Genomic DNA, 71345 nt, shown 5'->3' on the forward strand with positions numbered 1-71345 from the left:
GATCAAACCAGCCAATCCTAAAGGAAATCAACCCTGAATATTCATTGGAAGAACTGATGCCAAAGCTGAAGCTCCAATACTTTAGCCATCTGGTGTGAAAGGTCAACTCATTGGAAAAGACCCTGATGCTGGGAAAGCTGGAGGGCAGGAGGAAAAAGGGGGAGACAGAGGATGAGATGGTTGGATGGCATCACTGATTCAATGAACATGAATTTCAGCAAATACCGGGAAATAGTGAAGGACAGGGAAGCCTGGCATGCTACAGTTCATGGAGTCACAAAGACTTGGACACAACTTAGCAACTGGACAAACAATAACTGATTTAGGCTTTGAGGGAACTGGTCTTGGCAGAGACAGCTAGAAAGCTTTTCTAAAGAATCATCTATAAAGCTTTGTGACCTGTTGGATAAACAAAGCCTCTCCCAATGGAAGGACTTTCTGGCAAGCTTCAGTCACCAGCTGTACATCTCAGGAAGCATAACCAGATCAAGTGCCCTGCCCCCAAACCCTGGACTCCCAGGTGTCACCTGAAAGAGGCTTAGCGGTTCTGTGAGTATAAATAATCTTAACTTCCTAACAGCTGCACAAAAGCCATGTGAGCTACTGAGCCCTGCAGCAGCTTTTTCCTCCAAATTTTGGTCCTCTAATCGAACGTTGCTCTCTTTATCAGGAAGTGAAGAGACAGCCTGGAAACCTTGGTTAACATGTAGCAGGCTTGCCTAGACCCCTGTCTCTGACACAAGCGGCAGCCCTGGAGAACTATTAGCAGAGCCTTCATTCTGATGAGAGGAACTTCAAAGGCCCCCGATGAGAAAAGCAGTGTCCCTGGAAAATGTTGAAATGACAAATAGCAATATTTCCGCTGACAAAAGATGAAGATGAAACAAATGTTAGAACAGAAAACGTGATTTTATTTTGCTGGGTTCTCACTGAAAACTATCATCAAAGTCTTTAGCTGAAATGAAAAAAGGCGTCACTATAACAAGCCCAGTAGAGCCAACTTAGATTTCTAACACCGAAAGTCATCTTTGAAATAACAAAAGCTTACAAAGTAATGAAAAATCTCAATGCAGAAAGTCAGGCATGTGGCCCCAAATAGTCTTGTGCTGCACGTTTGGTAGACAGCAATAGAGCTGGAAGCCGCTTAGGGATCATTCAGGTAAATCCCTTCATGTTACAAAGGAGGAGACTTGGAACCCAGAAGACATGCGGTAACTTTCTCAAGGTCGTAGAACTAGTTAGTGACTTCCGAATTCTTAGCAACTGCCTTCTTTACATCTGGGGAGCCAATCGCTTCTCCCTGCAATTCCAGCTTTGCCCAGCGATTGAGACAACCCTAATCAAGTGGTGCTAGGGGTAAAGAATCTGCCTGCAATGCAGGAGACCCGAGTTTGATCCTTGGGTAGATCCCCTGGAGAAGGGAATGGCTACCCACTCCAGTATTCTTACCTGGAAAATCCCATAGACAGAGGAGCCTGGTGGACTGCAGCCCATGGGGTCACAAAGAGTAGGACAAGAGTGACTAAGCACACAGAGCCAGGACTGAAATTCAAGTTCAGTAGATCCTGGGGCCTAATATTTGTCCTGCTATCTTAGGACCATTCTGTGTTATACTCATTAAGCCATAGACTTGCTGAAACCTGTCTCATCACCACTTCACGGCTGCAGAATCAGAGGCCCTTGTGCAGACCTATGCCCTCCGCATAAGGTCCGTCTGATGACATATGACCTGGAACACAGGGACCAGGGCTGTAAATTTCAAAAAAGGACTGGACAAAAAGGATGAAGGGCTGATGAAGGCACGGTGCATCCTAAAATTTGAAGCCCACCGAGTGAAATATTAGGGATAAGAGAAAAGACAGAAAACCCCACAGATAAAATAAAATACTTTTTTTTTTTTCAAACACTGCTTAATATGAGAAGTCCTAGGATCAGTCAACAGGTGAGACATTCTGACAATTTAGCCTTTTAAAAGTTGTAAAGGATTTGGAGTTTTGTGGCTTAATCTGCCTTTCAGATATACAGATGACACATTTTTCAAGAACAAGTAATTTTTATTTTTTATTTTAAGTAAAAGGCATGGAGCCTGTAGAGATGAACCCTCAGATCAAACGAAAAGAAGCAGCATGAAAAATATTCAGAGAAGGGCAATCTGAGAAGGATCTCCTGCAGAATCTAAAGATAATGGATGGAAACTGGCAAGTGCAACAGAAATCCAGTCAATGTGTTATTTATGAAAGTGGATCGCACCATCCAAGAGGGAGGAGTCTGAGATTGAAAAACGAGATAATTGGCTTACAGAAGGATTGCTGAAAGGACTGTCAATCCACACGCTTTCCACCCAGGGCTCTGCATCCCCAGCCATTTCCCTGGCCTTGCATCATCTGACACTGTTCTGAGCTCCAGACCCAGCTACGAAGCTACATTCTTGAAATAACACATACAGTCAGCCTTCGTAGCCACAAGTTCCACATCCAGGGATTCCATCAACCACAGATTGAATTCCACAGATATGGAGTGCCAACTGTTGACAAATGTTGCAAGAATCTCAGGGTTAACCAGTTCAAAACGGGACCCTTGGTCCCCATGCCACCTAAAACTGCCTAACCCTGCTCCCCCTTCAGCTTTTCCCCACTGCAGGAAAAGCACCTCCTTCTGTTCCACTCATGCCAGACCGTTCCATAGCTTAACTTGCCCTCCCCACCCCCACACATATCCTGGTACATTTTGTTCCGCACTGTGACCTGTGATAACTTCTTTAAAATATGTCTCTAATGCATTCCCTTTTCTAAGCATTCTAAGCATTTTCTAAGCATTCCCTCCACTACTCTAGCCAGATCAGCCCTCATCTCTTGCCAAGACTGTTAAAATAACCTCCCAATTGGACATCTTTTTCTACCTTTGCCCTATTTTTTAATTCTCCATACAACAATCCAAATCATTTTTAGAAACTGCAGATGATTTAAGTCTTTCTTTCTACTTAAAACCCTTTTAGTAGATGCCAATAGCATTAATGAAAGAAAGTGAAAGTGTTAGTCGCTTGGTTGTGTCCTCTTTATGACCCCATGGACTGTAGCCCACCAGGCTCCATGGGATTCTCCAGGCAAGAATACTGGAGTGGGTAGCCGTTCCCTTCTCCAGGGGATCTTCCAGACCCAGGGATCGAAACTGCGTCTCCTGTGGCCCCTGCATTAGCATATGGATTCTTTACATTTTAAGCCACCAGGGAAGCACACCAATAGTATTATTAGTTAAATATAAATTTTTTCAGAGGAATCGGGTGGAGAGGAAGGTGGGAGGGGGGATCGGGATGGGGAATACGTGTGACTCTATGGCTAATTCATATCAGTGTATGACAAAACCCACTGAAATGTTGTGAAGTAATTAGCCTCCAACTAATAAAAAAAAAAAAAGAAAAAAAAAAGAAAAAATGGGTTAATTAAAAAAAAAATTTTTTTTGTGTGACACACCCACCCTTCATGACTGACCCTGCTTCTTTATTTTGCCTCCTTTTCACCCCTCCTTCTCTGGCTCAAAACTTCCCTCACACACTATTCCAGTGCTCCTTCAATAAGCATCTTTCAATATCAGGAGTTTGCACCTGCTGTTTCTTCTTCCTGGTACATTTTCCTCATTAACAGCCTGGTTATTGTCACTCAGAATTTAGATCTTAAATGGTACTTCCTCAAAGAGATCTTCCCTCTTTGGCCATCTAAGTCTCCCAGGTGATTCTCTCATTGCCTCCTTTATTCTACTTCTTTTCCTGATTTTTAGGATACTTTGTAACTATATTGTGTTGCATCCCTTTGGTTCATCTTTACGGCCTTCGCTCCACAAGAGGTAATGGCACAAGAAGACTAAAATGACCTCACTAAAATGCACTATTATTTCATGTTTTGCTAAGGAATTAAAACCTGTGCCAACTGAATTATGATACAGTAATTGATGCTTTCCAATTGTGGTGCTGGAGAAGACTCTTGAGAGTCCTTTGGACAGGAGGAGATCAAACCAGTCTATCTTAAAGGAAATATTTATTGGAAGGACTGATGCTGAAGCTGAAGCTCCAGTACTCTGGTCACCTGATGGGAAGAGCTGACTCATTGGAAAAGCCCCTGATGCTGGGAAAGACTGAGGGCAGGAGGAGAAGGAGGGGACAGAGGATGAGATGGTTGGGTGGCATCACCGACTCAATGAACATGAATCTGAGCAAATTCCAGGAGATAGTGAAGGACAGGGAAGGCTGGCGTGCTGTCGTCCATGCAGTTGCAGAGTCAGTCAGACACGACAGTGACTAAAGGACAACAACAGCCGCAATGGTTTATTTCACTTGAAATTTCATGATAAATGTGTAAAGAGTTCCTTTCATTGTGTTTAGATATATATTTTGGTATACCTTATTCATATGTATTGATAGAATGCAATATTTGCAAAATACATCACACACACACAAAAAAAAACCTAAAAAAAACTTTAGAATCTGGTTCTTTCAAATGGTTGTGGGGCTTAAAACCATAGATGTTAATTTTTCACAACAGTATTCTTTATTCTTCTGGCAAGAATTTTGGTATGTGGGTATTACCAAACATGAACAAACACAGTGCTATTATCTGAGGTTTTTCTTCCAAGCTACTGATACTCTTCCTGCAAGCTTTGATGTTGGTGTGTGATGTGCAACCCTCTAACACACTCACCCACTTGTTCTTTCTTAGGTCCTACAAAGTTGCTTTGCAAGAAAATTGGGAATTTCACTCATTCCTCCAAACCTAGATATTCACTTCTCTAATATCAAATTCCACATTACTGTTTCACTTCAATAATTTTAGCATTTATAATAATGTTTTCAATGCCAGATATAATCTTTAAAATTAATGGCAACTATTCTCAACACATACAACACCAAAACTAACTTGAAATGAAAAAAAAAATAGATACCTCGACTAAAACAAACATGTATGGACTATGACAATTATATCAAGATGTATCTTACTTTCAGAGGTGTGAAAATGTACAAAAATGGGTCTTATTGTGAAGTATGGTATACTCTTATGCTTTTTCTATCAGCTTTTTAATTATTAGTTTTTTGTGTATTCATCTGTCCCATTTTGAAAGAGGCACATTAAAATTTAAATTGCATCTTCACTATGAATCATACCTTTTCTATATCAAATGACAGCATTTTTCCATTTTAATTCATTCCTTAAAGTCTGATTTTTCCGGTATTAATAGCTTGACTCACGTTGTCCCTGTCTTCAAATCTGCCTGATATATCTGCTGATTTTAAGTCATTTTGTTTGAGATATGCTAATGGAAGACCATATTTGACAAAACACCATTTTTTATCTTCAATGTAAGAGATTTCTATCTTTTAATAAGGAAGTTACATTTAGTTCCATTATAAATTTGTAATATTTATTCTTGTTTCTTTTAGCTGGCTGTAGTTCTTATGACATCATATTATACCATGATTTCTCCATTCTTTTGTTAAATTTTTTTATTGTGAAGTGTTTCACAAATACACACAAGGGAGATATATATATATATACATGCATATTTAAATATTAATAGTTAAGTTGAATAAAATTCTAATATTCACTATCCAGCTTAAGAAACAGAATATCGGGTATAATTCTGAAGCTTCCTGTTGCCTTGATTACACTCTTTCCCTGCACTGGATTTAGTACTATTCTGTATTTTGTGTAAGCAGTTCCTTAGCTTTTTCTCTACAGCTTTACCACATATATGTTGCTTTAAACAACTTAATGATCAGTTTGCTTATTATTTAACTTTACACAAATGCAATTGACACATATTTTTACTCTGCATCATTTTATGCTGATGGCTGTGGTTAATTCATTTTCCCTAATATATGGTGTTCCGTACAAATTTGTAGAAGCTTGCACATTGTGTTCTTTATGAAAAGTGCTGACAATGTGGATGGTGCCCCCGAGCTGAAGAAGGTCATAACCCTGATCCTTTGTATGAATGCAACATAATCTACTCATTTTAATAATTCAGCATTTTTCCTAGGGTTGTTTTTCTAACTTTTTATTCCTTTTTTTTTTTTTTTTGGCCATGCTGCATAGCATGTGGGACCTTATTTCCCTGACCAGGGACCAAACCCACCCCTGCACTGAAAGTCCAGTCTTAACCACTGGACCACCAGGGATGTCCCCTGAGGTTTCTTGAGCTTTCTTTAAGTTTTTTCTTGCTTTCTTGAAATAGTATTGCTATGAGCATTATTTTACATGTCTCTGGAACATATAGTTTCTCCAGGGTTTCTAACTAGTCGTGGAATAACTGGTAACAGTATATACAAACATATGCATTGACAAACTCTTTGGTTCTGGATTTCCCTAGTGGACCAGTGGCTAAGGCTCCATTCTCCCAGTGCAGGGGTCCAGGTTTGGTCAGGGAACTGGATCTTACATGCAGCAACTAAAAAGATCCCATGTGCTGCAATTAAGACCTGGTGCAGACAAATAAATAAAAAATAAACAAATTGATTTTCTCTTGTTAATCTTTTTGTTAACGAGTCTCAGCTGGAAACCTAAAACAGTGGATAGAAGATTCCCTTCCATACAGAAGCATCAGATAGATGGGACCACTACTGCTGGCGTTGAAAATGGAAGAAGTCACAAGAAAGGCCCTCAGCTGACAGGCCAAGAGGAAACAGGGACCTCATTCCAAACAAGCACATGGAGCTCAGAGCTGCCAGGAACCTGAAAGTCCCAGGAAATGAATTCTCCCTCAGGCCCTGCCAAGGAGGCAGCCTGGCCAACAGCCTGACCTTGACCCTGTAAGACCTAAGACAGGGCAGACAAGTCACTGACCTACAGTGTTATGAGACAGAGACCTCTTAGTCAGTGTTAGTCGATCAGTCTGTCCGACTCTTTGCAACCCCATGGACTGTAGCCTGCCAGGCTCCTCTGTCCATGGGATTCTCCAGGCAGGAACACTGGAGTGGGTTGCCATGCCCTCCTCCAGAGGATCTTCCCAACCCAGGGATTGAACCTGGGTCTCCTGCATTGCAGGTGGATTCTTTACCACTGTGCCATCTGGGAAACCCTTAGTCATGCCACTGAGATTGTAGCAATCTGTCAGCAATAAAAACCAGCATACTTGATAAGTCTAGTTTATAATAGCTTTGATGATTTAAATGCTTTTAAACAGCTTGATCAATATTATTTCAAATTAATCATTTTTCTAGTTGTGTCAATCTTTAACTGGCAGGAGGAGGCCATGAACCAAGAAGCATCACTGCTCAATTAAAGGCAAAAGAGGTTGGGTAGAAAAGAGACACCTGATGAGTCTTCCAAGCAATGTATTATAGTAACTGTCTCTAGTTCATCTCTGTGGTTCATCTCTATGGTTTCCAGACACTTTGCCCATGTTGTTTGTTCTAGAAGGGGCAAATATGGAGCAAAATTTGGCCAGTCCATATTGGGGTTAAAGGGTGGAACTCTGCTTTAAGTTCTGTGGGGACAGAGAAGGAAGCTGACACACAGAAAAACAATAAAACCCGAGATGAAGAAAGAATGTTACGGCACTTGGGTCCAAGCTTCTGATTATTCCTCAAGCACTCTTAGACAGAAATGTGTTCCAGTCATTTGCCAATGAAAAGAACCAGTCTTGAATGCTGTATTCATGTCCAAATGATAAAGGTAGTGACTTATTAGTAAAACACCACACACTCACTATCTCATAGCTCTGCTGGTCAGAAGTTCAGTGCAGGTCTCTGGGCTAAAACCAAGGTCCCAGCAGAGCTGCACCCCGGTCTCAGGGCTCCGGGCCAGAATGCATGTCCCTGCCTTCCAGCTTCTCCATCCACACTTGGCTGGGCCCGTTTCCTCCATCCTCAAAAGTCAGCAGCGTTGACTCTCTCTGCCTTTCCTCCTTGGTCACATCTCCCTCTGACCTCTAGTGTCTATTTTAATTTGCTTTCTTTTATGAATGACACTGAGCATCTTTTCACATTGTTTACTGACCTTTTCTGTTTCCTCTTTTGTGAATTCTCCTTTTCAAGTCTCTGTCAACTTTTCTATTGGGTCAATTGCCATTTTACTTCCTGTTTCTTTCATGGAACTATTTCACATTTTGGAGATTTATCCTCTAGTGGTTCAATCTATTAAACTATCATCTCCTGTTTTGTGCTTATATTTTGATAACTTTATGGCTTTTAAACTTAACCTGTATTTTAATGTAGTTGATTTTGTCCATTGTTTGTCTTACTTTTCTATATATTGATGAGGAAATTCTTTTTCCCTAAAGTCAAAGGATATTCTGCTCTATTTTATTGTAAAGCATATAAATTTTTCTTTTCTCATTAAGTATTTACTCTGTCAATAGTTGTTTTATCTTTTTTCCCCAATTAATTAATTAATTAAATTAATTTAGCTGCCTTGATTCTTAGTTGCATTTTGGGCTGCTCTCTCTAGTTGCGTGACTCGTGGTGGGTTTAGCTGCCATACAGCATGTGAGATCTTAGTTCTCCTACCAGGGATCGAACCTGCATTCTCTGCATGCGGAGGCAGATTCTGAACCAAAGGACCACCAGAGAAGTCTCATTTTCTTCTTTTAAATAAGGAAGCTTGCCCAGAACGCTGTACTGGGCTGTCATTTTCTTACTGACCTCTAATACCAGTTCTTTTCTATTTCACATTTTCATACATGCATTAAATATGCTTCTGGGCTCCTTTTTCTGTACCATTAATTGGTATGTCTATCCCAGAGTAAACATCACAGTATATTACCAGTATATTTATAATAAGCTTCACTATCTAGTAGAACCAGAGCTCCTCAACTTGATCTTTTTCTTTAGAATGTATAATATCTTTTTGACCTTTTGCTGATTCATATACCTTTTTAAATAAACTTGTCAAGATCCATAGAAACATGGCTGGAATTTGGATTAGAATTACATCTATAGGACAAGTGGAGGAGAACTGACAATTTTTTAACTCAGGGTCTATTCTTGACATGAAATATGTCCATTTATTTTGGTCATCTTTAATGGCTGTCAATAGCACTTAATAATTTTTAGTGTAACAGTCTTACTTAGATTTGTTCATCATTATTCCTGAGAACATTTTTAGTGCAAAAGTAATTACATTTTCTAACTGTTTCTTAAGTGCATAAAATGCAATTAACTCTTGTCCAATAATGATATCATATGCTGCTGTAACAGGTATTGTTCTAAAGTGACAGTGTCAGTCACAGCCATGTCTGACTCTTTGCGACCCCATTGACTGTAGCCCACCAGGCTCCTCTGTCCATGGAAATGTCCAGGCAAGAATACTGGAGTGGGTTCCCATTCCCTTCTCTAGGGGATCATCCCCACCCAGGGATCAAACCTGGGTCTCCTGCATTGGAGGCGGGTTCTTTACCATGGGAGGCACCAGGGAAGCCCCCAGGCTCTTTATCAACCCATTAAATCCTCTCAACAACTCTATGAGGGGGCAATCTGTTAAGCATAATTGCACTTTATTTCAGCAGTCAAACCACCGCATCAATTTGGCCACCGGAATTTGGAGTAAGGCAGAGTGTGTAGAAGCGAGGAGAGAGAAGTACAGCGGCAGCGCCTCTTACGGAGAAGAGACCCTGCCACAGAACAAAATGCTGTTGGTTCCCCGGTGCCTGATGAAGAAGAGGAAAGGGTGGTCTGCACAAAATCGCGGCTCCATTCTGCAGCACCGGGAGTTCCTGACCACGGCAGTGGCCCCGGCTGCCTCTGTGCCCTCCTCATTGACCTCCACGAAGCACTTGTGTGCAACCTTGGACATGGGCACATTCTTCTTAGCTGACATTCCGGAAAAGTCTGCCTTGGCTTCCTCGAAAGCATCAGTCATTCCTAAACTTCGAAGAAAAGCCTCCAAGTCATAACTCGCCTCCAGCTTTAATCTGGGAAGAAAAACTTGAACTTTCTCCTCAGTCAGCTTTTCTGGACTCGTCCAGGTTCTAAACTTCTCATATGTAAGTGCTTTTTCCACCTGAAATAATGAAGAGTTAAGTCTTAGAAGCTAGGCAGTAGCCCGGTACCCACCCACCTATGGGCTCATTAACTCCTCCCCATCATGACTTGTGACTCAATGCTGAGTTCTGTTCCAGGATAATCTACAGGGTATTTCCTCTTATAAACACACCAAGATTTTGCCTCTATTTCTTGCATTTCCCCTGTTTTATGGATACAAGAGAACAACAGCTAGGAAACACCTGAGACAAGGATAGGGATTTATTTTGAACTATCTGTACCAAATTCATGTCAAGTTGGTTTTTTTAGTTTAGGAAATTCTCATAACCAATTTATTGTATTTATGATGATGATACCACTTTAATGGCAGAAAATGAAGAGGAACTAAAGAGATTCTTGATAAAGGTGAAAAAGGAGTGAAAAGCTTTTTCACTCGAAAAAGCTGGCTTAAAACTCAGCATTCAAAAACTAAGATCAAGGCATCCAGTCCTATCATTTCATGGCAAATAGTTGGGGAAAACAGTGTCAGATTTCATTTTCTTGGGCTCCAAAATCAATGTAGACAATGACTACAATCACAGAATTAAAAGATGCTTGCTCCTTGAAAGAGGAGCTGTGACCAACCTAGACCGTGTTTTAAAAAGCAGAGACATCACTTTGCCAACAAAGTCCGCATAGTCAAAGCTATGGCTTTTCCAGTAGTCACATATGGATGTGAGAGTTGGACCGTTAAGAAGGCTGAGCGCCAAAGAACTGACACTTTTGAACTCTGGTGCTGGAGAAAACACTTGAGAGTTCCTTGGACTGCAAACCAGTCAATCCTAGAGAAAGTTAACCCTGAATATTCATTGGAAGGGCTGATGCTGAAGGTGAAGCTCCAATACTTTGGTCACCTGATGTGAAGAGCTGACTCATAGGAAAAGACCCTAATGCAGAGAAAAATTGAGGGCAAGAGGATAAGGGAGGGACAGAGGATAAGATGATTGGATGGCATCACTGACTCGATGGACATAAGTTTTAGAAAACTCAGGGAGATAATGAAGGACAGAGAAGCCTGGCGTGCTGCAGTTCATGGGGTTCCAAGAGTTATACATGACTTAGCAACTGAACAACATCAAATGCAATATAGTACCATGAGTTTGAGAAACTGTTGACCAAAGAGAGAAAAGCATGACTCAGAACTCGGCTGAATGAAAGAGGGAGAACTCAGCGATCCTGGGGGAGGAGGGCAGGATGGGAAATTCCACAGGACTGTTGCTTCTGGCATCCCCGTGTTTGCCCTCTGCCTGTTCTGGGGGTAGCTTCAAATCCTCCCAGACCCAGCCCTTCATTCTTGTTTATTAACAAGGAAAATATATGGAGGAGCATCTTCTCTCCACCAGCAGAAGTCCGGGTGAGAGCTCCTCTCCAGCGACAGATGTTTGGATGTCAGTTCTGTTCCTAGACTCTCCTAATTTTCTATTTTTGGGGGGTGGGGGGCTTTTGAAAAAGTTGAAGTATATGTGATATACAACATGGTGTAAATTTGACGTGTCCATGTTAGTGCCATACATTTATATATTGAAATATAATTGCCATTATAGCAATAGTTACTACCTCTATTATATAACTATCATTTATTCTTTACTTAATTTGTTTATTTTTAACTGGAGGATAATTGCCTTATAATGTAGTGCTGGTTTCTGCCATTCATCCACATGAATCAGCCATAGGAGTGTGTGTGTGTATATATATATGTCCCTCCCTACTGAACGTCCCTCCCACCTCCCACCCTGTCCTAACCCTGCAGGTTGTCACAGAGCACCGGGTTTGAGCTCTCTGCATCATTTAGCAAATTCCCGTGGCTACCTACTTTACCTGTGGTAATGTGTACATTTCCATGCTACTCTCTCAATTCATCCCCCTCTCTCCTACCCCCGCTGTGTCCATTGGTCTGTTCTCTATTTCTGCATCTAATTTTCTTAAAGTTGCCATGACAGATCTCTTCCTTGCCTTATGCCAGGAGGTTCCTGATTCCATAGAGAAGCCAAGGAAATCAGGCAGACCCTACCCTCACAGGGGTGGGCCGGCATGCACTGGTGTGCTGGAGCTAGCTTGCATCTTCTGCAAAAGTCAACTGTTAAACCCTTGGGAGCCTAAACTTGGCCATGGTGCAGATATTTACACCACAGGAATCAGCAAACGTTATAAATGAGGGCTTCCCCGACACCCCAGGAGCCAGATAACCAGCACACTGTCACTCCTGCACCTCCCACCCTATAAATTTACTTTCCCCCAACCTGAACCCTCTTTTCCTGTCATGGGAAAATGTCCTTTTCCTCCTGTCTAAGAAAAATTCCTCAAGTGTACTTTAGACCCTTGCTCTTCAAAACTGGTCTATGACCAACAGCACCTGTACCACTTGGAATCTTGTCAGAAAGGCAAAATCTCCGGCCATAATCTCCCTAAATCAGAATCTGCATTTTAACAGGATCCCATTAGATTAATATGCACATTAATGTTTGAGGAACACTGCTCAGAGCCATCTTTTATCTTTCTCCTGTTCTTTTGTTCAGTAATTACTGGGCTGTCAGAATAATAAATAAAATAATAAATAATAATAAAAATAATAAAAAAAACCCTCCCTTCAGAATAAATAATAATGTTCTTATTTTTGGAACTCTCTTCTTCTTGGCTTCATCAGAATTTGTTTATTCCAGCAATTCCACTCCTAGGTGTACACTCAATGGAAATGCATACACATGTTTGCCAAAAGGCATGCAGTGGTGTTCATTTAGCACTCCTTAGAACAACCCTCTGGAGAAAGAAATGGCAACCCACTCCAGTATTCTTGCCTGGAGAATTCTATGGACAGAAGAGCCAGGTAGGCTACAGTCCATGGGGTTGCAAAGAGTCGAACACAACTGAGTGACTATCACTCACTTACTCACTTAGCATAACTCTAAACTGGAAATGCCTCAAATGCAATCCAGTGGATGAACTTTTAAAAATGAGCTCAGGCTACTTAGGACTGCCACAGGGAAGGACTGGGGGAAGGAACAGTTACGGGGATTGGGGTGGACATGTATACACTGCTACATTTAAAATGGACAGCCAGCAAGGACCTAATGTAGAGCACAGGGAACTCTGCATAAAGGTATACGGCAGCTGGATGGGAGGGGAGGCTGGGGAAGAATGGATGCATGTATATGTAATATGCATATACGGCCGAGTTCCTTCACTGGTCACTGAAATTATCACCACATTGTTAATCAGCGATATCCCAATACAGAATAAAAAGTTATAAAAAAAAAACCAAAACACGCGCAGGGTGGATCCATAGACACTCAAACTCAGCGTCAAGGGCTTACCACAGCAAGATCCGTGTCCTCATCAGGCAGAAGGATGAGCATGCTCAGCTCGGCCCCCACGTAGGGCAGCTCCAGGACTTGGGCAGGCACCTCCTCCACGTGCCCCATTTTAAACTTGGCTTGCTTGAACATCATCTGTACTGTCTTCGTCTCCTGATAAAAACATGAAACTAAAATCAAATCACAGAAAAATGAGCACAGGGTACTAAAATCTGGTATGTCTAATTCACAGAATCCTTGTTGTTGTTCAGTCACTAAGTCACGTCTGACTCTTTACAACCCCATGGACTGTAGCCCACCAGGCTCCTCTGGCCATGGGATTCTCCAGGCAAGAGTACTGGAGTGGGTTGCCATTTCCTTCTCCAAGAGATCCTTCTGACCCAGAGGCCGGTCCCATATCTCCTGCATTGCAGGCGGATTCTTTACCACTGAGCTACCAGGGAAGCCCACGGAACATAACATAGAGGTACATATAATTATTATTTCTGTGCATTTATGCTGATTGATGCAAAATCTTCATTAGTACATACTAGTGTTGAGTAATAATATTCCATTGTCCCAGCAGATCAAGTACTACCACATGGGAGAGAAAAAATTGATGAATAGAGACATACAACTCTCTATATTATTCTCAGAAGAAATTGTGTTTTTCTTCTCTTTTTAAAAGATAAGTAGAGAAGCACTCGCAGGCACCTTTTAATTAAAAAATTATTTCTCGAAGTTAAGAGGAAAATTAACTAATATTCACTGGAAGATTTATTTAGAAAAGGTATATAGGCCAGAGGGAGTTACACTTTTACTCTGAAAAGTTGCTCAATTATATAATTGGCGCTATGGCCTTGCTTTTTTTGGAGGGAAAACCTTGATGAGATGTCCAGAGCCCACCATTTTTAAAGACTGCAACAAATATATTCTGGGCATGTAAACTTTTGTGCAATATGTTATTATCAAGTGGATAGAGGTCAAATTCCAAGCTGAGAGTTATTGACCTCAGCCATTATCATATTCAAAAGTGAATGGAGATAAGTTTTTTAAAGTTAGGCATAGAAGTCTAAATACCAAATACACAGCATGATAACTATAGTTAATAATACTGCGGATTAATAATATAATAATATGGAATGCCGGACATTTGCTAAGAGGGTAGATTTCAGGTGCTGTCATCAAGAAAATATATGGTAACTATGTGAGCAAATGATATTTTAATAAGCTTCACTGCAGTAATCATTTCACTGTGTATCTCAAATCCTCATCTTGTACATCTTAAATATGTAAAATTTTTAATTTTTAAAAAAGATCCAAAAGTAAATAAAAACAAAGCTGTCCTGAACATTTGCTAGCACTTTTTTTCTTGTATTCCGAATTGTACAGCCATGAATTCTAAGGCAATAAATAGTCATAGATGTCATTGACAATTGTGAGAAAAAGTCTAAATACACTCAGTGATAGGATAATACAAACATAACTCCAAGGCTTAGAAGAAATTTTCTTTCAATCCAAATGACATGACCAGAGACAGAAGATCGATTTGACCAAGGATCCAAAAACAAGAAGATCAATATAACAATTATTTTGGTATTTCTCTTTCCCATTCCAATAAGAGATATACAGGGAACATGAAATTCATTCAGAAATAAATTAAGAATCAAGACTGTGAAATAAATAATTCTTCCCATTCTTTCACAATCTTTCCCAGCGTATTACTTCAGAAAGTAGCAAATGTCTGCAAAATGTTTTCCTACCTGATTAGTCTTAAAGAGCATTCCCCTGGTGTGCTTTCTGTCAAACTGCTCATTCCACTTGCCTTTGAAATAGATGGCATTCACCAGGACCAGCTTAGTCAGAGGACCGACTGTCCCAGCCCCCAGTATCTCTGATATCTTACCTGTAAAGAACATGAGAGAAAGTTACTGCTATTGGGGCAGAATAAACTTTTCTTTTACAAAAGTTCTCTCTCTCAATATTGAAAAAAGGCTGGAATTCTGCCGTCTGGCTGCCGGAGGACTGAGGGGAATGGTGTTTCATTCGACACGCACATGCAGTGCAGTGGGAATCACAATAAACGGTGGAAAATTCTGAAGGAGATGGGAATACCAGACCACCTGGCCTGCCTCTTGAGAAACCTGTATGCAGGTCAGGAAGCAACAGTTAGAACTGGACATGGAACAACAGACTGGTTCCCAATAGGAAAAGGAGTACGTCAAGGCTGTATATTGTCACCCTGCTTATTTAACTTATATGCAGAGTACATCATGAGAAATGCTGGGCTGGAGGAAGCACAAGCTGGAATCAAGATTGCTGGGAGAAATATCAATAACCTCAGATATGCAGATGACACCACCCTTATGGCAGAGAGTGAAGAAGAACTAAAGAGCCTCTTGATGAAAGTGAAAGAGGAGAGGGAAAAAGTTGGGTTAAAGCTCAACATTCAGAAAACTAAGATCATGGCATCTGGTCCCATCACTTCATGGCAAATAGATGGGGAAATAATGGAAACAGTGGATGACTTTATTTTTCTGAGCTCCAAAATCATTGCAGATGATGACTTCAGCCATGAAATTAAAAGACGCTTACTCCTTGGAAGGAAAGTTATGACCAACCTAGACAACATATTAAAAAGCAGAGACATTACTTTGCCAACAAAGGCCCATCTATTCAAGGCTATGGTTTTTCCAGTGGTCATGTACGGATGTGAGAGTTGGACTATAAAGAAAGCTGAGCACTGAAGAATTGATGCTTTCGAACTGTGGTGTTGGAGAAGACTCTTGAGAGTCCCTTGGACTGCAAGGAGATCCAATCAGTCCATCCTAAAGGAGATCGGGCCTGGGTGTTCATTGGAAAGACTGATGCTGAAGTTGAAACTCTAATACTTTGGGCACCTGATGTGAAGAACTGACTCATTTGAAAAGACCCTGATGCTGGGAAAGATTGAGGGCAGGAGGAGAAGGGGATGACAGAGGATGAGATGATTGGATGGCATCACCTACTCAATGGACATGGGTTTGGGTAGACTCTGGGAGTTGGTGATGGACAGGGAGGCCTAGCGTGCTGTGGTTCATGGGGCCGCAAAGAGTTAGACACAACTGAGTGACTGAACTGAACTGAACTTGAAGCAGAGACTAACACTAGGCTTAAGCATTTTTCAGAAATCACCACTTCATAAGCCCAAGAAAAATATCAGATTGGCATTGGGGCTTCCCTGATGGCTCAGACAATAAAGAATCTGCCCACAATTCAGGAGATCCAGGTTCAATCCCTGGGTTGGGAAGATTCCCTTGGAGAAAGGAATGGCTACTCGCTCCAGTATTCTTGCCTGGAGAATCCCATAGACAGAGGAGCCTGGCAGGCTACAGTCCATGTTAGAATGATATTATCTGCTTCAAAACCCAGCAAACACGTACACATAGGCTACTGGAAACAGGGTCAGAGTGGTCACACCGAGGAGGTCGCATCCGGGCAGTCTTGGCTCTGCCTCCCTTTATAACACCACCTCTCCTGAAATGACAACTGCTCACCTTCCGTCTTCTTCATCACCCAGTCATTTATGTGTTTCCTGCTTTCTTCAGTGTCTTCAGCAAAGGACAGCTCCTCCAGGTCAGCCTGATAGAACTTCTGGCAGGATTCTTTAAAAGCCTACAAATGCAGAATACCAAGTGTGGCCATACTCTACTTGGCAAAATTTCCTAAAAGTGTGAAAACATGTTTTTCTTAACATGTTTCTGGCATAAATGCTTGCACAGGGCAATCTGGACTTTAAAACTCATTTGTGCAATTAATTAAAATGTACAGACCACTGGCACTGTGCCAGGTGCGAGACCCCAGGGTAAAGACAGGACTGTGGACCTGAGGGGGCTCACAGTCTTCGGAGAGGGAAACATAGATACACAGAGAGTTGCAAGATGTTTCGAGAATATGAACAGCGGCAGCTATGCACGAAACAGCCTGCGAACTTTCCTGTCAAATGCTTAAACTCCATGTTGACCTTCTGTTTGATTTTATCTCCTCCACTATGTGGTCTAACCATGTTTTACTCATTTCTATAAGACCAGAACTGACCAGAGTGTCCTAAACATCCTTATGGAATGATTGGAAGGCTTCAACTAGACTATCAAAAAATCCTGCAGGTCTTCTAGGAGTGGAATCGTGTGTGTGTGTGTGTGTGTGTGTGTGTGTGTGTGTGTGTGTGTGTGTGTGTGTGTGTGTGTGTGTGTGTGTGTGTGTGTGTGTGTGTGTGTGTGTGCAGGGAATTAGGGAAAAAAGTAGCAAGGGATAAGCCATGAAATTTAAGTTGGGGTCAAATCAGGAAGGACATTTCATGCAACACGTTAAAATCCACAGATAACTCACCTCACGAAAACTTGTTTTCTGATATAATGTGCCTGGCAATTGGCTCCCATCCTCCGCCCATCTCCTGTCCTCAAACATTTTAGTTTCTACGGAGGAAAGAAGATGCAGAGAGAAGAAGAACCCAAGCAACCAGGAAAAGTGGAGAATGACCCCCTGCATCTTCAATATTCCCTAATTATAATATTCAAAAATCTGCCTGATATTCAAAAATGAACATCCATTAACCAGGAGATTCTTGGAATCACAAGTACTTACCCTAGAAATCCTAACTAGCTGAAGGACTCAGAGTCATCTCCAAGGACACTGAATCCCAGAGCAGGCATCTGCACCGGGTACCACCCACCAGCAGCCAGGACAAGGTTGTATTTGAGTCTTACATAATAATCCTTGGAACTGCCAACTGCTAAAATGGCCAGACTTACCCTGATCATTTCATTAATCTTAAAATAACACCCCTCTGTTTATTATAGAGCACAATTTTTTGGACCTCACTTACTGAATAATGGCAGACTTTTACTGGACTAGGGAACTTTGGAATTATACACTGCAGTAAATAGGAAATATTCAGATTCAAAATCTTATTTTTTAGGGACCTATTTTAATTTTAGAAAGACTATTCTATCATTTGCCAACAAAGGTCCATCTAGTCAAAGCTATGGTTTTTCCAGTAGTCATCTATGAATGTGAGAGTTGGACTATAAAGAAATCTGAGCACTGAAGAATTGATGCTTTTGAACTGTGGTGTTGGAGAAAACTCTTGAGAGTCACTTGGACAGCAAGGAGATCCAACTAGTCCATCCTAAAGGAAATCAGTCCTGAATATTCATTGGAAAGACTGATGCTGAAGTTGAAACTCTAATACTTTGGCCACCTGATGGGAAGAGCTAACTCATTTGAAAAGACCCTGATGCTGGGAAAGATTGAAGGCAGGGGGAGAAGGGGATGACAGAGGATGAGATGGTTGGATGGTATCACCAACTTGATAGACATGGGTTTGGGTGGACTCTGGGAGTTGGTGATGGACAGGGAGGCCTAGCGTGCTGCAGTCCATGGGGTTGCAAAGAGTCGGACACGACCGAGCGACTGAACTGAATTGAATTCTATCAGTGGTGTGCAAGGACCAGGCTGGACTTGGAGAGATCAGTTAGAGAACAATTAAAATAACAGTGTAGAAGGTGTGAGAGCCTGGACATAGGCAATGAAGATGGTGATTCGGAAGAGGGGACAAATTTAAGAGACTTTGCCTGGTCAGCTCCACAGAAAGTGCCCAGTAAAGATGAGACAGGGGTTAGGGGTTGTGGTCATTGAGATGGGGGTGGGGGAAAGGCAGGTGTGGGTGCAGGAAGATGGACAAATTAAAATTGACATCTGGGAGTATGATTTATCAGAAACAGTCATTTTTTTAAAGGGCACAGTTCAGAGGCAACCATAAAATTCTCAATTACAGAAGTATAATTCTAAGCACATTTTTAAGGCAGCACAACTATACTTTATTTCTGCTCTTCCATAATTTCTGTTTTATTTTCAGTGTCTTTTTCATCAATGTGGGAGCACTACTTACTGGCAGGAAATCACATGTCTTTTCCCCAAAGAGTCTGTTCGCAGTTCTGAGCAGGCACTGTGGGCCGGACGTGCTGACTTCCCTGAGGAGTGACTGGAAACTTCGGTGGACATCTCCACCTTCATTCAGACAAAGTGCCTGGTGATAGAATACAAGAACACTGACTTTTAACATGCCATTTCCTCCCTCAGAGAGCTCTTCCCAAACAAATTTCTGCACTGAAAATAACAAAGGGTCCTATTTTAAAAGGAGTTTGGTTTGACCAGCTAGCACAGAGTTTCTCAACCTGGAAATATAGACTTTTGGGGCCACAAAACTGGGGGCTCAGTGGTAAAGAATCCACCTGCCAATGCAGAAGACATAGGAGAGGTGGGCTTGATCCTCGGGTTGGGAAGATCCCCTGGAGGAGAAAATGGCAGCCCACTCCAGTATTCTTGCCTGGGAAATCCCATGGACAGAAAGCCCAAGGCGGGCTACAGTCCATGGGGTCTCAAGAGTTGGACCGGACTAGCAACTAAACCACCACCCCCACTTTGCTGAGGCCGTCCTGCACACACTGGAATATTTAGCTGCATTTCTGGCCTCTGTCCGCTAGATGTCAGCAGCAGCTCTCGGGTCTGACAACCAGCACAGTCCAGACCTCGTCATCTGTCCCGAGGAAGCCGGATCGCCCCGGAGTGGACAGTCCTGCTCTAGCAGGTTTATCTGTGCCGGGAAGGCAGCGCACAATCACTCCGGAGGGAGACTGGATAAAACCAACAGGCATATGGAATGGCCTCTAGGATACAAGAATGAGCAGAAACAGGCATGGAAATGTTTCATCGGGAATTCCACAGAAGTCCTCCAGTCTAGACTGGATTTAAATGTCAAATCGGAGTGAGAACTAAGGCTGTTCCCTTATCTCCCAACAACCCCAGCCCAAAGCCTCCCTCCTCCAGGGAGCTGAAAGAAACAGCCACCAGGGACTCAACTGTGGCTGGGGACCGGTTCTGAGGAGGGTCCCTGCACCCTGACATTCATGGAAATATGATGCGAATGTGACAGTTTTCTGGGGCGCTTTCACCAGGGAGTCTCCTTCCCTAAAGCAATGCCAACTGCCTCCCTGGTGCACGCGTGTGTGCTGGGTCACTTCAGTCGTGTCCGGCTCTTTGCGACCCCATGGGCTGTAGCCCACCAGGCTCCCTTGTCCATGGGATTCCCCAGGCAAGAATGTTGGAGTGGGTGGCCGTTTCCTTCTCCAGGGGATCTTCCTGACCCAGGGATTGAACCCAGTCTCCCACATCTCCTGCCTTAGCAGGCTGAATCTTAGCCACTGAGCCGCCTGGAAAGCCCACTTCATTGATAGCTAAGGTCATATATAAACCATGTCAGGTCAATCAGATTATATATTGATTGATTATATACACACACACACACACACATATATATGTATATATATATAAATGGCTGAGCTCTTTCTATATATTTTATATATATATAGATTATACCCTAAAAATTCCAGAAGATATAAGTCCCCATTTGTGCTGCGCTTTTTCCACTTATGCATAACCTTATACTAGAAACAACACATTAAACAAAAAGCTCATTTACATAGTTGCATTTCCATTTGAGATATAACATTAGCAAAAGTTTAAAATAGAACAAAGTTGAAATTCTTGGCTTTCTTGTGGAACAGAATTGTAGTTTCCTTTGCTCATCAAGGGAAACATAGCAAACACCCTCTTCCAAAAACACAAGAGAAGACTTTACACATGGACATCACCAGATGGTCAATACCAATATAAGATTGATTATATTCTTTGCAGCCAAAGATGGAGAAACTCTATACAGTCTGCAAAAACAAGACTGAGAACTGACTGTGGCTCAGATCATGAACTCCTTATTGCCAAACTCAGACTTAAACTGAAGAAAGTAGGGAAAACCACTAGACCATTCAGGTATGACCTAAATCAGATCCCTTATGATTATACAGTGGAAGTGAGAAATAGATTCAAGCGGTTAGATCTGATAGACAGAGTGCCTGATGAAGTATGGACAGAGGTTTGGGACACTGTACAGGAGACAGGGATCAAGACCATCCCTAAGGAAAAGAAATGCAAAAAAGCAAAATGGCTGCCTGAGGAGGCCTTACAAATAGCTGTGAAAAAAAGAGAAATGAAAAGCAAAAGACAAAAGGAAAGACATACCCATTTGAATGCAGAGTTCCAAAGAATAGCCAGAAGAGATAAGAAAGCCTTCCTCAGTGATCAGTGCAAAGAAACAGAGGAAAACAACAGAATGGGAAAGACTAGAGATCTCTTCAAGAAAAGTAGAGATACCAAAGGAATGTTTCATGCAAAGATGGGCTCAATAAAGCACAGAAATGGTATGGACCTAACAGAAGCAGAAGATATTAAGAAGAGGTGGCAAGAATACACACACACAAAAACTATACAAAAAAGATCTTCATGACCCAGATATTCACAATAGTATGATCACTAACCTAGAGCCAGATATCCTGGAATTTGAAGTCAAGTGGGCCTTAGGAAGCATCACTATGAACAAAGCTAGTGGAGGTGATGGAATTCCAGTTGAGTTATTTCAAATCCTAAAAGATGATGCTGTGAAAGTGCTGCACTCAATATACAGCAAATTTAGAAAACTCAGCAGTGGCCACAGGACTGGAAAAGGTCAGTTTTCATTCTAGTCCCAAAGAATGGCAATGCTAAAGAATGTTCAAACTACTGCACAATTGCACTCATCTCACACACTAGTAAAGTAATGCTCAAAATTCTCCAAGCCAGGATTCAACCGTACATGAACCTTGAACTTCCAAATGTTCAACCTAGATTTAGAAAAGGGAGAAGAACCAGAGATCAAATTGCCAACATCCGTTGGATTATCAAAAAAGCAAAAGTGTTCCAGAAAAACACCTACTTCTGCCTTATTGACTATGCCAAAGCCTTTGACTATGTGGATCACAACAAACTGTGGAAAGTTCTTCAAGAGATGGGGATAACCAGACCACCTGACCTGCCTTCTGAGAAATCTGTATGCAGGTCAGGAAGCAAAAGTTAGAACTGGACAGGGAACAACAGACTGGTTCCAAATAGGAAAAGAAGTACATCAAGGCTGTATATTGTCACCCTGCATATTTAACTTACATGCAGAGTACATCACGAGAAATGCTGGGCTGTAAGATGCACAAGCTGGAATCAAGATTGCCAGGAGAAATATCAATAACCTCAAATATGCAGATGACACCACCCTTATGTCAGAAAGTGAAGAAGAACTAAACAGCCTCTTGATGAAGGTGAAAGAGGACAGTGAAAAAGTTGGCTTAAAACTCAACATTCAGAAAACTAAGATCATGGCATCTGGTCCCATCACTTCATGGGAAATAGTGACAGACTTTATTTTTTGGGGCTCCAAAATCACTGCAGGTGGTGACTGCAGCCATGAAATTAAAAGACGCTTACTCTTTGGAAGGAAAGTTACGACCAACCTAGGCAGCATATTAAAAAGCAGAGACATTACTCTGCCAACAAAGGTCCATCTATTCAAGACTATGGTTTTTCCAGTGGTCATGTACGGATGTGAGATTTGGACTATAAAGAAAACTGAATACTGAAGAATTGTTGCTTTTGAACTGTGGTGTTGGAGGAGAGTGTTGAGAGTCCCTTGGACAGCAAGGAGACCCAACCAGTCCATCCTAAAGGAAATCAGTCCTGAATATTCATTGGATGCTGAAGCTGAAACTCCAATACTTTGGCCACTTAATGGGAAGGACTGACTCATTTGAAAAGACCCTGATCCTGGGAAAGATTGAAGGCGGGAAGAGAAGGGGACGACAGAGGATGAGAGGGTTGGATGGCATCACCGACTCAATGGACATGAGTTTGAGTAAACTCTGGGAGTTGGTGATGGACAGGGAGGCCCGGCATGCTGCAAAGAGTTGGACAAGACCGAGCGACTGAACTGAACTTGCTCATCAAAGATGCAGGAAACAACACTCAGTGTCTCCCACGAACACTAGGAGACGTCTCTCACACAATTCTCCTTTCCACTTTCAGGTCTGCATTCTTTCCATCACTTCAGTGCCCCTCGACCCTCCCAGCCTCACTGGCATCCATCAGCTGGTGGGAGGCATGAACAGAACAGCCCTGAGAAAGCACAGAGGAAGCCCACATACCTGGGACATCTGGGCCGCCGTGTTCCCCTTGGCCCCCATTAAGACCATGGTCAGGACGGAGGAGAGGCTCAGTGGAGAGAAGAACACATTTTGCAAGTGGTCCTCTTCACCCAACATTTTTAATAAGTTGATGGCAAAAGTGCCATTTGCTTCGCAGAGAGCATCCATCAGAGGAGGTCTGTATCAAAAGCCAAACACAAGCACATCAGTCACGCCCTCCACTAGTCACCTGCTCATTCTTGCCCCATCTGTGGAACTGGGTGTGGTCAGAAGAGTAGCCGCACCCTCAGACATGCGCGTAGAATCCTGGAAACCTGTGGGTGAGATTGAATTCAGGATCTTGAGATGGAGAGAATCACCTGGATCACCGGATGAGCTCAGTGTAACCACAGGCTTCTTATAAGAGGGCCGCAAAGGACCTCCCTGGTGGTCCAGCGGTTAAGCTCTGTGCTCCCAATGCAGGGGGTTCAGGTTCAATCCCAGGTCAGAGAACAAGATCCCATGTGCCCAAACTAAGACTTGGCACAGCCAAATAAGTCAACATTAACATTAAAAGAAAAAAAAAAAGGCAGGAGGGTCAGAGGCAGAGAAGGAAGTATGAGGATGGAAGCAAAGATCAGGATGACATTGGGTCAGAAACCAAAGAATGCAGGCAGCCTCTCGGAGCTGCAAAATGCAAGGAACTGGACTCTGTCCTAGAGCCTCCAGAGAAAAAAAAGTAGCTCTGCCACCTCTTATGGACCTCTAACCTCCAGAAGTGTAAGATAAATCCCCCTATTACTGATCATTCTCTCTTGGTTTGGTATCTCTGGCATAATCTTTAAGCAACATTTTACGAGTTATTAATAATTTTCTGTAAACAAAAATGTCATTTACATACATACAGCTTCTTACATAGTTGCCTATATAGTTCAATTCAGTTCATTCGCTCAGTCATGTCCGACTCTTTTCGACCCCATGGACTGCAGCACGCCAGGCTTCCCTATCCATCACCAACTCCCGGAATTTACTCAAACTCATGTCCATTGAGTCGGTGATGCCATCCAACCATCTCGTCTTCTGTCATCCCCTTCACCTCCCAACTTCAATCTTTCCCAGCACCAGGGTCTTTTCCAATGAGTCAGCTCTTCTCATCAGGTGGCCAAAGTACTGGAGTTTCAGCTTCAGCATCAGTCCCTCCAATGAATATTCATGACTGATTTCCTTTAGGATGGACTGGTTGGATCTCCTTGCAGTCCTTGGGACTCTCAAGGGTCTTCTCCAACACCACAGTTCAAAAGCATCAATGCTTCGGTGCTCAGCTTTCTTTATAGTCCAACTCTCCCATCCATACATGACTACTGGAAAAACCATAGCCTTGACTAGACGGACCTTTGTTGACAAAGTAATGTCTCTGCTTTTTAATATGCTGTCTAGGTTGGTCATAGCTTTTCTTCCAAGGAGCAAGTGTCTTTTGATTTCATGGCTGCAGTTACCATCTGCAGTGATTTTGGAGCCCCAAAAAATAGTCTGACAGTGTTTCCACTGTTTCTCCATCTATTTCCCATGAAGTGATGGGACCAGATGCCATGATCTTAGTTTTCTGAATGTTGAGTTTTAAGCCTATTTTTTCACTCTCCTCTTTCACTTTCGTCAAGAGGCTGTTTAGTTCTTCACTTTCTGCCATAAGGGTGGTGTCATCTGCATATCTGAGGTCACTGATATTTCTCCTGGAAATTTTGATTCCAGCTTGTGCTTCATCTAGCCCAGCATTTCTCATGATGTACTCTGCATATACGTTAAATAAGCAAGGTGACAACACACAGCTTTGACGTACTCCTATTTGGAACCAATCTGTTTATTCCATGTCCAGTTCTAACTTTTGCTTCCTGACCTGCATACATATTTCTCAGGAGGCAGGTCAGGTGGTCTGGTATTCCCATCTCTTTAAGAATTTTTCAGAGTTTGTTGTGGTCCACACAGTCAAAGGCTTTAGCACAATTGTATATGTAATAACCCTACAATTGTAGCATTCTGTTCCTTTTCATTCATCATATAGCACATTTTCCCTCATTAAAACTATTGATAAATATGATTTCCCTTTCCACACCAACCCCCAAACTCTGTTGCTGTTGTTGGTTCTCTGTTGGTTTTAACCACAGGCACAAAAGATTGAGTTAATCGTCTTGCTCAGTTCATGGGCTTTAAAAAGGCCTCCTCCCCTCCATCCTAATCCCAATCCCATATTATGTCACATGAAAACAGCCAGAAACAGACTTCCCTGGTGGTCCAGTGGTTAAGATTCCATCTTCCAATGCAAGAGGTGTGGGTTTGGTCCCTGGTGTCAGACCTAAGTTTCCACATGCTGTGGGGTGCAGTCAAAATTTTTTAAAAAAGAAAAAAAAAAAAAAAAACCCACCGTTTTCCACTGGTGGTGTTGAAATTGGACTAAGAGCTGTGAAAGGGGCCCCATGGGAATGCAGATGGAATATGAAGCCCAGATCTCAAGTCATCAGGTGGGCAGTTTGAATCAGGCACTCATTATGGATCCAGCCTTGACCTTCCCCCAGCTTAACTAAACTGCCGACAAGATTCTTCCCGCCTCTGATCCCTGACGTCCCTTTCCTTAAAGATCTTATTTTAGGCAATTGGTCATCATAAGTTTTTTCTCTGCTTCTTGGCAGCTAAACATTTTGAAAAGCCTCTTTCTTATTTTACAACCCTAGATACTCTTTCTCAAGCCCCTAGAAGCCAGCCCTTTAAAATATAATCATCATCAAAAAATATATATATATAATCATCAAGGAAGATGGTCTCCATGGGACAATCCGAGAAAAACATCAGCAGACACCTTGCTGCCAGTTGCGAGAAGTTTTTGCAGCTTATTAGCATAATTTTAGAAAAAAATTATAAACCTTGCATTTATTTCTATGAAACCTTCTCGAAACCTCGGCTCCTAGTCAGTAAATTACTAAAACTCCTCAGTTTCCCTGAGTCTCTGTTGCTGTTACAGTTGAGAGCATTTTGGAAAATAAAAGGACAAATCATCACCCATAATCCCATGATCCTATAAACTCATCTTTTCTATTATGTGATCCTTTTTAAAAATGTATATGTATCTTTATAACTCAAAAATTGTAAAGAATAATATGTTCCAGTTTGAAAAACTAGCAAACAAGCAAAATCAAAAGTACTGGAAGCTCTCCCTAGAGATAAGTGCCATCATGCCTTTGTTCATTTTTGTAAGCAGATGGGTCACCCTCTGCTCCTTCGTCTTTCAGTCTCCCAGTGGACTGACGGGCTTCCTGAAACCATCCTGAAAGTGAATCTCATTAGGTCTTGGAGTGGGTGGGGCAGAAGGGGAAAGTGAAGGGTGTACGGGGGAAGGGCAACATTTCAACCTGAGCCTCCTCACTGTTGAATGGTTCCTTTGAAGCTTCTAAGAAATTTTTTCAAGAGATGTCTTTGGCTTAAAAGAAACAAAAGCAGGGTAGGAAAAAAAAAAGTGTGACAATCACCCGGTAAGTATAAAACCGTCCCATCCAGTACAGATTCCTTAAAGTTTGGCAGGAAAAAAAGTACTAAAACGTCATCCAAGAAAATACAACAGTGCTCTATAGTTAATATACTTAAGAGAGGGACAAACTGTTGTTTTTCTTTGCCCTCACTTCAGTAAGTCTCTCCGGAGACTTCAGCTGCAAGGTTCAAACCTGAGGGCTGCAGGAGTTGGAAGACTGATGTACCTGCAGTGGGCAAGTCCCATCACAGGACAGGACCCAGCCTGCCTCCTCGCCACTTCTGGACACAAAATAAAAACCTAGGAGCTGCGATGAACATTGGGGTGCATGTGTCTCTTTCAGATCTGGTTTCCTCAGTGTGTATGCCCAGAAGTGGTATTCCTGGGTCATATGGCAGTTCTATTTCCAGTTTTTTAAGGAATCTCCACACTGTTTTCCATAGTGGCTGTACTAGTTTGCATTCCCACCAACAGTGTAAGAGGGTTCCCTTTTCTCCACACCCTCTCCAGCATTTATTGCTTGTAGACTTTTGGATAGCAGCCATCCTGACTGGTGTGTAATGGTACCTCATTGTGGTTTTGATTTGCATTTCTCTAATAATGAGTGATGTTGAGCACCTTTTCATGTGTTTGTTAGCCATCTGTATGTCTTCTTTGGAGAAATGTCTGTTTAGTTCTCTGGCCCATTTTTTGATTGGGTCATTTATTTTTCTGGAATTGAGCTGCAGGAGTTGCTTGTATATTTTTGAGATTAATCCTTTGTCTGTTTCTTCATTTGCTATTATTTTCTCCCACGAGACAAGTGCTCCAGCCTGGTGCACTGGGAAGACCCAGAGGAATCGGGTGGAGAGGGAGATGGGAGGGGGGATCGGGATGGGGAATAAGTGTAAATCTATGGCTGATTCATATCAATGTATGACAAAACCCACTGAAATGTTGTGAAGCAATTAGCCTCCAACTAATAAAAAAATTAAAAAAAAAAAACAAAAAAAAAAACCTAGGAGCCAGGAAACTGGTATTCACTCAGTCGTGTCAGACTCTTTGTGACCCCATGGATGGTACCCACCAGGCTCCTCTGTCCATGGAATTCTCCAGGCAAGAATACTGAAGAGGGTAGCTATTCCTTTCTCCAGGAGATCTTCCCGACCCAGGGATCGAACCGGGGTCTTCTGCATTGCAGGCAGATTCTTTACCGGCTGACTCACCAGGGAAGCCAAGAGGGATATTGAAACTTGATAGCACTGCACCTACCAGAAAGTGGCACCAAAGAGATTCAAAGAAGGAGAGAATTGGGTACCTGGAGATGAAAGACAGGAATAAATTTGGATTGGATTTTACAGGAGCATAGAAGCTTTGGACTGTGGACCGAAACAGAAAAATGCACAACATGACATTAAGTTGTGAGTTAAGTGTTACTCAGGATCTTACTGAGGACTACAGTAAGGGAGATAGGCTCTCTGACATAGCTCCGAGGAGGCAGGCGGAAAAGCATGATTTGGGCTACAGAATGAGTCATTCAGCTCAGTAAAAGGTCACTGCTGGTCACGAGGACCAGAGAGCAAAGCTAGTGATTTTAGTGCTTTGTGATATAGGGGAAGATGCAAGAATCTCGGCTTATTAATTTTTTTTCCAGTGAAATCTCTAAGGAGCCTGTTTTCCCAAAGTACAGACTGGCTTATCATAAGCCATGAAAAACATGGCTTATGTTTTTCATTCTGAATTCTGTTCAGGGTGCATTGTCAGCCAGTGACTGCAGCAGCTAAACACTAGATCCTTGTAGAACTGGATGGTGAGCAACATTCTTTGTGTTACAGGAGCCAGGGTGAGGCTGGCATAAGCTTATGCAGGTGAGTGGGTGTGCATGTGTGTGTGTGTGTGTGTGTGTGTGGTTGTCCAATCTGCACAGGCAAAGGAATGAACTGGAATATCACATTAATTCCCTCTTTACATTTTAACTGCTCTTAATTGTAAATGTATATTTCAGGTTTCTCTCACATTTCCCCTTTCTTCATCACATCTCCTCACCTCCATTCCTTTTCAACATCAGGGTACTAGTCAGCAGCCGAGTATTTTCCATCATCATGTCCCCCAAGCACTGAAACACCCTTGCACACACTCACACGCACCTCTCAGATGTGTCCCAGCTCACACCGGTAAAAGATTTTACTTCCAGCCAACAAAATGGATTGGCATTAAACTCGTTTTCCTTCTACAGGTGAACAATGTCAGGACAATTAAATACTGTCCTCCAGTCTCAGAAGAAACTAGCAGATTCAAGCACAAAAGCAAGCCTTCTGTTTCCAAGGAGATGTCTCTCAGTATCTGTGAGGGATTGGTTCCAGGAGCCCCGTGATACCAAAATCCAAAAATGCTCAAGTCCCTTCTATGAAATGGTGTAGTATTTGCATACAAACCACACACAACATCTTGTCTACTTTAAATCATCTCTAGATTAGTTATAATCCCTCACACAATGTAAAATGCTATGTAAATAGTTGCCAGAGGGTGCAATTTCAAGTTTGGCTTTTGGGAACTTCCTGGATTTTTTTTTTTTTCCCAAACATTTGGAGTCTCTTGTTGGTTCTGCGGAAGCAGAACCTCTGATAGAGAGGGGGACTGACTGTATCCAGCATCATTTCCTCCTGGGGCAGAATGCCTGCCACCTCCCTGCTTCATCTGCTTCAGTCATGTTGACTCTTTGCGACCCCATGGACTATACACTCCCTGGAATTCTCCAGGCCAAAATACTGGAGTGGGTAGCCGTTCTCTTCTCCAGGGGATCTTCCCCGCCCAGGGATTGAACCTGGGTCTCTGGCATTGCAGGCAGATTCTTTACCATCTGAGCCACCGGGGAAGCCCAAAAATCTGGAGTCAGATGTGCTACCATTGCCCCATGAGGTCACAAAAAACACAGACGCCCAAACAGGGTCATGAACCCTGGACCCTCAGATTAAAAGTCTGATGCTTTCAGACTGAGCTATCCAGGCATACATACATCCAACCCATACATACATCCAAAAGTGAATTTGTTCAAAGAGTGTTTATGTCGAACTTTCCTTATAAGATTTTGGAGGATTAAAAAAAAAAGGTAAAAAAACAAAGGCCATAATTCCTGACTGTGAAGAGGAAAAGTTAAAACTTTATGTAACTTCCTGCTCCTTCTGCCTCTGTAACTCAGCTTGCTCCATGCAAAGTCTGGATCACGCAGGTCACGTGGTCTCAGGAAGTGGGCACTTACAATACTAAGAACTGGAGCTTATCTCACTTGTCCTTGTCCTGCTCTTTTCAGCTGTCTGGCCCCTGCAAACTCATCATGCATCATGCCTGTCTGTGTAAAGGTCAGGCATCCTCCTCCCCATCTTGACCACGGTTCCCGCGTGTGTGAAACCCCTTAGTTTAAACCACTCTATTAACAGCTAGTGTTGTCCACAATAGTCTGTCTATAAAAACTCTGTAATCCCTTGTTCAGGGCTCAGAGCTTGGAGTGTCCTCAGTCCTTTGGGTCCACCAGCATAATAAACCTGATTCTCCAACTCTCCGAGTGTGGTACTTGGTTTCTAGAGTACTGATTTCTGCAAAAACTGGGAGCCCCCACCCTTGGGAAGATACACACACATAAATGCCTGGTTTTAAGTCAGCCTTGTACTCTGATCCAGGATAAACAACAAAGCGCTAAGGAAGCCAACAGTAAAGCAGAAAGAAATCTCTTCAGAAGCCCAGGAGAAGGGGAGCAGTAAGTTGATTCTCAAAGACTGGCAGGAGCTCTGGAAGGCAGTGAGTGTCAGGGCCAGCAGGTGCACGGAATGGACAGGAAATGTGTGGTCTGCCTGGGGCCCAGAGACAGCGCCTGAGACAGGAAGGAGGTGCCCCATACACCAGGTTGAGAGTTTGGGACTTGAGCTATGATCTAGGAAGCCAGGCACTGTTTTCAAACAAAGGCTTTATATGAATTTTAGAAAAATATTGTGGCTCATGGTTTGGTGTAGAAAAAAAGCCAAAATACTGGGGACCCCTGCTACTGACTAGCGACTCCCCAACGCAGAGGAAATGTCTTCACTAGAGAGTGGAAGATGGAACAGCCAGGCTGGGGGGCTGATCACCTGAGGATAAGCAGGAGGACCTAGTCCCAGGCAGAGGCTCTTAGCTAATCCAGCAGAAGGTGGGACACCATCCACAGGAAGTTATATGAGTCAACTTGGAACGGGGAAGGTGCTACATTCTGTTTGAGATGAGTGGAACACACCATTTCAAGGGATCCCGTAACAATGACAGCCTGGGGGTGTTTGTCAACATAGGGAGGGGACTTAAGATGAGTAGAAGGTCTAGAGCAAGAGATTGACAGCCCTGTCTGCATCCACATTTCAGGAACCTCGAAATTAGAATGCACAAGTGGAGGCCTAAGAGGAAAAAAAACGAAAAAAAAAAAATTCTGGGGAATTTCCAATTTTCGCAGGTAGTGAGAGGAAAAGCCAAGAGACTGGGACCCAGCAATCCTGATATCCTGGGAGAACTGGACATGAGTGAGGGACCAGGGAAGTGGGGAGGATGGAGGAGGACAGGAAGGTAGCACCCCAGGCTGGACCGGGGAGCGGTGGAGGGTGGCAGTTCGAACCTCAAATCGCTCAGCAGAGTTAGTGGGACAGGAACCAGGGGGCTGGGGTATCGGGGAGTGCGCAATCCACACTGTGACTGCTGAGCAGGGGGAGACGGGAGGAAGCTGTTTCACGTGAGAGAGAGAGGGCTTCCCTGGCAGCTCGGCTGGTAAAGAATCCGCCTGCAATACAACGGGAGGCCTGGGTCGGGAAGATCCCCTGGAGGAGGGCATGGCAACCCCTCCAGCATTCCTGCGCGGAGAATCCCATGGACAGAGGAGCCTGGCGGGGTAGAGCCCATGGGGTCGCAAGGAGTCGGACAGGGCTGAGCGACCTAAGCGCAGCGGAACACAGAGGCGCCCACAAATAAGAACAGATGGAAAGATGTTAAAGAAAAAAAAAAAAAAAGGAAGAAATGCAGAAGGGAGGGACAGAAGTGAGGGACAGAGGGGAGGAGGAACACAGAGAAGAATGTGGAGGAGGGGAGGGGAGGGGGGCTGGTTACACCCAATAAGCTGGGGGCCGGCACGGATCTGGAGGTAGCAGGGACCCGGCACCTCCCTGAGCTCACCGGAGGTTTCACTCCTCACCCGGAGTTTTCCAGGCGAGGCTGTGGTGGGCGCCACAGACCTCCCGCTGCGTCCCGCCCCCCCCCCCCCCCGCTACCCCTCCCCCCCTTGTTAGAAGTAGCACAGACTTTAGAACAATACATGGTCTGTTAACCTCCTTTTTTCCCCCGGGAAAACAAAACTATTAATGGAAAAGCACTATAGTAATTAAAGAGCTGACGGGCTTCCCTCCCCCCTTCCCCTCTCCCTTACCCGCCCATCCCACCCCCCTCCCGCCGCCGGGGCTCCTGCCGGTCCTCCTCCCAGAACCGCAGCCGCGGCGGGGCTCCCGGCCGCGCCCTCCCTGCCGGCAAACCGCAGCGCAGTGGAGTCACCTGGCCCGTGTCGCCCCCACTCCGGCGACCACCCCGTGACCCAAGGCGGGTCTGCACTCCAGAGTTCGGGCCTCCTAGTCCCATCGTTGGAGACACCCTTGAGGCCCCAACCACGCGGGCCGGGATCCCGACCCCAGCCCCGCGGCTTTCCTGCCCGGACACCGCCGCGGGCCTTCCCCCGGTCCTCTCCACCTCCCTGCTCTGACCCGCGGTGCCGCCGGCCTCCCGCCGTCCCTAATCTCTCCACGGGAGCTCCAGGCTAGAGGCGGCCGCCGGGGGACCCGGAGGGCTCGGGAGCCTCCCCCACCCCAGACCGGGTACCTGGGAGATTCCTGCTGCGGCGGGTGCGGCTCTTCCAGCTCCGTGGATGTTTCACGTCCGCTTTGAGTCCTGGCCAGGCTTCCGGCGGTGACTCAGAACTCGGGGAGATGGCCCGGCCCGTGCAGCGCCTGGCCCGTGGGCGGAGGCTGAGCCTCTCGTGTATCTCCCTGCCCGGGCCGAGAGCAGACGGATTGGCGGTGGAGGCTAGCGCCTGGTCCTCCAAGACTGTTTGCAGAAGGCCTCGCCTGTGAGGGAATGGGTTTGCTTTCCTGGGTTAACTTGCCTTAAGCCGTAAGACTTCCCTGGTGGCTCAGATGGTAATGCGTCTGCCTACAATGCCGGAGACCCGGGTTAATCCCTGGGTTGGGAAGATCTGGAGAAGGAAATGGCAATCCACACCAGTATTCTTGCCTGGAAAATCCCATGGACGGTGGAGCCTGTAGGCTACAGTCCATGGGGTCTCAAAGAGTCAGACAGGACTGAGCGACTTCATTTGCACTTTTCTTTAGCTTATTCAGAGGGCTCCCCAGGTGGAGCTAAATGGTATAAAGAACCTCCCTGCCAATGCAGGAGATGTGAGATGTGGGTTCGAGCCTGGTGGGCTACAGTCCATGGGGTCACAAAGAGACAGACACAACTGAAATTATTTGTATTAGTTTAACTAATTTAAAACTAGTTTATTAACTAATAAACTCATTTAATAGCTAATGTATTAAATTAGTTTTATTAACACAGTACACAATCCTTCAAAAACAAAATCTGAGATAAAATAAAATGTCTATAGTCACACCAGTATGACACTAGTAGCTATAAATCACGGAAAAAAAAGAAAAGTAAAGAAAAGAAAATCCTATCTTAAGAGTAATAACTTTTTAAATAGTGATTTTGAAGCTGCTTCTTCTCTTGATATTTAAAATTCTGAAACAATAAATATATATGTATATATACATATTGTACATATATAGGATAAAAAGCAATGTTTGATTTTTTAAATAACATGTTTGTTTAAAGCACATGCTTTTGCTACTTTGAAGTTTTCTAGATCCAAATATTGCTATCATTTTGCTACTTTGAAGTTTTCTAGATCCAAATATTGCTATCAAAGACACATATGTAAATGATGTGCATTAAGTGACAATGTTTTCAGGTCAGGAAGTTGCATTTTCTAAAAAAAGGCTTATCTTATAATGATGTAACTCTAACATTTAATATTCACACTTGGTCTTATTTTTACCATCCTCTCCAATTTCACAAATTTTATGACTACCTAGAAATCTTTCTAAACACTAGTAGGGCAGTGGAAGCAAAAATATAAACAATCTGGCACACATGAAAATTAGGCACAAGGCAAAGACAGACCACTTATTGCGTGTGAATTGCTCAGAAATGTGGTCTGACCAAAATCAGGCTTAAGAGATATTTAACTGATGAACAACTTAAATAATAACTTGAAGATGCACTGATACAGACTATATCTTCTGAAGAGTGTTTACTTGATAAAAAGTGTTCTTTAAAAAATGTTTTAGACTTTGTTTAATGTTTTAAAATTTATGTCTAATGTGGTAGTTTCTGCCAGAAGGAGGAAAAAGACCTATACTACCTGAAAGATTGTTATGATCAATCTACACAGCTTTGTTACTCATGATAAATATCTCTAGCTGTTGTTTGTGTGACTACCCAATGCTAAAGGTGTCTGTAGACTGTTTAACCTTCCTGAGGAATAGTAACATCAACCTTACAAAGTTTTGTAAAGCTTAAGTGATATGTGAAAATACCATACAGGAGGGATAAACACTAGAATCATCTTCATGTCAGACTGATGTCTCTTTTTAAAAGTTATTTTTTCCATGCAAATAAATGTTCCCAGGTGGTGCTAGTGGTAAAAAAAACCTGCCTGTGAATGCAGGAGATATAAGAGACACAGGTTCGATCCCTGGGTCGGGAAGGTCCCCTAGAGGAGGAAATGGCTACCCACCCCAGTATTCTTGCCTGGAGAATCCCGTGGGCAGAGGAGCTTGGTGGGTCCATGGCACAGAGTTAAACATGACTAAGGCGACTTTGCTTGCATTTGCAAAATAGACACCAACTCATAGAGAGAAAACAAATGTTACCAAAGGGGAGAGGAAAGGAAGGAGGTATGAATAGACTGATCCCTTTACCTGATCCAGTCCACCAATGTCTAATGGCAGTAGTATGAGCAGACTGAGGTCAGGGCTCTCATAGTAGAGTTGAAGGCCCACAGCATGTGGGTTTTCTATGTAAAATACTTGAAGTTTTTCTTTCATGAACATCATTTGCACTGGTTTGTTTGTAGTCTGTAGAATATATGCAGCAAAATCACAGGGGAGGTCTCTCACCAAATTCTTAATTCTTTAGCAACATTGGTTCCCAGTCGTCTGAGACACTGTCAAAGATGGTGAGCCTCTGCCAAATGCTGAATAAAATTATACAAACCTTGCTTTCTGGAAATATGTGTTCTACTGGATAACATCATCAATACATGATGTGGGAGTTTCTTTCTCTGACAGTTTATCATTATGCCATCCTCTATGAATCATGGTAAGCCTGATTCTACCAAACACTTAAAAGAGTATATAATCTTATGCAAACTATGCAAAGGCCAATGATTCAGAAACTAAGTTGCATTTCATATGCAAACATTTGAGACAGTCTTTTAATATCATTTTAATATCAAGGGCTTCCCTGGTTGCTCAGATGGTAAACCGTCTGCCTACAATGCGGGAGACCCGGGTTCGATCTCTGGGTCGGGAAGATCCCCTGGAGAAGGAAATGGCAGCCCACTCCAGTATTCATGCCTGGAAAATCCCGTGGACCAAGGAGCCTCATGGGCTACAATCCATGGAGTCGCAAAAGAGTCGGACACGACTGAGCGACTTCACTTTGCTTCAGTTTAATATCAGAAAACTGAAATTCACTAAGAGAATGAAAACCCAAGCAATAAACTAGGAGATAAGAATTGCAAAACACATGTTTGATCAAGTATCAGTATTGATCAAATTGATCAAATTTCAGTATCCAAAATTTGTGAAGAACTCTTAAAACTCAACAATGATAAAGCAATGAACCCTACTTTAAAAATAGGCAAAAGATCTGAACTGATACCTCACCAAAGGAAGACCTACAGCATAAGAAAAGATGTTCAATCCTATGTGCTTAGGGAATTGCAAATTAAAAGAGAAGATACCACTTCACAGATAATAGAATGGCTAAAATTTCAAAACTGGGATGACACAAACCTCTAGTGAAGATGGAACTGACATTCTCTGCCAGTGAGAATGCAAAGTGTTAGTCATACCCAATGGCAGTGCAGCGGTTTCTCACAAAGCTAACACGACCTTACCACGTGATCCAGCAACTGTGCCCCTGGGTGGTCACCAAAATGAGTCAAAAACATGTTCACACAAGATTTTGCACACAAATGCTTATAGCAGCTTTAGTGTAACTACCAAAAGCTGGAAAGAACCAAAATGCCCTTCAGAAAGGTGAATGGATAAACAAACTCTTACATCCTTACAATGGGAGATTATTCAGCAATAAAGTGAAATGACCTGTCAAGCTGCAAAAAGGCTTGGAGGAAGTACATATTGCTAAGTGGAAGAAGGTGGTCTAAGAAGACTGCATACTATGTGATTCCAATTATATGGCATTCTGAAAAAGGCAAAACTATAGAGACAGTAAAAAGATCAGCAGTTGCCAGAGGCTTAGAGAGAGGGATGAATGTGTTGAGTCCAGGGCATTTTTAGAACAATGAAATCATTCTGTATGATACTGTAATGGTGGATACATGACATTATGAAATGTTAGTAAAGCCAATGGTAAACAAAAGTAAAACCCTGCAGTTCAGACATTGTAGACTTGTTATTTATCCACTTTATGTGGAACTAAATGTCAATCACTCAGTCCTACCTTTCTGCTAAGGTAGTGGTCATGTGACCAGGCTGTTCATTCAGGATGCTCTGTGATGAAATGATTGTCTCAAGGATAAGCGTATGAGCAGGACCAACCAGAGTCTTCTTGGGAGCGTTCTGTTAGAGCTAGCAGCCAAGACTCTCTCTGTATTAATAGTAGAGCTGTGAAGCTAGAATACAGGGCAGTCATATTCCCTTGTCATGTGGATAAATTCCATCTTTAATAGAGAATTAGAGAATTCACATAATTAGAGAATGAGAGCAATAATGACGGGTCAAGGGTAGGGGCAGAGAGAACAGATTATGTTTGAGACTCTAGAGGTCCCACTCCTGGTTCCTCTTAGTTGCTTTGATGTTGTTTGGTCTCTTATTCATGTCCAACTCTTTAGCGACACCATGGACTGTAGCCCGCCAGTGTCCACTGCCCATGGGATTTCCCAGGCGAGAATACTGAAGTGGATTGTCATTTTCTTCTCCAGGGGATCTTCTCGACCAGGGAATTGAACCCACATCTCCCACAATGGCAGGCGGGTTCTTTACTACTGTGTCATCAGGAAAGCCCTTGAGCTAACACTAATACAATTCTCATGTCACTGGAACTGGTTTGGAATGCTTTCCTATCACCTACAGCTGAAAATTCCTAGTGATTTTATTAACCCAAGTAACTATCCAGCTTATTTCCAGTTAGTCTGTTGGATTGTAAATTCAGTCCCTTCTCCATCCGTACCCCACTGATTATCTGAAAATTGCCTATTGCACACAACCATATGGTTCTCAGCAGCACTGTTTAAGTGAGATCATCCACCCAGGACTAAGAGATTTTCACAAACTTCAGCCAGTCAGTTCCTTACCTAGGAATTTGGAATGTGACCTATCAAACTGGTCTCTAGAATGGAGGTTAGACTTCAGATTGAGAGAAGAAGGATGGGAGAAACAGTTGAAAAGATAGAGAATCACTTCAGTTCAGTTCATTTCAGTCGCTCAGTCGTGTCTGACTCTTTACAACCCCATAGACCACAGCACGCCAGGCCTCCCTGTCCATCACCAACACCCGGAGTTTACCCAAACTCATGTCCATTGGATCAGAGATGCCATCCAACATCTCATCCTCTGTCGTCCCCTTTTCCTCCTGCCCTCAATCTTTCCCAGCATCAGGATCTTTTCAAATGAGTCAGCTCTTTGCATCAGGTGGCCAAAGTATTGATAGAGAATGAATCCTGACAATATTTGAATCCTTGTTTCCACTCAAGTCCCAAGACCCAGCCCTTGGGTGTATCTGTGAACTTCCGTTAACCTCTGTTGTTACTGAAGTAAGTTCCTACTAGAAAAACAAGTGTTCTGTGTGCCAGCCCAGAGGGAAACCTCAAAGAAAGAGATGAGCTTTTACAATGTGTTTTATTTCTTTTTCTTCTGGAAAAGTAAGAGTTTGGTATAAGATAGTGCTAGTTTAGTAGAACAAGAACAGAACTAGCAAGTGAAGAACGTGGAATCTTGGTTCTAGCAGCCTGCTAACTGAAGCACAGCTCTAGTCACTTGGGGCTTTGCCGGTGGCTCAGCGGTGGAGCATCCAGCTGCCACTGCAGGAGACACAGGAGACCCGGGTTCGATCCCTGGGTCGGGAAGATCCCCTGGAGGAGGAAATGGCTACCCACTCCAGTATTCTTGCCTGGAAAATCCCATAGAAAGGGGAGCCTGGCAGCCGACAGTCTGTGGGGTCACAAAGAGCGATTCACACACATACACACACACACACACACACACACACACACACTGGACATTTAAAGGTTGTTTCCTCTATTGACCAGAGAAATTGTAATGCAATCAAAATAAATAAACTTGAAATGAATCTAGTCACTTAGCCACACTGCATTTCTAACCTAGGAAATAAGTGCAGTAACTGCCTCACCCACTCTACCATAGTCGCGGCAAAGGGTGAGGGATAAAATATGTGCATGGTCTATTTTCAGAGAATAAAATAATGAAAGGGTAATGTCCAGATGGGATGAAACTGGGGCTTTTAGGTCATTCGTCCCTGCCTGAGTAAAGAGCCATAGTTTACAGGAACATATATTCAGATAGAATGAACTTAGAATAGAATTTCATTTGCAATGTCTTATAAAATGCATACTGGTTATTAACAGGCTCCTACCTTGTTTATTTTGAAAGACTTTTCTGTGGCATTTTGGACTAAGAATTGATGTTCCCAGACTCCTTTAAAGTAAAGGGCATTTACCAGAACCATTCTGGTTGTAGGCTCCACAGCATCATCAGGTAGGATATTCAGGATTTTTCCTACAGAAGCAGAGGGACAGATTCCAGATGATATAGTTATGTCCTGGTGAAATGCCACACTTATAAAACTGATGATTATGAAATACCATTAAATGGCAACATAATCACAAGGATTCAAACCAGGAAGTCAGTATTGATAGAATACTTTTAATATTAACAGATCTATTTAGATTTCTTCTTCTAAAAAAAAAATTATGTAGACCATTTCTAAGTTCTTACTGAATTTGTTACAATACTGCTTTTGTTTCATGTTTTGTTTTTTGGCCACAAGTCATGTGAGATCTTAGCTCCCTGACCAAGGATCAAAGCTATACCCCATGTTTTGGAAGGCAAGATCCCAGCCCCACTGGACTGCCAGGGGTGTCCCCTATTTAAATGTCATCTGTTGTTTCAATAGTGTCCTTTTTTTCTAGGCCAGAAATCAATCCAAGGGCTCAAGTTGCATTCAGCTGTCATTTCCTCTTAGTCCTCTTTAATCTGAGGCAGTTCCTCATTCATTCTTTGTCTTTCATGACCTTGATACTTTCGAAAAAAATAATTGTAGAATGCTTAATTCTCAGTTCAGATTTGTCTGATGCTTCCTCAAGATAATATTTAGGTTATGCATTTGGGGGGAGAATATTACTGTTATGGGCTGAATTTTGTCCTCCCCAAAAGATACGTTCATTCCTAACCCCCAGTCTCTGTAACTGTGATCTTATTTCAAAATAAGGCCTTTGCAGGTGCAATCAAGTGAAAATGAAGTCATACTGGATTAGGCTGGGGCTCTGATTCAATGACTGGTGTTCTTATAAAAGGAGGGAAATTCAGACACAGACACACAGAATGTGAAAACACAGAGACAAAGGAGAGCAAAAAAAGAAAGCCATGTATCAACAAGGCAGAGATCAGAGAGTTGCTTCTACAAGCCAAGGTTTGCCAGCAACCATCAGCATCTAGGCGAGAGGCATGGGATGGCTTCTTTCCTAAAACTTTCCGAAGGAGTGGAAGCCTGGCGTGCTGCAGTTCATGGGGTTGTGAAGAGTCAGATACAACTTAGCGACTGAACAACAGAGCCCTGTTAACACCTTAATTTCAGATGTGCAGCCTCCAGAACTATGTTGTTGTTATGTTGTTTCTCACTAAGTCATGTTTGACTCTTTTCGGCCCCATGGACTCTAGCCCACCAGGCTCCTCTGTCCATGGGACTTCCCAGGCAAGAATACCGGAGTGGGTTGTCATTTCCTTCTTCAGGGGATCATCCCAACCCAGGGATGGACCCTGCATCTCCTGCATTGGTAGGCAGATTCTTTACCACTGAGCCACTAGGAAGCACCAGAACTATCAGAGAATATATTTCTATTGGTTGAAACCACACAGTTTGTGGTCATTTGCTATGGCAGCCCTCAGATTTATGGCCATTTCTATCATCATAAGAAGATCTGGACAGCTCTGTGAGCTGGCGAAATGGATTCTGTCATGCTCCTTGAGTGCATCAGCCTATATGGGGAAGATGGCAAAACCCTTACGCAAACCAGTCTTGTGAGCATCAGACAGTTACTCTCTACTCAGCTCTGAAAGGCTTTGCTGGGGTGAAAGACAGCACATGAGTTGTTCCCTGCCTTCCTGTCCGTAAGGCCCCCTCCTGTCTTCCAGAGAACCAAGTAGGCAGTGGGTAGGAATTTGAGAGCTGAGATTTAGTTTAGCTCTGGCACTATAATTGCTTCTACTTCTAGTGGAAAAGACCTGCTTGTCAATGCAGGTAGACATAAGAGACATGGGTTCGATCTCTGTGTCAGGAGGATTCCCCTGGAGGAGGGCTTGGCAACCCACTCCAGTATTCTTGCCTGGAGAAGTCCATGGACCAAGGAGCCTGGCGGGCTGCAGTCAATAGGGTTGCAAAGAGCCGGACATGACTGAAGTGACTTAGCCAGCTCCTCTGCTGAGTCCGTGTTGTGCGTTTCAATGTGCTTTTGCCTATACAATCACATTTGCTTCTCATAAGGACTGGAACAAGGCAAGTAGTTTCTCTCTGTAAATACAGGCTAATCTATAATTCTCAAACCAGACTCACATTTGGATGAATCCAAATCAGGCATAAGTTAGGGAAAACAGTCACTCCTGGTTCAGCATGGCTTCTGAGTCACTAGTTCAATGAAAAAAGAACTGAGAATTTAGGGCTGCCAGCTTCCTCAGTTCCCTTCAACAAACATTAATGTTCAGAGCAACTACCATGAGCGAGGCTGTTATGTGTTAGTGATTCAAAGCAGAAACTCGAATAAGGTAATATTACTGCACTTGAGTCTTTGAATCTAGTGAGAGAGGCAGGGACTTCAGTGAACAACTGAACAATTGTTAATTTGGGGAACAGCGTGGTAAGTGTCAAGGTAAAGTTTCCCAAAGGGGCTTTGAGAGCAAGTAGGAAGGCTCTTATCCCTGAGGGAAGCCCTGAGTTGTTATCCAATGGCCATGAGGGGGCCAGGAGTGGCAGGAAAGGGGACAGTTTCAGACTGAGGGGGCACAGGAGCAAGTATGTGGGGTCGTGAGATAGCACAGGAATCTTCCAGGATTCTGTGTCACTTAGAATTCCTGAGCATTAATTTTGAGTCAGAGAATGACAAGAGTTGAAGTAGAGAGACAGGCAAGACCCCGTGGTCACGCTGAGCTTCTATGTCAGTTTAGGGAGTTAGGATTCATCTTTTATTACAAGTCCGGGCAATTAACTATCTTGGTTTGTCCAAAACTGAGACTTTCAGATACTAAAGTCAGGAAATTCCCAGGCAAGCTAAGGCAAAATGGTCACCAGAGCATAAAGTGTATCAGGTTCCCAAGTTTGGGATATGAGTAGAATTGATGTGTGAAAGTTTCAGGGCATCTGCTGAAAAGCAAAGAGGCTTTCTTTTCCCTATTTCCTGCTGATTGTGAAACTGACAGATGTGAAGAATCATCTCCTGTGTGCACGTGCTCAGTCATGTACCACTCTGCGACCGCATGGACTGTAGCCTGTCAGGCTCCTCTGTTCATGGAATTCTCCAGGCAAGAATACTAGAGTGGGTTGCCATGTCCTTCCTCAGGAGATCTTCACAACCCAGGGATTGAAGCCGATTTCCTGCATTGACAGGTGGGTTCTTTACTGCTGAGCCACCAGGGCAGCCCAAGAATCATCTTAGACAAATATAAAAGCCCCATCTTGAAGATGCAGGGCTAACTCACAAGATTGTGTTTCTGGATGGCCTCTGGGAACAGAATGCTTATCGATCTTGTGATGGTTAGGTCAGAGATAAACTCCTATCTTTTTTGGACATGAATCTGAGCAAACTCTGGGAGATGGTGAAGGACAGGAGGCTGGTATGCCGCAATCCATGGGGTTGCAAACAGTCAGACATGATTTAGCAACAGAATAGCAATAACGACAACAAACTTCTGTCTTATTACTAAATTACTATATTTTGAATCTCTGTTACCAGAGTTTAGCTCATACTCTAAGTTAATATATGACCTTATTCTGAAACTTACTTAAAGGTATATAGTATATTGAATGCCACATTTTAATTATTCATTAGCAGCTACTTTTCTTTAGAAACCACATGTGTAGCAGTATTCCAGAATTTTTTGCATTTCTCTAGAATCCTCTTTGAAATTAGTGGAATCTGATCATTCTCTTGTTTACTTGGTATTAATAAAATGGTTGCCTTATCTGTTTTAGATAAGACTTAGAATAAAAACAAGTGTTCTGAATAAGTAGAATGTGCCCACAGTTCTATTTAAGAAATGCACATACTTAACACATAACACAACTCAAAATGGCAAAGTGATACTTTTAGAAAATACACGGGTGATCACCTTGGAGAAAGCTTACCTTCAGTCTGTTTTTCAGCCCAAGAGTTGATCTCCTTTCTGATTTGGTTGGAAGCTCCCATAAAATTCACAGACTGTGGCTCTGCACCAAAGTATGTTTTCACGTCTTCTACATATTTCTGGAAGATATAGGTAAAATCTCCTTTTGTAGATTTTTTCCCCCAAAGCTGATCAATCAAGTCTATTTAGATTATCAAAAAAAAAAAAAAAAACAAAAAAAACCAGCTAGATGGATAATTGCAAACTCCCAGCCCATTGATTTCTTCAATCTTTCCATATTCCAGCAATGGTTGAAAATCAAACTCCCCTGTGTAAACTTAGCTGGATGCAGACTAGCCATGCAAAACTGCAGTTGTAGAAGGAAGGCCCGCCTCCCACAGCTCGGAAGCCTCCACATCCGTATATATATTGGCCGTGTGGCATGTGGGATCTTATTCCGGGAGTCTTAACCACGGCACAGCTGGTGCTATCCCCCTATCCTATTCAGGTTCTTTACTTCTTACCCGCTGGGCATCCGGGCCTTCTGGCTCTGTTGCGCAATGTGCCAAAGAATGTGATGGACCAACACGGAAGAGGTGAATGGTTGGCTGGGTTTGGGATCGACCCCTCTGAGGATCTGCATTGTGGGGTCTCAACCCTCAAATAAAGAGTAGTTGACTTCACTGCATGTAAAGAATCTTTTCTAAAGTCATGATGTGAAGTGATTTATTTGATCCCAAAGTCAGCTTCGCTCTTGAGGACGGAGTCTCCAGCCACACTCCGATGACCATTCCACCTTCTGCTCCTTCAGACTTACCATATGGAACAACTCTAGATCTTTTGTTCTATTTCCCATGAAACAAATGCTGACCCAGGGGTTATATAAACCATGTAAAGGTTGTATCCCTTTATTCTGGGCATAAAGTTCTGATCACTAGATGTGGTTTGAGATACATTATGGGTTTCCTTTATAACTTGACACATTGGTCAGTCTAAATGATTATCAGAAATACTGACCACATACATTAAGATTGTCCATGGGGTCTGTGGAGAAAAGTACAATGAGTTTATTGATTGATCTCACATGGGTCTTTCTTCCCATGAACTTAAAATATGATGTTTGCACTTACCTTATGGAATGGATAAGTTTTCTTCCCATAGATCCTGTTGGCGGTTTTAAGTATGCAAGCAAGGTTGGAACTGTTGATTTCTGAAAGAAGTGTCTGGAAATCAGAGTGTATTTCTTCAGGCTTGCCCACACTGAATTCCTTTAAAAAAAAACATTGGTCAAATAAAAATGTTGAAAAAGAGCTATGTGTATATGAGCAACTTAGAATGAAAGAAATGACTTCATGTTCATGAACAAATGCTGAAATCAATTGTACAGTAGGTAAAATTTGTTTCTTTAGCATTGTTAGTGCAAGATATAAAAGTTGTTGAAGCACACTTTTCTTCACACTTAGTTTGCAAAGATAAGAACAAGGTTGAAAGTGAAATAGTTCTGAAGGGAAAGAAAAGGGAGAGATAAGGGGAAAGAATATGACTCTTTCAAAAAGTGTAGACATTGTGTACTCTACAATTTTCACACAGTTTTAATATCTTTTTCTAAGAAAAATTACCTATTAAAGGTTGCTGAATTTAGCCACCAAGATAAAAATGCTAAAAATACCTTCTCTTTATTTATCAAATGGATATAGAAATATAAGGCATAACTTTTTCCTTTTCTTTTCACTGTCAAGACAAAATTTGCTCCTGGTCTCTGCTAAACTGAAGAATCGGTAATTTCAATAAAAAGGCAATACATTAGCACATTTTGCAGAGCTGTGATCATTTGAAATACACATCAGTAACTACAAGCCAGTCATTCCTATAGCTGCAAAACAAACGATTAATGAACCAAGGGAGCTCTGATTTGACTTAAATGGTGAGTTACCTGAACTAACTCTTTAAAACCAAGAGCTGCTTTTAAATAAAATTTTAAGTTGAATTTAAATGGTTAGTTTCTTTGCTTTAATATGTTGCATAAGACATTGAAAATAACTTTGGGAATAGTCTTAGATGTAAAATTCTCATGTTTTCCATGTTTCCTTTTTATCTATCATTGTTTTCAGAAGAAAGTTATATATTCAACTAAGTGCATCATGTAGCCAATTTAAGCAAAAGCCACCATTGCCCCAGTTATCTGGAAAATTCAGGAATTTTAGTTCTTTTTTCTACTTAAGGAGTTCAGTTCTCACTGCCAACCACCATCTGATGATGGAGTCAGAGTCACTGCGTTCATCCAGCATTTATGTGAAAATTCACAGCAAGGATGTGGACTCTGTGTTTCTGTTAAATTGTCCAAGAAGAGAAAACAAGGCTATAATGCCATCTCCCGCACACATCCTGGCTGCAGCTCACAGAAGGGAATGATGTCTTTTTTTCCCCAAAGTTTCTGCTGACACACGGTGACAGACTGGAACCACTTACCATAGAAAAAAGCAAAAAAGGGGTTGCCTAGACAAATCATTAATTTCAAACTGAAGCTGTTAATATTTAAGTAGCATTGAAATAAAACAAGGGTAAGCAACATCCAGCAATACATTTATACGAAATGGACCAAATTGAAACTTATCTAAGATTAAATCTATCACATTCATAGTTAAACCTTTTCATAATTAGCCTATTATTAACTCATTGTGAACCAGGATATTTCTGTGAACCAAGATTCTGTTATTGCTCTTTTTAAGCCATGCAGTATCTTATAAATTACAAGACTAAGGAGATATTCTCAGTTCAAACTGACAGAATATGTCCCCTGCCTGTCTCATTCAGAATTATTATCTGTCCCATTTCCATATTTGTCATGGAGGCCACTCTCTTGGGTGGGAATTCTATCCTTGGCCTTTCGATTGCTGTAGACTGATATGGATATATAGAGAGCTGAATTTATATATATATATATGTGTGTGTGTGTGTATATATATATATTCCTATATAGAGCTGAATTTATTTGCTTCTATTTTTATTTAAAACACACACATTTATGTTTACACATGCATAGATACACATATATATGGCTATTAGATTATATATGTTTTGCTATATAAGGTCTTCCTTGGTGGTTCAGCTGGTAAAGAATCTGCCTGCGATGCAGGAGACCTGGGTTCGATCCCTGGGTTGGGAAGATCCCCTAGAGGAGGGCACGGCAACCCACTCTAGTATTCTTGCCTGGAGAATCCCATGGACAGAGGAGCCTGGCGGGCTGCAGTCCATGGGGTCACACAGAGTCAGACACTGCTGAGTGGCTTTCACTTTCACTTTGATATATAAGGCTACACACACACATACACACTCTGATTTGAGAATGTTCATATCAAATTAATAACTGCTTATACAATAATACTGTTCTGCTATTTTAATGTTCTTCATGGATTCGTTAGATTTGTCCAGACAAGCAGGAACTGAACAAAGTAACAATCAAATAAAGCACGAGGAACAGACTTCACCTGATTTTTCTATCTGTGTCTTTTAAAATCAATTTGTTATTTTATTTTTTTATTGTTGGTTGCGCTGGGTCTTTGCTGCTTCACGCAGGTGTGTGGGCTTTCTCTAGTTGAGGTGACTGGGGGCTACTCTCTAAGTGGGGCTTCCCTTGTTTTGGAGTCTAGGCTCTAGACACACAGGCTACAATAGTTGCCCTGCAGCCTGTGGGATCTTCCCTGAGCAGGGATCAAACCATGTCCCCTACACGGGAAGGCAGATTCTTAACCACCGGGCCACCAAGGAAGTCCTCTATTTGTGTTTTTAAGGAAACCCTTCCAAGATTAGAAAGATGATGACTAACGCTATTAAAGTATGAGCCGTCACTTTCTTGAAATATTTTAACAATCAAAATAATGTTTTGTTTTTTTTTTTAACATTGAACCAAACTTAATAACCTCATCTCTCCAACTGATTTTGTCAGAGAACAGGGCTTCTTAAATGGTTTTCCTAGAAACAGTTGTCAGTTGATTCACTTTCTCAGACTTATTTTTAAGGTCTGAAAAATTTGTGTGTCTTTTGTTTTGGAAGACATGATTGTAAAATGTGGATTATTTGGGTTTCAGGAGAGGAATGAAAGTGAAAGCCAAAGAAACATTTCATTTTAAGACAATAGAGGATAGTTGATCTTTCTTACTCACTTGGGCCATTTGGGCTGCAGTGGTCCCTTTGGTGCCTAAATACACCATGGCCAAGGAAACTGAGATGTCCCAGGGAGAAAAGAAGATATTTTTACCCTCAGCAGATTCAGCTAGCTTTTTGCTAAACTCCAGAGCAAATTGGTTGATAGATTTTGCTAGAAAGTCCTTGAGAAGATCTAAGAAAAATGAAGCAGTTAAAGATCATGTTAATAACCCTTTCCATTTATTTTACTTTTGTAAATGGATTTTTTGGCTTACATAATTATCTTTTTTATCACCCTTCATTGAAATGACAAAAGAATGTATTATCCAATATGATTATATACATAATAACCTGTGTAACAATCTATACGGGGCTTCCCCGGTGGCTCAGTGGTAAACAATTGGCTTGCCAATGCAAGAGATGTGGGTTCAATCCTCGGAGCAGGAAGATCTCCTGGAGAAGGAAATGTCAGCCTATTCCAGCATTCTTGCCTGGGAAATCTCATGGACAGAGGAGTCTGGTGGGCTACAGTCCCTGGGTCACAAAGAGTTGGACGTGACTTAGCAACTAAACACCAACAACAATAAATTATATATCTGTTATATATACCGTCATAAGAACTGAGCAAACATAATTCCAATATTATTTTCAATATTAGAAAACTGAAGTCCAGAGACGCTAAGAGAACGCCCTCAAATTCTAGAGTTGATGTTCCTGAGAGAACACCTGGATCCTGGTCAGTTAGTGGTTCCCTGTTGAAAATGCCAGAATATAAATGGTAGTGTAATCGGCCAAGTGATTCTTCTTAATACAACACATACCTGCTGACTTTACCAGTAAATGAGGAATAGTTATACACCTTTTTGACTTTTTACTTTTTCTCACTTATCTTTTACCCCTGTTTTTATACTTTTTAACCTTTTTCATTTGTTCACACTTTGACTTATCACTTATGATATCCTGGTTCCTGGAGAGCCTTTATCCTCCTTTACAAGAAGTTGAAACCCAACTCTGCTCCAGATCTTTTCCTCTGGAAGCTTTTTATGAACTTGGGGGTTCACAGGAGCATGTCTGCCACCAAAGTCCCATAACGTAGGTTTTACCACTTGCTTGGCGCTTATCACACTGCTAGTGTTTTTATATATATCTTTTCGTCTCTAAGATAAGTTCCCTGAGAGCAAAATTTTCTTACTCTGTTTTGAGCATCAACTAGCACCCAGCTCAGGACTTTGCACAAAATGGAAACTTACAAATACTTATTTATTATTTAAAATGTTTATAGTTTGGGTTCTAGTCACCATTTTTTAAAATCTATTTAAATCTGAAATCTTTCATAGTTTAATGGAAATGCTTATAAAGAAGTAGGGAAGTCAAGACTCTCTTGTATTTATTCTCACTCACCGAGACACCCTGAAACCAATCTTAAAGAGCAGAGGTACTCAAGCTTTCTCATATTTTTAAAATATTCTATTCAGCTTCTAAATTTCACCTCTAATCACTCTGATATTTTCATTTACATTTTTTAAGGCTGGATTGCTATCAAAGAAATAGTGAGTTCAAACTATTATCATTTTATAGCCAAATAATTTCTCAAAATGATTAAATAATTTAAAATAAGTCAAATTCCTAGGTCTAGAGAGTCCCATTAGGGCCACTATTGTATAGAACTTGGTCTTGCACTGATATCATCTGGCCCTCTGAGAAACCTAGAATGAGAACTTTAGAAAAGTCAGGAGATCTTTCTAGTTAAATGGTTGAATCAAGGAAGAGACATGTGCAGACAAAGTCTTGATTTTATCATGACTTGAATTAACAGTGATAACTGTTGAAACCCCTTCTAGTCATAGACTTACCCTTAACCAAATAGCTTTTCAGTCCTTAAATCATCTCTAGTTGTAGCTCTTACTTATTGCAGAAGCTGATGATAATTCTAGGCTAACACATTTGAATAAAAAGAGCAACAGCTCTAGTTTTTTTTTTTTTTTTTTTTTTTTCAGCTCTAGTTTTATAACAACTCTACACCCTCATAAAATGTTTGAACTTTACAAAGTTTCAAAGTGAATATAAGCACTTTCTCCTGACAGATCCAGTGCAATCTTGGAGATAAGCTCCCTGTTTTCTTTATAGCTATGTTCATTTAAATGATGTTTTGTTTACTGCCTATATATTAAGCTTTATCTTTTATTTTTCAGTTTTTTTTTATTTGGCTGCACCGGGTCTTATTTGCGGCGTGTAGGGACTTTGGTTGAGGCATGTGGGATCTAGTTCCCTGAACAGGCATCAAACTCAGGTCCTCTGCTTTGGAAGCAGGGAGTCTTAGCCACTAGACCACCAAGAAAGTCCCCTAAGCTTTATCTTTTATGAACTCATGAATTTTTTCATATGGAAAATGCTTGGCTCCACGGCCAAAGCAAAATCAACTTGAAGGGAAGAAAGGAGAAATTACTATTTTAGGGCTGAAGACTTTTATCTTTCTATCTATGATTTATGATTATTCTAGAGTTTACAAACTTCTCACAAATTCTTAAAAATGATAATTCTCTCTGATGAAAGAGTCTTGTGGGAAGTTAATAGCCAGTTATATTCAAACTTCATTAATTCTCTCATTAATATCATCATTAATATATCAGATGCAGACCAGAACATACAAGAAGAACAATTTTTGCCTTTAAAAAAAAGTACCGAAGTGCTAAGCCAGCAGTAAAAAGTGCTTTCTGAAAGATGCAGAATTTGGGGATGAAATTCTCATGAAATAATTTATCCATTCAGGGGATGGAGAGTGATCTTTTCAGAGGAGACTATAAAGACTAAAGTCTAGGTCAGAAGCCAAATGTGCCCCTTTCAGAATGAATTGCTCTTCTGCCATTTTCAGGAGGTATATAGATATATCAGTATGCATGCTCAGTTGTCCAGACTGACTTTGTGACCCTGTGGGTTATAGTCCACCAGGCTCCTCTGTCCATGGAATTCTCCAGACAAGATACTGCAGTGGGTTGCCATTTCCTACTCCATATATCCGTGTCAGTTCAGTTCAGTTCTGTCACTCAGTCATGTGCGACTCTTTGTGACCCCATGGACTGCAGGACGCCAGGCCTCCCTGTCCATCACCGACTCCTGGATCTTACTCAAACTCGTGTCCATAGAGTTGGTGATGCCATCCAACCATCTCATCCTCTGTCATCCCCTTCTCTTCCTGCCTTCAATTTTCCCAGCATCAGGGCCTTTTCAAATGAGTCAGCTCTTTGCATCAGGTGGCCAAAGTTTTGGAGTTTCAGCTTCAGCATCAGTCCTTCCTATGAACATTCAGGACTGATTTCCTCTACAGTCCAGGAAATGCTCTAGGCCAGGATACTGGAGTGGGTAGCCTTTCCCTTCTCCAGGGGATCTTTGATCAGGAATCAAACTGGGGTCTCCTGCACTGCAGACAGATTCTTTACCAACTGAGCTATCAGGGAAGCCCATATGTCAGTATACATACCTACAAATAAACACATTTATGTAAAATCGCAATCTGTAAAGGGGCTTAACTAAAGAAATATGGAAATAATATTCATCAAAATGTCTCATCATAGATACACATATTCCCAACAAATCAGAATTGGAAAGAATCTTCCATTCCTTCTAATCAAATTGCCTCATTTTATCCGCTAGGAAACTAAGGCCCAGAGAGGTTAAGTGTACTGATTAGCATGCATAATTACCTAGCAGCAGAGCTATCATCGCAATCCCAGGCTCTGGAACCTAAATGCAAATGCTTTTGTCACTGTATTTTATTGCCTTTAAGGTTTTATGGTAAAAGGGAGGGATTGGGTGATGAAAGATGATAAGCAGGAGGAGGGAAAAAGGAGGGATGATGGTGAGCTGGAGGAGGGAGCAGGAAGGACTCTCCTCCCCTTTTCCATTAGAGGATATTCAAGGCCTCCTGACTTTCCAACAGTGATGATAATACGGCCTACTTGGTGGAGCCATGCATATCAGAAAATAACCTCTCCATAGTCCCAGTACTTCCAAGTTTACCTAAAGCCATTTCTGTGGGAATTGATAGTCTGGCAGGGTTTCTGATAAGCATGTAGTATAAGGTTAGGGGCTTAGATTATTCCATGAAAGAGAAGAAAGCTAGTGGCCCCTGGAATGATGGCCAAGACTTGAAGCTGAGTAGGGGTAGAGGGTAAAGAGTCAAATCAATAGTTCCCTACACAAATGAGTGAGATCAAGTTTATGTTGCCAAGTCCAGTCTTTTGAAGGGGTAGAAGGGTTTTGGTTCAATCATTCTGAGAATATCCTATTTCTTTTTGCCCCTGTTGACAGATACAAAGGTAACAAATCCAAAAATGTGACTGGAGAAAACATCGGTCACAGTTGCACAATTCACGGTAAAACCATCTCTCTCACATCTTTAGAAATGAAGGCAATCTCCTGCTTAGTCATTTTCCAGCCCAATCTTTGAATCAGCTCAGGGTTAAATCTCTCAGACTTGCATAGAATTCTTGGGGCATGGCCTTCAAATATCATTTCTGTTCTGTGGAAGTCTTGATAATTTGTTATTTAGCTAGGCACTTCAATGAAGAAAGAAAACATAAATAAACATTTTTAAGCAAAGACATATTTATGATACCTTGCTTCCTTCCACTAGAGCAGAATTGTCAGTGGGTTCCTTTAGTAAGAGATTGTGGCTGAGTTAAGTAACTCTGAACTGTAGGAGTAATTTTTAGCAATTTTAGCACCACCCTTTTCTTAGCACCACCCTCTAATTCACTTTTACAAGCCCATACACTCTTCCTTTCAAGTTTATCTTGGCCAGAAGCTCAAATAAAAAGAAAGATAGATAAAGTTTTGCTTCAATTACTTAATTGCGCACATTTTCCATGTCTGTCTTCAGATAAAGCCTGAAATTATGATAAATTGTAACTCACACTTTCCTGGCTTCCTGTTTTCCCTAGTCTGTCAACTGGCAGCAATTAGTGGCTTCCCCAGGATATTTTTTTCCTACAAAAACAGAAAGTTTTAAATTAGTGGAATAATTAATAACAGTGAAATTGAGATTATTATAGGTGAACTGTTTGCTGTTAAATTGCTCACAAGTCACTAAGTGAAGTATCCAGGAAATGTTTCTGTTCTTCTCATTTGGGTGCTGGTGTCGACCCCCAAGCACCACTCCACTAGTTTACGCCCATTGTCCCCACTCCAGAGACATGGGGTCTGGATGGATATTTTGGACACAGTTACTGGGTCTGGTAAAAAACCTGCCCACCAATCCAGGAGACACAGGTTTGATCCCTAGGTCAAGAAGATCTCAAGGCTTCCCAGGTGGCGCTAGTGGTAAAGAACCCTGCTTCCCAGTGCAAGAGACCTCAGAGATGTTGGTTCAATCCCTGGGTCTGATCTCCTGGAGGAAGGCATGGGAAGATCCTCTGGAGGAGGGCATGACAACCCATTCCAGCATTCTTGCCTGAAGGATCCCATGGACAGAGAAGCCTGGTGGGTTGCAGTCAATAGGGCTGCCAAGAGTCGGACACAACTGAAGTGACTTAGCACACACATGCACACACACACCCATGTATCATACGGAGGCTCCAGATAGAGGGATTGTCCATCTTGACTGCCGGTAGTTCACCAGAGAGTAACTCAGGCTATATCACTGCATAGATTTAGTTATAGCCTGAGTTATTCTCTGCAATGTATGGATACTCATGCAATGTATCCATATTGATTTGGGGGGGATCAGACAAGAAATAGTTTCACCTTCTCTAAAACCACAGACTAAGTTTTATTCATGTTTTCCCACAAGCCTTCTCCAGATTCCTATCTCACTTATCTCTTGTTTAAAATCTTTAGGGACTTTCCTGGCAGTCCGCTGTTTAAGACTCTGCACTTCCACTGCAGGGGGCCTGGGTTCAATCCGTGATCAGGGAATGAAGGTCCCAGAGGCTGCACTGCACAACCAAAAATAGATAAATAATAAGATGGAATCTTTATATATTGATATACTAGCTTGTAGGAGACAGGAAGAATAAAAGAAAAGCAGGCCCCGGCAAGGGCCACAAAAGAAATTTTTAATTATTGATAAACTGGATGCTATAAGGCATGGGACTCTTGGAACAAGACCAGAGGGAACAGTTCACAATCTTGAAAATAAAATATGATCCTGGGGTCGAAAAACCGACCCCAGACTGTTTCTCAACCATCGTCTCAGAGTCACATGTTTTACGTATCTGGTGGAAAATCTATAGGTGAGAATATTAGTCTTAGTTACTGATTTGTTATTGATTACTGTTTCCTAATTACTCAATGGTTAATGATCATTTTGTTCTTTGGCCCTGAAGGCAACATGAGTTATAGTTTAACTCCCTGTGCATTCTTTCATTCACAGCTGAAAGTATAACAAAGCTGGCTTGGATTCAGTTTCGGAGCATTCACCTTGGAGCGGTGTTAGTCCCCGATCCTCGATCCTCGCTTTCCTCTGAATTCTTGTGTCTTGTTTCTCATTCTCTCGCCGTGTCTTGCTTTTGGAAACCCTGCTTGTCGAGCTGGTCTTGACACTAGCTATGGGCTTCGCTGGTGGCACTAGCGGGCTTTCCAGGTGGCGCTAGTGGTAAAGAACCATCTGCCAATTCAGGAAAGAAATGCATGTTTGATCCCTGGGCCAGAAAGATCCCCTGGAGGAGAGCATGGCAACCCACTCCAGTGTTCTTGCCTGGAGAATCCCGTGGATAGAGGAGCCTGGCGGCTACAGTCCACGGGGTTGCCAAGAGTCGGACAAGACTGAAGTGACAACAGCACACACATACTAGCCACAATGATACAATTTTGGTTTTGCATTGTTTCGATGACTGTTTGGAGGGGGCAAGGAAAGAGGTAATGCTATCCTAAGTCAACAATATAATATTATCAGCAGAATTTTGCTCATTTGTTTATTCGTTGTTAGTTGTGGCCTGCCTTGTGTATGTTTAGCAATATGTACCAATATTCCCACTGAGCATGAAGGAATAGGGGCTATATGAATGGAGAACAGGGGTAAAGGGAGAGTGTTGCTCTAGCTTTTGTTTTGTTTCTGCAATATTTGATATTAAGATTGCAGGAATGTATTAGGTATTCAAAATCTGTTAGAAAATAAAAAAAGAACTCAAGGTATGTCAGTATTATTCAAATGGGAATCCAGAAGAAGAGAGGAGATAGGATGGAGCCCAGACAATTGTGTGGTTGATGGCTGCCTTATTTAACCATTGGTCAGGTAACAACACCACTGACTGGGCGCCTGGAGAACACCCATTTTTCACAGTTCTGGAAGCTGCAGGTCTGAGAGGAGGGTGCAAGCATGGTTGGGTGCTTGGTCAGGCCTCACCTCCTGGCTCACAGGGACTCTCCAGAGTCTTCTCCAACACCACAGCTCAAAAGCATCAATTGTGATTTCATGGGTGGTGTGAAATGGAATATCTCCTGTCATCAGAAAACAAAGATGCCACATCTACCTACGATGCCCACCTCCCAAAATGTGAATATCAGCCCCACCAGTAAGCAGCAGACAAGGGAGGTCCCCGACATTTGCCACAAAGAATTTAAGGCAACACAGTGAATCTAAGAATGTCACAGTCCTTCACAGGCGGGCAGAGTCAGCTTATCTCCATGAGGCAGACCACTGTATGTCTATAATAACAAAATCAGCAATATAAGGGTTAAAGTCACAGAGCAGATTCCTTGTGAATTCCAAATTAACCCTTCCAGTTACATAAGAACACTAATTACATCCTGGGACACACCCTCATGACCAATTCTAATCCCAGTTACCTCCCAAAGGGCGCCCCTAAAAACAACATTCCATCAGGGATTAGGGTTTCAACATCTGTGTTGGAGTGAGGGTAACAAATATTCAGGCCATAGTGTTGGCTGAGAGTTTCCCAGAACTAAACCAAGACACAGGTTTCCAAATGGAAAACGTCTCCTGATGAATAAACTAAATTTTGAAAACCATTTTAAAGGACTCATAATGTGATGAAATATTAAGAACTGCATCAAAAACAAAAATAAAATTATTAAAACTATAAGAAGCAAAACTCCAGAGATATCACTTTGTCCACAAAGATCCCTAGAGTCAAAGCTATGGATTTTCCAGTGGTCATATATGGATGTGAGAGTTGGACCATAAAGAAGGTTGAGAGCTGAAAAATTATTGCTTTCGAATTGTGGTGCTGGGGAAGACTCTTGAGAGTCCCTTGGACTGCAAGGAGATCAAGCCAATCAATTGTAAGGGAAATCAACCGTGAATATTCTTTGGAAGGACTGATGCTGAAGCTGAAGCTCCAATACTTTGGCCACCTGATGAGAAGAGCTGACTCACTGGAAAAGACCCTGATGCTGAGAAAGAGTGAAGGCAGGAGAAGAGGGCAACAGAGGATAAGATGGTTGGATGGAATCACCTACTGGATGGACATGAGTTTGAGCAAACTCAGGGAGATGGTGAAGGACAGGGAAGCCTGGCATGCTGCAGTCCATGGAGTAGCAAAGAGTCAGACACAACTGATCACAACTTAGCAACTGAAAAACAACAAATTGTGAAGAATACTTTGAACCTAGAATTCTATGCTCATGCTCTAATTCAGTAACGAAGGTGATGTATATCTTAAGACTCAGAACCTCACAATGATTCAGAAAGTTATTACTTATTACCTTGCTGAATGAATTGATAAAATACATTTTTTAAATGAATCTAAAAGTAAGTAGGAGAATGCAAGGAAGAACCTATAATTTTTAAGAATATCTGATTTTGAGGAAATAAACCATAATTCAAGCCTTAAAAAAATTAACTGAATAATTTTCTGGGATGCTATATTTGATCAGCTGACAGTGAGCCAGTTTTATTGCCAACTAAGAAAATAACTATAATCACTAGTATTTATATGCTAAGCATTTGTTTAATTTCTTGTTAGATGTGAATTCGTTCCACTGGCAGAGCAACCTTATGAGAAAAGCACTTTTTCCCCTAGTTTACGTTGAAAGAAAACTGAAGCATGAGGAAGCATCATTCCCAGCTTATAATTAAGAGGACTCCAAAGTATTTGAACTGGAATTTGGGTGCAGTTAAGTCAAAGTCGTGAGGCTACCTCTTTAGCCACCATGCTCCAATGGGTCACCCATCCCTGGCTTTCATCATAAAGAGGTCAATGCCTGGAATGCATTTTCAGGATCCAGCCACACTTCTGCAGCCAGGTCAGACTCCCTAAACCTCAGATCTTCCTTAGTTCTCAAGAATTAAATTTTGTCCTTCTCTGCTGCTGATCCACACAAAAGTGTTCAGTGCTATTTGAAGCAAACACACTTAAAATAAGTCAACTTATGTTTCCTTCCACCTTTGTGCCCAGCTCATCTCTACCCCTCTGAACTCTCTGTCAACTCACTCAGTGATTATGACCTTCATGCTATGTCTGCAACCACTAGACTCGGTGTTTATTCCTGATGTCCTGATTTGAATACAGGGGTCCCCAAAGAACTCTGACCCAAACTATCATTTTGAAGTGTTATATGTTTTTCTGCTGTGAGAAGGCAGTTCTAATCAATTTTTCACACAGCTCCACCTCACCCCCAACACTGGGGCCCCTTGCAAAGCAGTTGGTGATTCCCTTGGCTCCTTTATTCTGTTTGCTTGGCTCTCACAAATGAGCTGCGATGCCTGATTTCTGAGAAACAAGATAAGCAGGTCTTATAACCTAAAGACCTAATAGAATGTAAACAAGCAAATGGTTTGTGAAAATAGGTTTATTTTCTGTATTTTTGCAACCTTACATAAGTTACAGCCACTTGTATGTGATATATAATGCTAGACATTTGTTTAGAAATGCACACAATATATATTTCCCTGTTGTTCAATGCTTTCTTCTAGGTTTCTATTACAAAAGGTCATGGAAGGCCACCTACTTATCCTTCATTATAAGAACAAATACATATGCATGCATGCTTAGTCACTAAGTCATGTTTGACTTATTGTAACCCCATAGACTGGAGCCTGCTAGGCTCCTCTGTCAATGGAATTCTCCAGGCAAGAACACTGAAATGGGTAGCCATTCCCTTCTCCAGGGGATCTTCCTGACTCAGGGATCGAACTCAGGTATCCTGCATTGCAGGTAGATTCTCCATCCTCTGAGCCACCAGGGAAGCCCAAAAATACATATATTGCCTTAGAAAGAAAAATAAGGGATAACTGGCTTATGTAAATGTATCAACTATACTAGACAGTGACTATAATAAAAAATATATAAAATAATAAATAATACAGTAAAAGTTAATGCTATAAAATAAACTGAGAATAAGAACTAAATGAGATATCATCCCATTTTAGGAGGCCAAATGATTAACAGGGGGGTAATGTTATGATTCACAGATGTCACGCCATGTCTGTGTTTCTAGTTAGTGTGTAATAAAAGGTTTTCAGAAAAACAGAAACATGCAGAGAAGTTTCGGCACTGCCAGAAATCCTGAGGCTTACACTCATTTTACAAATTCCTGTGCAGAAACAGAAGCTTTCAATTTAGGGTGAGGCAAATCTGCCCAAAAATAGGATGCTCTTGGTTATCTTGTGCATGATAAGGAAGAGGAAAGGATGGTCTGCCACGAACTGTGGGCCTCCGTGACCTGTTCTCCCTGTCATGATGGCCCCAGTGCCGGCAGAAGCCTCAGTGCCCTCCTTGTTCACTTCCACAGAAGCTTGATGGAACACTTCAGACAGAAACAGGTCATTCTTTCCTGACATGCCTGAGAAATTGGCTTGGCCCCGGCTGAAGGCATCACCCATGCCCATGCTTGTGAGAATGGTCTTGAGTTCATAACGCTCTTCTAATTTGAACTCGGGGATGTACACCACCACGTCATCCTCAGCCATGGTGTCTTCGCTGAGCCACTTGTTGAGTTTGTCATAGGTGAGTTCACTTTCCAGCTACGAATCCAAAACATAAAACCAATGAGTGCTTAGCAGAGAAGGACAACAACCTCTAATGTTGGCAACCAATGACTTCACTATACTGTAGGTGATATCAAAGTTTAATAGTTTGGTAAAAATTTTGCAAGAAGATAGCATGTATGACATGTGTTTAAGGCTTATGAATGACAGTGGGTAACCTGGCACAGTTCCTCTCAAACCAGTTCACATATCCAAACTGCACACCATTTCCTCGGGTGTAGTATATGCAAGGGCTTCCCAGGTGGCTCAGTGACAAAGGAAAAGGAAACATGGGTTTGATCCTTGAATGGGGAAGATTCCCTGGAGAAGGAAATGGCAGCCCACTTCAGTAATCTTGCCTGGGAAATCCCATGGACAAAGGAGCACGGTGGGCTACAGTCCATGGGGTCCCAAAGAGTCGGACGTGACTTAGCGACTAAATAACAACAACAACAACAACATGTGCAAAGGTGCGTTTAGTCCCAGAAGTTTAAAACAATGGAAGCTGGAATTCTTACCAACTCCAAGCCTGTAGAGGATTCAGCAATTTCATCTGGAAGCAGCAGGAACATACTGACATTGCCAGCATATGGGAGTTCTAGAATCTGGACCTTCAGGTCTGCTATGTATCCAATGTTTAGCTTTTCATTCAGGAACATCATCTCTACTGATTTGCGCTGAGTCTAAAGTAATTAAAAAGTAAAACATGAAAGTTGATAGTAAGATGTCAAAAGATTTACAATCAGACATAAAAGAGAATGGGTTATGCTATCATGCTGAAGAAATATGCTTTTCAAAAATTAAAAATTTGTTTTGAAATTTGTTTAGAAATGTCAAAATATATTTTAAAAATAGAAACTTATTATTTGCATGCTCTCACAGTGATTCTGATCTATTTCATTTTTTTCAAAGTAGTATCAACTAATAATAAGATGGACAATTATAATAATACTGAAACATTTGTTCAGTACCTACTAGGGGTCAAGAACTCTGAAAAATCTCATTGAATTCTTACAACAACCTTTTGAGTTGGAAATTATCATCCTAGTTTCACAAATCAAAAAATGGGATGAATGAACCACAAGCAATATCATAGTTGGTCAGTAGTAGAGCCTAAATGTGAGTCCAGAATTGTGTAATTGTAAAGCCCATGGTCTTCAACACTGCTCATAAGGCCCCTCAGAAAATTACTGAGTGCTATCCAATAACCTGAAAGAGTCAATAAACTATCCAGTGTGCATAACTTATAACTATTAATAGCAAATCACGTATGGGTATCAGTGAGTGGTCCCTAATTATCCTGTCTCTATTTTGTCAAAAGCCCTAAAATCTATGTTAAGAAAATTCAATTTGTTGTCATTGTTTCATACCGAGTTCACACGGAAGGGATAAAGTCCCTTTAATTTCTTCTGAAATGGAGTCTTCCACCTTCCTTTGAAGTAGACAGCATTCACCAGGACCATCTTGGTGTCTGCATCAACAGAACCTTCAGGTAGCAAGTTTGGGATTTTGCCTACAGAAAATATATGTTTAGGTTTCATGATTAACAATTATGAAGTCATTATGATTTCTTGAATCTTTTGAGTCACTATCAAGCTCAGCATCCACATTTATCATACTCTGCAGAGATACTGATATCACATTCAAATTTTTCTAATTTATTTAAATCATAAGTAAAACCCAGACCAAATTTTTCAGGTTTACAAAATTCAAGAGAAAATGAAGAAGTAATATAATTAAGATTTAGAATTACTATCAGACTTGGAAAATTTTTTTAAAGTTTCTTTTATTTATTTATTTCCTTTGGCCACACTGTGCTGCATGCAGGATTTTATTTCCTTGACCCGGAATTGAACCTGTATCCCTTGCTTTGAGAGTGCAGAGTCTTAACCCCTGGACCACCAGAGAAGTCCCAGAAAATTTTAAATTCCTTTTATACTGTTTTCTTAAAGTTTTGTAGTTATATGAAGCTAGTTCATTCAGATGGGAGTGAAAAAGAGATTCAAGGAATATAATGGGCTTCCCTGGTGGCTCAGATGGTAAAGAATATGCCAGCAATGCAGGAGACCTGAGTTCGGTTCCTGGGGGGGTGAGGGTCCCCTGGAGAAGAGAAAGGCAACCCACTCCAGTATTCTTGCCTGGAGAATTTCATGGGCAGAGGAGCCTGGCGGGCTGCAGTCCATGGGATCACAAAGAGATGGACACAATTTAGTGACTAACACTAACAAGGAATATAATAGTGCATTTCCCCAGTAAGTCACCAGGGCTTCTAGATCTGGTCTAGACAGCCCATGGGTCTCATTGATTGACCCAAAAACAGTGTTTTGGGAGTTGTGCTAGACCTACATAAGGAATAGCACAGATTCCATTAAGTAATAAAGGAAGAATTGCCCTGGGGAGGCTTAGAATATTGGAGCGACACTCTAAATCATTTAGGGAAAAAAGTGTGATAAGTTCTATAAGAGAGCTGAATATTTCAGAGTACTGTGACAACACAGAGAAGGGAGTGAATGATTGAGCCCCAAACGGTCCCCAGAAATGATAATATCTGAGGGTGATTTTTCTTTTAAGTTTGTTTAAGAACCAGCCCACTTATAGTGAATGCCTGCTCTGCAATACTTCAACCACATTACTTTATTTAATCTCACAACCACTCTAGTAACAGAGTATTATTAGTGTCATTTTACACAAGTAGGAAATCAACCCTGAATATTCATTGGAAGGACTGATGCTGAAACTGCACCTCCAATACTTTGGCACCTGATGGGAAGAGTCGACTCATTGGAAAAGACCCTGATGCTGGAAAGATTGAGAGCAAGAGGAGAAGGCAGCAACAGAGGATGAGATGGTTAGATGGCATCACTGGCTCAATGGACATCAGTTTGAGCAAACTACAGGAGATAGTGAAGGACAGCGAAGCCTGGCATGCTGCAATTCATGGGGTGGCAGAGTCAGACAAGACTTAGCAACTGAACAACAACACACATGGACACTACAGTGAGATATTAATGACCTTTCCAAGGTCACAATGCTTGTGAGCTGGTCAGAATTCCACCATCTTCCATTTCTACTGACAGATACAAGACTCAAGCGAAAAGGTCACTGTAGTCTGACCAGTTTCAGTATAGTTATTCAATATCTTCATTCAGTATACCCCCTAGCAATTAAAATTCCTGGTTACTACTTGGAAATCTGCTGGGACTTTATTTAACTTTGTGACATGTAGTATTTGATCATAACCAGGAAAAAAGAAATTTTTTTCTCAAATTACTATAAAAATTGGTAAAACAATCAGTCCAAATGACTATTTGGCATTTTTGCAATTCCACTGACTGATTTATAGCCATTCACCACAAATGCTTAGAAAGAAGGGAAATTCTTGCAGTTTCCAAAAAAGAAAGCTTTCATGTGTCTCTTTAATTTTGCAATCCGCTTTGACTTTCATTTCTGTTAAATCTTCACTTTCTCCACTTTCTTTTTGTCAGTGGTATGTCAGTCTTTTAAAGCAGTAATTTAAAAATCTAGAAATGAAGAACTGAAGTAGGTGAACTATTTTCAGAGAAACAATAATACTTTTTTTCAATTCTACAGAACTTAGTACAAGTGTTTTTTTCTATTATGGTAGCTAAGAAAGCAGGATGGCATACTATGGCGTGAAATAATGTTTTAAACATAGGATGTAGGGATTTCCCTAGTAGTCCAGTGGCTAATATTCCATGCTCCCAATGCCAGAGGCCCAGATTCAATTCCTGGTGAGGGAACTAGATTTCACATGCCACAACTGTGACCCAACACAGCCAAATAAAAACTTATTTAAAAGTAAATAAATAAACATAGGAGATAAGTGAAAATATGTTTTCTGCATTAAGTTATCAAACTCTTTGAACATTAAATTAAAGAATTCCAGAATTAGACTAAGGCTCAGAAGAAGAGGGAACCCCAAATGTACCACTACCAGATAGTGGAATCTTGGATGAGTCAGTTAAGAACTGAGTACATGTGTAACAAAGGTAGAAATAGCTTAGATGATCAATGAGAGATAAAGCAGGGGCTGAGAGAACTTGACAACATGCTGACTCTGAAGGGTGCAATAGAAGAAAGAGTTAAAATTTTATGATCTCTCCTTTTTCCATTGCTGGTATTCTCACACCACTTACTCAGTTGACAATTGTGCCTTTGTTCTTTTTGTTCACAGTGAACATAAAGTCACAATTATTTCAATACTGATATTTCCTATGTTAGAAAAGATCTGCCTCTTCTTACATTCTACTCTAAGGTAATAATCCAAAACCAGATTATTGAAGTACTGAATATATATCTTCTATTAGGATGCCTCGGTTATTTTTTTTCTCACTTAAAACACCACAAAGCTCAATCAGGTTACATTAGCTAAAATAACTAAGGATGGGAGTAAGGGCTAAGTTTAAGGACTTAAAAAAAAAAATCAGAGTTTTCTATGTGGAAAGAAGAGCAGAAACTATTTCCTTGGTTTTACCTTTGGTTTGGGTCTTGACCCAGGAATTAATCTTTTTTCTGGTGTCTTCTGCACATTCTAGGAAGTCCACCGCCTGGGGTTCTGTAGAGTAGTATTTCTTGGAAAGCCTCATGTATTCCTTTAAAGTGAAAACAATAATGACAAAGATCATACAGAATATACATCCAGCACGTGAAAGTGAAAGTATTAGTCGTTCAGTCGTGTCCAGCTCTTTGTGACTCCATGGACTGTGGACCGCCAGGCTCCTCTGTCCATGGAATTCTCCAGGCAGGAATACTAGAGTGGGTTGCCATGCCCTTCTTCTGGTTACCCAACTAGCCATGGTGTAACTGTAAATTACAGGTTTCCTGTCAAGATTGGGAAGCCTGAAGAATGGGTAGCAGGGAGGTCGGCTGGGGGGCGGGGCGGGGGGCTGATTATTCGATCTCTTGACCACCACCCACCCCAACCCAGTCCCGACTGCATTTGTTCTCCTGCATACTTTGCATTATGAACAGGATACAGAAGGAGAGGCTGGGTGTGGGTTTAGCGGTTCTGGGAATAGCTGTGCCCTCCTCCTGACTTGTGACTTTACATGTGAGGTTTTTACAGTAGAAAGAGGAAGCACCCACGGAGGGAGCCTAAGCATAGCTGCGTTGGATCTTGTCCCCTGGCCTCGGGGAGCCATAAGCGAGCCCGAGTGGAATTCTGACTTACTGGGAATGAATCAGAGAAAACAGCTTTGAAAGTGACCTCAGTTGCAAGTTTGCAGCCCTGCCATTTAAATTGCAGGTTTCACTCACTTCCTTGAATCTTGCAGACTTCTCTCCAAACAGCTTATTGGCACTTTCCAATAAATACTCCCCCGTGGACGTGTTGATGGCGTTGCTGAGAGAACGGAAGGATGAATGGATTTTCCCGGCAGCTTGTGCCTTAAAAGGAAAAGGAGGGATTCGTTTTATATAACTCAGGACTCCTAAACAAGATATTTCTGAAGCAATAGTATTTTTTTCTAGGATATCAATAAAATGCTGTATTAAAATATACTTTTTTTTCTGTCACTTTGGAGGTAACTATGATGAAATACTGTTCATATGGATGTAGTACATTAAAACTTATCATATAATTTTTGACTTGTTTCAGATATTTCTCTGCCTATGGATTGGATTTAACTTTGACAGAACTGAGATGCTAGGAAAAGTCAGGCCCCTTTGATAGTTTAGCTAAACTATAAAGTCTCTAAGCAATTTTTATTATATTAAAATGTTACATTAGACATGTTCTTTAAAAATGTATATAACTTAAACAAGTCCCATGGCATAATTAAGGAGTAGTCTGTGCAATGGAAAATCTGGAGTTTAGAAAACATAAAATCGAGGGGAATTCCAGTCCCCAACCTGAAGTTTTCGAGCATGATGACAGACACAGGGCTTAGTCACAGAAGCGGCTTGGGTGAAGCCGAGGTCAGAGCCCTGAAGATGGACCATCAGCTGTCCGCTCAGACCTGGCAGAAGAGGCCCTCTCTCCATCTTGAGTCTGTAATTCCCTGGGCGGCAGGCAGGGGGAGCATCAGCGTCCCCAGGAAGGAACCGGTGAGAGGTATCTCCCCCTGACCTAACTCGGGTGTGATTGGGGAAGTCGTTTACCAATAGGAGCCCATCTACACCAGGCTCTTATAATGTAGATGGATGGTTGGTGTTTAAGGAAGTGAATTACTGGGAAAAGATATTCACCTGAGATAGATTAGATGAATGGATGACAGACAGTAGACGATGATCATAATAATGATGATAAAGAGGTAGATAGATAAATTGCTATTGTTCAGTTGCTTATTATGATGATAGATCAGGAGATAGATAGATAGATAGATAGTAGATGATGATCGTAAATGACAATAGATAGATAGATGTGTGCTTATGCTCAGTCATATAGTTGAGTGCATCTCTACACAACTCTTCGGACTACAGCCCACCAGGCTCCTCTGACCGTGGGATTTTTCAAGCCAAGAAGACTACAGTTGATTGTCATTTCCTGCTCCAGGGGATCTTCCCACCCAGGGACTGAACCCACATGTCCTATGTCTCCTGCATTGCCTGCAGATTCTTTACCACTAAGCCATCGGGGAAGCCCTAGATAGATAGATAGAGAGGAGATAAAGGATATGTGAAGGTCAGAGACCTCTCGTGAAGTCATCAAGCCTGGCCATCTCCATTCCTCAATTACTTGTCACCCCTTACTCTGGAAATCTGCATTCACACATGTATTCTATGAGTCTCTACCATGGCTTTAGAATAAATTATACATACCTAACCAATGGCAGATTGATGCAGCAGAATTTAGAAACAGTCTTGACCTGTAAGTCATAAAGCCTGGAATCTACCCCATCTCTGCCCTTCCTTATCAGAGTGACCATAGGATATTTGCTCAAGGACTGTGAGTCTTAGTTTTCTACTGTGAAAGGTGGACATTGTACTAGGTTTCTTCATAAATATTGTGACTTTATAACAAGAAGTTTCTGGAAGCAAAATATAAAAGAACTAGGAACGGATGAGTCAGATACCTGCAAAATAGCATCAGGATAGGTGTCCCTCTGGATCTGTTGCATGAAATCACAACTGGTGAGGCTCTGTGGGGTCACTGGGGTGCCTTCGTGGACTCCAACTTGGTTAAACTGAAGCACCTAAAATTGGAATTCGAGAAAATTGGGTACATTTTTCTGCTGCATTATTTAGCTTTTAAACCAATGGCTGTCAGTTACCTCGTAGGGGTCCTATGTTTAGTTCCCTGCTTTTGTGTCTGGGCAACAAGCATAGGGGCTCTTCATGTAAGTCAGTGAGATTCCCTTCATAGGAATTAGCATGAGTTATTTTATACTAATTCAAATACTGGCCATTTTGACAATTTTTTTATTATGAGATGATTTATAACATTCTAATTAAATTATCACCCAACTTGTAAATTGCCTTGAAAGAAGTAACACGGTTAACTCCTGACCTTTCATCTCTCGATTCAGTGGCCTTACATGATATACCCTTCTGTGGTGGTTTAGATGCTAAGTCACGTCCGACTCTTGCGACCCCATGGACTGTAGCCCGCCAGGCTCCTCTGTCCATGGGATTCTCCAGGCAAGAATACTGGAGTGGGTTGCCATTTCCTTCTCCAGAGGATCTTCCCAACCCAGGGATCGAACCAGGGTCTCCTGAATTTCAGGCAGATTCTTTACTGATTTAGCTATAAGGGAAGCCCTGTATACCCTTCTAATCTGTCAAAAATTAGCAGCCACAGCTAGTTTAAGCACAAAAACAGGTTGCTCAGTATTACCAGGGATCACCTAAAACATTTGCACAAATGTTATTTACACATGAAGAAATTCCCCACTTCTGTCCATGTTGGGGACAGATGGCAGGAGTCAGATGACAATATGAATTTCTTTTAAAAAATATTTATTTTCACTTATGGATTTATTTAGCTGCCCCTGGTCTTAGTTGAGGCAGGCACCACCTTTAGTTGAGGCATGCAGGATCTTTAGTTTCCACATGTTCCCTGACCAAGGATCAAACCTGGGCCCTCTTGCATTGGGAGCACAGAGTCTTAACCACTGGACCACCAGGAAGTCCCAATGTGAATTTCTTTATGTTTTAAGTGGCAGATCCAGCTAACAGTGAAGCTGGCAGGTGCAGACTTGCCCTACAGGGTGCTCAGGTCCTCTCTCCAATATTATAGACTCCTCAGCTTGGCCCTGCTACCCACCCACACCCACCTCCAGCATCTCTTGGGTCCCAGTCCCATAGGGCCCCAGACAGGGAGGGGCTTATTGGTAAATGCGTTTGATGGTGGACGTTCTGCCAAGGGAAGGAATGCAAGTTTTTCCAGCAGATGGTGAATTTCTAGGCTGGAAGGAGAGGTGTTAGGATTTCTGGGGTTTTTCTCTGCTCTTCAGATCATATATTATAAGTTCCTACCTAATACTCTCTGAAAAGAAGCGGTCTGACTGCTGCTACACAAGCGGGAATATTTTGTATTAGAGCTTCTCTGGTTGTCCTGCCTTTTAAGGAAGTTGACCCGTAAGTCAGGGTCTCTGGGCAGCACTGAAGCCCTCTTGGGTCACAGCAAAAGTCCTTGCAGGTGTGGGGGATGTGAAGTGACCCTGAGCCAGGCTGAGGCAGGCACCCTGCCCAGAGAGGCGGCCTGCCCTGGGCCAGTCTGTGGCCTTATCCTAAAGATAAGAGCTGGGTAAAAATATTCTGGCAAATCTCACATTGTCTGTGCTCTGTAAGAGAGTATCTATTTATTCTATTTACCCTGTTTTCCACTACAACAGTTCCAGCCTTACCAGCTACACCTGTTCCCAACTGTGTGTGACTTCCTCCTGCCCTGATTTTCTTCTGTGATTTTGTATTCTGTGGATAAATTCCTAAAACATTCAGATGCCTGGATGGAACATTATAACTATCTACCTCACATGATTTTGTATTCTGTGGATAAATTCCTAAAACATTCAGATGCCTGGATGGAACATTGTAACTATCAGCTAAGAAAACAATTAGTTCCACCATGTACCTCTCCAGTTAACTGTAATCTTCATTCCCATCTTGCTCGATACACATTTTCATTCACATTTTAAAAATAAAGCAGTTACCACTAGACTCTTTTGAGTTATCAAATGGTGTTTGAGAGGTCTGCAACTAATGTACAAAATATGTGGTTAACCATCCACATTACGTATGATCAAATTAATATAGTTCATAGGTACAGAATGTCTTCCATCCAAGTACTAACCAGGCCCAGACCTGTCTAGCTTCCAAGACCAGGAGGGTTCAGGGTGGTATAGCCATAGACCGCACAGAGTTTCTTTTAGGAGAGATGAAGATATTCTAAAATTAGATTGTGGTGATGGCTGCTCAATTCTTGTGAATATACTAAGAACTATTGAATTGTAAACTTTAAATGGGTGAATTTTATGAAATATGAATTATAGATCAGCAAAGCTGTTCTTAAAAAATAAAATAAAAAACAAGAAAGCTGAGGCTCAGAGCGTTTAAATGTCTTCACTTACACACCTAGTAAGTGGCAAAGCCATCAGCCAAAGATGGGCAGGTCTGTCCCCAAAGTCCAGGCTTTCACCTCCAAACCAAAGAGTGTCTCCTCTTTTTTGGTAGAGAATTAAGCCAATTTGCCTTTGAATTTTAGAATCTTCCCATGTAGCATATAAAATCCTTCCCATATAAAATCCTTGTCCCATGTGCAGAAAATACTTTCCAAACACAGAAAAACTGTGTTGTATCCCGAGTGACCAATAAGTTACTTTCCCTCTGGCGTCAAAATCAAGGTTTTTACTTTTAGCACCTAGAGCACTTTGTTTGACATTTGTCCTCAAAAAAAAAAAAAAACCCAAAAACTTCTGATTCCTTTACATTTGAAAAAGATTTCCCTGGTGGTCCAGTGGTTAAGACTCCATGCTTCCAATGCAGGGGGCATGGATTCAAGCCCTGGTCAGGGAACTAACATTCCACATGCCTCACAGCATGGCCAAAAACTAAATAAAAATAAAAAAAGAAGTCCTTGATGTTTTCTAAAGCTTTTAATGGAGTTCACTGCCTTTACTTTTTTTTTTCAAGGCAAAGAAAACAAAGGGGAAGGAGTTTAGCAAAATGTGGCTGGTACCAGAGAGTTGAGCAACAGGGCTTTGTCGTAAGTCTTTGTGTTTAAACTGCCACAAACACAGACAGCGAAGCTCCCATCCTTTCTCCTCCTGCGGTGAGATTGGCTAACGCTCTGTGTGAGCCACTCCAAACAAGTCCTGCCTTAAATGGGCCTCGGTGTACCTGGAAGACTGTAACCATCTGTTTGTATTCACACACTCAGGTGCGACACTCAGGAGAAACTCAACAGTAGCCAGCGGTGTTCTGGTGTGACTGAAAGCAGCATCCCCGCTTGTGGGAAACCAGAGCTTGTGTTCACAGCATTCAATGCTAATGTCTATATAAATGGGACTAGGAAAGAATCTTAATGTTATAATTACCTCGTCTGGTCATGGACCCAGGGAAGACAGGAGCCTGTGAATTTTTTTAATTAATTAATTAATTTTAATTGGAGGCTAATTTCTTTAGAATATTGTAGGAGAATTTTGCCCTCCATTGACATGAAGGGTCGTGTGAATTTTAATAGCCCTGCATTCATCCCATAGGTTGATTGCCGTGTACAGGTAAAGTAGTTCAACGTATTTCCATAGTCCCAAACTCAATGAAAGGGTCCCCTGACTGACCTGGTGCCCATTCACCAAGGAAGGAGGCCAGCGGCCCTGACAGAAATCCCCCACCATGGTGTCCCACCCCTGACCACTTTGACATTGATGACTGGCCATCCCCTCAGCCCCGTTTTGTTGACATGAGCTCACGGGGTGGAGCATGTTGGCCGAGGCCCTCTAAAGTCACGTTGCTCTCTGTGCCTCCCCCAGAGTGCGGAGACCAAGCTCTGGAATAATTTTTGTTCTCTTCGTAGCACTCTCTTAAAGCCACTAAAAGGAATTCTTTACATAAATGGAAAGAGCCTGAGATGAGAGGGCAGAAACCAGAGGAACCCCTCGAAAAAGTGCTTCAGCCCCACTATCCATCCATCAGTGACACTTGTCTGAAAACCCATAAGAGATAAAGCACACAAATTCTTTGAAAAAATATAAACTTTATCAGATGTCAGATATGGTCACTATTAACTATTTCTAACATTGCAGGATAAGAAACTCTAATAATCCTCCTGCCATATCAACCACTGAGGGTTTTTAGATAGATAAAATCTATCTCTTTTATAGATTTGAATCTAAGTAAGACATGTTGTAATGGCTTGTGATGATGGCTGAGAGCACGGGTTCAATCCCTGGTGGGGGAACTAAGATCCCACAAGCCACTGCCTTTGTTATAGTCCAGATATTGCAAGCATATAATCAGCTCAGTTCTGCAATTCAGTTCAGGAATCCTTCAGTCCCAATTGGGAACTTCAACAGAAACTTACTTGGGCTATCTGGTCTGCAGTATTGCCCCGGGCGCCCAGGTAGACCATGGCCACGGTGGAGGAGATGCTCCAGGGACAGAAGAAGATATTCTGGGTGTTGGCGCTTGTGTTTGCCAGATGCTTGAAGAAATTGAGGGCAAAGATTGTATTTGCCACATTAAGTTCTTCCATTGTCTCAATCTGGAAGGAAAACGAGGAAAAGCAACAGTTGTCCAAGATGACTCAGCATTTTGAGGGATGTCAGTGGCAGAGTACAGACTGTACCCTGCACAGGCCAGGGCTTGCCTCTCTGTTCTCCCTTCACTGAACAGGGCCAGCGGCGTCGTGACCCTGGGACCTGCGCAGACACAAAAGGTTCCCCCTCGGTACAATGAGCTGCTGTCACGACCCGGCAATTCCTTAATTTTATACAAAGGGTCCTCCCACATTTCCCTTTTCCACTGGATTGGGCAATTACACAGCTGATCCTGAGACAGAGGGAACAGTCCTGTGATACGTGGTGACCCTCCACCTTATTATAATGATAATAACAGCAATAGCAATAAATAACCCTTATTGAATTCTTAACTGTACAGCAGATGCTGTGTTCAACATTTCCCCTGTACTAACCAGGTAATCGTTACACAAACCCTGTGGGAAAGACACTGCTATTCTTGCGCTTACAAAGGAAAAAGCTACTGCCCGGAGAGAATCAGAAAAGTGGCCCATGTCTCTCAACTATAAGGAACAGGACTGGAAATGGAAGCCAGGTGGGTGGGTACCTCCAGGGTCATACTCTCAACCTCTGTGTTGTACCTACAAACACACATCACACGTACAGACACACAGATACACACACGAGGTCCTGCCCTGGTGGCCCAGTCAGTAAAGAACCCACCTGAAATGCAGGAGACCACCTGCAATGCAGGAAACTCAAATTCGATCCCCAGGTCAGGAAGATCCCCTGGAGAAGGAAATGGCAACCCACTCCAGTGTTCTTGCCTGGGAAATCCCATGGACAGAGGAGCCTGGTAGGCTACAGTCCACAGGGTCACAAGAATCCGTGGACATGACCTAGTGACTAAACCATCACCATCACACACACTAGAGGCAAATACACACATATTTAAATACATGCCATGTGCACACACGATCTTGTTGGCCCCAGTGGAGATGGTCAAACTCCTTTCTAGAAATGACCTAGACTCACCTTTTGAGAGCAGGCATTTCACACCGCCCTATCTCTCATTCCTGGGCCCCCTCCACTCATACACCACAGCCTTTCTTCCAAAGCTCCCCTGTGCTGAGCAGTTCATTACTGGGAGTGCTGGAAAGGCCCCCTCCTCCCACCACCCCTAGCAGGGCAGTCAGCACCAGGTCCCCCTGTGGGGGTCGTCTGGATATATGGAGCTCACACACACACACACACACCATCCACCATCTGAAGATAAATGACAGAAACACTTTCCATGACCTACGACTCACATGCAGTCAAACGCTTGGACACACCTGGGTGTGGGCGGGTACCTGCTGGTTCTAGCCAACAGATTCTATCTTATGCTTTCATAATGGCTTCAAACACACCCTGCACTTACCAAAATCTATAAATATACCAAGCGACGCTGACATTCATCACTCCACAGGAAGCCTTCTGGGGACGGTGGCTGGGAAGCCGCCCTGGAGGAGGCCCTCTATAGCCTTGGGCTCCCTCAGCAGCGCCTCCAGGCTCATGGCTCCCTAGTCCATGGGTGTGAACGTTCAGTTCATGAACATTTCTTGTGAAGAAAGTGATTGCCATTTGTATCAAAATTTCCCGTGTGAGTTACCACCCAATTTTATTTAATCAAGACAAAATAATAGATTAAATAGAACTTGTCCCTGAAACTCTCTCACGTCTTCTTGTCTCCTTTAATATTTGATATTCACAGGACCAGTGTGAGGTACATATTGTGATCTTTATTCTATAGGTTACATCCTGATGCCCAGAGAAGTTAAGTAACTTATAAAAGGTCACAGAGTTTGTATG

General features: G+C 42.1%; 4 protein-coding genes across 7 annotated transcripts in view; all 4 read right to left on the reverse strand.

Moving 5' to 3' along the window:
- Positions 1-9463: 9463 nt before the first annotated feature.
- Positions 9464-33104, reverse strand: LOC122684837 (serpin B8). Of its 3 annotated transcripts, none has more exons than XM_043889266.1 (7): positions 32749-33104; positions 23397-23574; positions 19226-19363; positions 16833-16950; positions 15060-15202; positions 13318-13470; positions 9464-9986 (listed from the first exon to the last, which is right to left on the reverse strand). In XM_043889266.1, the coding sequence occupies exons 2-7, from the start codon at positions 23562-23564 to the stop codon at positions 9582-9584; spliced, it is 1125 nt and encodes a 374-aa protein (XP_043745201.1). In that variant the 5' UTR covers positions 23565-23574; positions 32749-33104; the 3' UTR covers positions 9464-9581. The 3 variants fall into 3 exon arrangements, with proteins under 3 accessions (XP_043745201.1, XP_043745202.1, XP_043745203.1); XM_043889267.1 differs by lacking the exon at positions 32749-33104 and adding an exon at positions 27959-28009; XM_043889268.1 differs by lacking the exons at positions 23397-23574; positions 32749-33104 and adding an exon at positions 17665-17750 and having other exon boundaries at positions 19226-19361.
- Positions 28144-32300, reverse strand: LOC122684838. Its single transcript, XM_043889269.1, has 2 exons — positions 32167-32300; positions 28144-32122 (listed from the first exon to the last, which is right to left on the reverse strand). The coding sequence occupies exons 1-2, from the start codon at positions 32194-32196 to the stop codon at positions 31037-31039; spliced, it is 1116 nt and encodes a 371-aa protein (XP_043745204.1). The 5' UTR covers positions 32197-32300; the 3' UTR covers positions 28144-31036.
- LOC122684839 (serpin B10-like) lies at positions 32841-47063 on the reverse strand. The gene is made up of 5 exons (XM_043889271.1): positions 46949-47063; positions 43916-44053; positions 42808-42925; positions 38827-38969; positions 32841-32993 (listed from the first exon to the last, which is right to left on the reverse strand). The coding sequence occupies exons 1-5, from the start codon at positions 46994-46996 to the stop codon at positions 32841-32843; spliced, it is 600 nt and encodes a 199-aa protein (XP_043745206.1). The 5' UTR covers positions 46997-47063.
- Positions 47064-56663: 9600 nt separating this feature from the next.
- The window catches only part of LOC122684836 (plasminogen activator inhibitor 2-like), a 17143-nt gene continuing 2461 nt past the window's right edge, over positions 56664-71345 (reverse strand). The window contains exons 1-8 of one of the 2 annotated variants that reach the window (XM_043889265.1): positions 70530-70552; positions 69341-69520; positions 64893-65012; positions 63136-63264; positions 62354-62471; positions 59229-59371; positions 58377-58541; positions 56664-57855 (exon numbers count right to left, since the gene is read on the reverse strand). In XM_043889265.1, coding sequence (XP_043745200.1) covers positions 57451-57855; positions 58377-58541; positions 59229-59371; positions 62354-62471; positions 63136-63264; positions 64893-65012; positions 69341-69511 — 1251 coding nt within the window. In that variant the 5' untranslated portion in view covers positions 69512-69520; positions 70530-70552 and the 3' untranslated portion in view covers positions 56664-57450. Of the gene's footprint in view, positions 57856-58376; positions 58542-59228; positions 59372-62353; positions 62472-63135; positions 63265-64892; positions 65013-69340; positions 69521-70529; positions 70553-71345 lie in introns of those variants that run through there. The other variant, XM_043889264.1, reaches the window with a different exon arrangement.

Source organism: Cervus elaphus, chromosome 27 (genome assembly GCF_910594005.1).
Source record: "Cervus elaphus chromosome 27, mCerEla1.1, whole genome shotgun sequence".
Classification (NCBI taxonomy): Eukaryota; Metazoa; Chordata; class Mammalia; order Artiodactyla; family Cervidae; genus Cervus; species Cervus elaphus.

Coding starts and splice junctions, on each gene's coding strand:
- LOC122684837 (XM_043889266.1), bottom strand. CDS start 23,564: ATGGATGCTCTCTGCGAAGCAAATGGCACTTTTGCCATCAACTTATTA. Junction 16,951..19,225: donor AGACATGTGATTTCCTGCCA/GTAAGTAGTGCT, acceptor CTGCATTTGTAG/GCTTTTAAAGAATCCTGCCA. Junction 13,471..15,059: donor TGCTCTTTAAGACTAATCAG/GTAGGAAAACAT, acceptor TGTTTTTATCAG/GAGACGAAGACAGTACAGAT.
- LOC122684838 (XM_043889269.1), bottom strand. CDS start 32,196: ATGTATTGTTCTAAAGTCTGTGCTACTTCT. Junction 32,123..32,166: donor CTAAAGTCTGTGCTACTTCT/AACAAGGGGGGG, acceptor GGGGCGGGACGC/AGCGGGAGGTCTGTGGCGCC.
- LOC122684839 (XM_043889271.1), bottom strand. CDS start 46,996: ATGGTGTATTTAGGCACCAAAGGGACCACTGCAGCCCAAATGGCCCAA. Junction 44,054..46,948: donor CTGCAGCCCAAATGGCCCAA/GTGAGTAAGAAA, acceptor TTTTTTTTAAAG/GAATTCAGTGTGGGCAAGCC. Junction 42,926..43,915: donor AAACTTATCCATTCCATAAG/GTAAGTGCAAAC, acceptor TATATCTTCCAG/AAATATGTAGAAGACGTGAA.